This window comes from Scyliorhinus canicula, chromosome 15, assembly GCF_902713615.1.
Source record: "Scyliorhinus canicula chromosome 15, sScyCan1.1, whole genome shotgun sequence".
NCBI lineage: Eukaryota > Metazoa > Chordata > Chondrichthyes > Carcharhiniformes > Scyliorhinidae > Scyliorhinus > Scyliorhinus canicula.
The window spans coordinates 68,994,044-69,066,132 of record NC_052160.1 but is presented as its reverse complement, the minus strand read 5'-3'; the positions used below and the strand labels follow the sequence as shown (position 1 = coordinate 69,066,132).

General features: G+C 45.7%; 1 protein-coding gene across 1 annotated transcript; it reads left to right on the top strand.

The window, feature by feature from the left end:
- The first annotated feature begins 20,309 nt into the window (after positions 1-20,309).
- On the top strand, positions 20,310-67,143 carry metrn (meteorin, glial cell differentiation regulator). The gene is made up of 4 exons (XM_038819904.1): positions 20,310-20,626; positions 22,844-23,295; positions 54,664-54,723; positions 65,156-67,143. Exons 1-4 carry the CDS (start codon positions 20,526-20,528, stop codon positions 65,470-65,472), a joined length of 930 nt encoding a protein of 309 aa, XP_038675832.1. The 5' UTR covers positions 20,310-20,525; the 3' UTR covers positions 65,473-67,143.
- Positions 67,144-72,089: the final 4,946 nt, after the last annotated feature.

Genomic DNA, 72,089 nt, shown 5'->3' with positions numbered 1-72,089 from the left:
TGAACCAGTTAGTTCAATATACCTATATCTCAGCAATCATTCCTTAGCCAGCCACAACCAACCTACAACATTTACATCCTTTCACTGGTTGTTCTGCCTGTCTGGGTTTGATGTAGACGCAGCGGCACGGTGGCAAGGTGGTTACTAAAGCTGCCTCACAGCACCAGGGACCCGGCTTTGATTCTGGGTGACTGTGTGGAGTTTGGAAGTTCTCCCTGTGTTTGTGTGGGTTTCCTCCGGCTGCTCCGGTTTCCTCCCATAGTCAAAAGATGTGCAAGTTAGGTGGATTGGCCGTGATCAAGGTTATAGGTTATGGGTCTAGGTAGAGTACTCTTTAAGAGGGCCAGTTAGGCTGAATGGCCTCCACCTGCACTGTAGGGAACCTATAGAGAATTTGAGATTTGGGGACATGGACTGGTAGAGCGGTCTAGAGGAGGAATGCCTGGATATCTTAGGACCTGAACATCTGAAGTCAGGTGGATCACGGGAAATTGGGATACACAAGAAGCAAGAATTGGTGGGACATTGACTTGTTGAAGGGTTGTAGGACTGGAGGAAATTACAGATAGGGGGGGAAGAGATTACACATAGGGAGGGATGAATGCGAGGAAGGGAATTGGACACGATGATGATACTTTTCAGTCTGACGTGTTGGTGGATTGGGATCCAATATAGCTCATGGAGCACAGGCCAAAGGGTCTGTACAATGGGGCAAGTTAAGGGACAGGAGAATGCAAAGATAAAACTTACCATAATAATAAATCCATCCAGGGCAGCACGGTGCAGCAGTGGTTAGCATTGCTGCCTCACAGCGCTGAGGTCCCAGGTTCGATCCCGGCCCTGGGTCACTGTCTGTGTGGAGTTTGCACATTCTCCCCGTGTCTCCGTGGGTTTCACCCCCACAACCCAAAGATGTGCAGGGTAGATGGATTGGCCACGCTAAATTGCCCCTTCATTGGAAAGAAATGAATTGGGTACTCTAAATTTATTTTAAAACATAATAATAAATCCATCCTGGACTTTAGAGGCTGTAAATAATGGAAGGAATATCAGAGTTCTGGAAAGCGGCCAAGCGGGCTTGACTCAGGAAAAGGTGCAATGGGAATAGGGAAAAAATAGGTCAACCTGTGATGACAGACATATCTCCATTACAGTTTGGACAGGAGGGATGTACAGCTAGGTGAATGGCTTCATTCAGAGGGAAGAAGCTAACTCCATCAGCCAGAACACTGATTGACTGATTCTGAATAATGGTGTGGACAGTATCTTATTCACAAGGGAGTTAACATGCCAGAGTACAACATCGAGTAGGCTGATGATTGGAGGCATAATAGGAGCTTTAGCTCAGTGGCTACTTCGCAGCATAAACTTCATTAAACCTACCTCACCTTGGGTGCTGCATGATGCCTTTAACTTGCCATAAATAGGTTCAGGCAGCGGGCGACCGAGGGGGTCGTCTGACCTGACTGTCTGCCCTCGTGGTACACTGGGCTAAATCGCTGGCTTTTAAAGCAGACCAAGGCAGGCCAGCAGCACGGTTCATTTCCTGTACCAGCCTCCCCGAACAGGCGCCGGAATGTGGCGACTAGGGGCTTTTCACAGTAACTTCATTGAAGCCTACTTGTGACAATAAGCCATTTTAATTTCATTTCATTTCTTGTCCCTACGGATGGAGCATGTGGTGTCCACGGGCAGTGTCGAGGCCCTCCATGCCCGATGGGTGTCACAGGGTCTGGGGTGCTTTGTTTAACCCTTTCAACCACATTTTGGTTTGATGTTTTAAGTTCATTTGCTCTTTGTTTTTACTTTGTCCCTCAGTTTGTTTAATTCAGTTTAATTGTTTTCCATCAAAATAGTTGGAGGCACGATGGGGCTGTGAAGGAGGATTTGGGGCAGTTCGGAACATTGAACATATCCAGGGGCTTGAACCTGGAGAGGCAGCGGGAGTGGAGGTTTGAGAATGAGAAGAGGACTGAGAGGGGTGGGGGAAGGTATCAGCAGTAGTCTCTGAAGATGATATCAGATGCTGCCTGTCGCTCTGAACTCAGCAGGGTGGGTGCCAGTGAAAGTGAGGGAAATGACACTGGTGGGACTAGCTCCTAATTATTCTGGCACACACACAAAAAATCAAATCACACCCTGAGACACTGACCAAACAAAAAACACCCACCGTTGGGTAATAAAATATCTCTCCGAAGAAAGCAGGGACTCCCTCCCTCCATCGCCATTAGGGGCTGAAGGGTGGTAAAGTGTGAATGTATCACCCGTGGCTAAAAGCTAATAAATAAAACACCACGGGAGCTTTAAGGGCCTCGACCGACCCCTGTTTATTTGATAAACAGCTGCAGGACAATGAGGAACCACTTCAAAGCCCTGGCATTGAAGGAAAACTGTGTTGAGGTAGCAAGAGGAACTTGCCCATGTGTGATTGATATGATCAAGTCGATCTCGGCTGTTTTGGCTTTTAAAACAAAGCGGATCGACTGGGAATGTAAAGAACTCAATTCCTAGATTTAAATCTGTGCACATCTCAGTTTCTGGGTGTGACCACTAGAGCACTCCTTCAGAGAGACAATCTCGACCCTGAGTACATTTGAGAAGTTCAATTCCTGGACCCTGATCGACCTGACAGCATTTTAAACAGCGGTTTAGGAGGCACCACTGGTGTTAAAGTGAAATCTGAAAGGGTGAGATTTGGGATGATCGAGTTGTCTGGTCCTGTTCGGAGGTTAAATCCCAACATAACATTCCGTTTGACAGGACATTGTGGTGAAGCAACATTTGTAGAATAGATAAACAGGAGGGGATTGAACCGGTTTTTCCAGCTTTCTCCAGTCTGAAGTCAGTCGAGAACATTATAGAGGTCTGTGCGAAGGTGCATTTATTTTAAATAAAAAAGAACAAAACAAATATCCTGATAGGAAGTCAAGAGATTGCGTAGCAAGAAAAAGCAACAGGAGGTTTACTGGGAGGGTAGTGTGTGTCGAGTCAGTGGTCACAATGTTTAATCTGTGGAGTGCTTAGTTTGAAGAATAAGTGGGCGATTAAACCCCCATCGGCAGTCGCAATGATCACGATGTGAAACAGCTTCATACGGTTTTCACCCTGGATCTTTTTAAAAAGGGATGTTTAACTCGTGGTGGTTGGGAACTGCAAACATTTCAGATTTTTGTACTGTTTTTAGGAATCACCATTCCACCCGAGTCCAGCTCCTGCGGTCAAGCTCACGCACAAAGCGACCAGAATTTATATTCCCACTCCGACAGAGGTCTCTGAATTTTGACCTTCTCCTTACTTGCAAAACAATGGTCACAATCGCTGTCAACATATCTAGAAACTGACAAATCAAATCTCGCTTGGGGCACGAGCTGGAGGTGCGACACGACATCCCCCTATGGCTGAGTTAGTCTACCCTGTGGAGTCATTCTCTTCCCAGGTCTTCAGAACGACCTTCAAGGCAATTAAAACAATTCGGATCTCTTTAAGCAAACCATAATCTTATTGAGTGCTGTATCAAAAATGGTTGGAGAAAGTAGTTTGCCTTTCTATCTATCCTGTGATGTTCTCCAACTTTTTCCACAGATCAATTCATTCACTTCAGTGTCACCCCAGATTAGTCTCTATTCTTCAGAGTATACACTGATTCCATAGAATCCATGGAGTCCCCACAGTGCAGAAGCCACATAAAATTCTGTATGGTCATTTCATAGAATCATAGAATCATAGAATCCTTACAGTACAGAGGAAGCCATTCGGCCCATCGAGCCTGCACAGAGCCTCCAAAAGTGCAATCCCCTGCCCTATCCCTGTAACCCCATAACCCCAACTAACCTTTGGACACTAAGGGGAAATTTAGCATAGCCAATTCACCTAGCCTATTCTAACCTAACTTATTCTTCACACCCAAATAATTAATATTTATTTTAATTAAAAAGAATGAATAAACTTTCTAAATGGAGGTCAAGCATTTGTATATCAAGGAAAGGCAACATACGCTAGATTTAGTCCACTAATTTAGTCCATTTGGCAGATGGAGTCTGCATCAAGCCTCCAAAAGAGCATCCTGCCTAGGCTCACTTCCCCACCCTATCCCCGTAACCCCGAACATTGCTCACGGCCAATCCACCTAACCTGCACATCTTAGGACTGTGGGTGAAAGCCGAAGTACCCAGAAGAACCCCACGCAGACATGGGGAGAATGTGCAAACTCCACACAGACAATCACCCAAGGCTGGAATTGAACCAGGCCCCTGGTGCTGTGAGGCAGCACTGCTAACCACTGTGCCACCAATTTACTTTATTGCAATATTGGGATTTGTTTTAAATCTTCCATGGGCTGTGGGGGTGTTGGGCTAGGCCAACATTTATATTGTCAATCCCTAATTACCCTTGAGAAGATGTGCCTGAGCAAAGCCAGCTATGAACCAAGAGTGTTCTGTTGTATATCCTTGGTGGATAGATATTCAAACTGGTGGTGGTATTTAATGCCAAGTATTGGTTGGGGATATGAATCTTGATCAAGTTAGCCTCGAAATCAAGCTGCATTATTGGTTAGGTGCACAAGCAGTGACTCAGTTAGTAATAATCTCATCTCTGAATCACACAATTCTGGGTTCAAATCCCACTCCAGCACTTGCACTCAAAGATCACGGTTGCAATTCGAGTGCAGTACTGAGGGAGTGCTGGCATGTCCATCTTTCAGAAACCCCGGGCAGAATTTTCCATTTCTGCGGCTAAGTGGCGGCCCGAACGGAGAATCCTTGAGTGGATCACGATGGGAAAATCGACGCGAATCCCTCATCAATTCCGGTACCGGTGAGGACTGGCTCTGTGTGAACATCCACGGATCATGCCAAAAACGGCCTGAGATTGGCCGGGTCCCGGGCCGCGCATGTGCATGGCTAACGTCCTGCATCGGTCATGCCGTATCACATGGTGCCAGCCGTGCGCTTAACCTAACCTGCAACCGCAACCCCACAGCCCACCCCCTGGCCACCCTCCACCAGCACCCCCCCCCCTCCCCCCAGCCCTAGCAGATGCCCCCCAGGCCAGCGGCACAGATCCCAGCCGAGTGTGGCGGCGTTGGACTAAGTCCGCAGCCGGCACGCTGGCTCAGACCACACATGTCCCACGCCGTCGGGAACTCGGCCCATCGGGGACGGAGCATCGTGGGAGGACAGTCCGATGAGGCGCCAACAGCCATGCGACTGCACGCGGCGCACGTCACGATGATGCCGGTTTGGAGTGGGCGGAGCATCGCAAACCGGCGCCGGCCCCGATTCCGGTGAGAGAATCGTTTCTCTGCTCAATCGCTGATTACAATTTTGCCGTTGGCCAACGGAGAATCCGGCCCCCCATTTGTCTGCTTGAGTGGATGTCAAAAACCCCATGACATGATTTTGAAGATGAGCAGGTGAATTACACACCCCCCCCCCCACCCACCCCCCGCCCATCCTAGCCAATATTTATCCTTTCATCAACATCCCAAAAACACATGATCACAGTACTGTTTACTGAGAACACATTGCCTGACTGCACTTTAAAATGGATTTCATTGGCTGTGAAGCACCAGGTGGAAGTCTCCTTACAATTCAGAGCTTCATCCATCTCCCCACTCAGGGATTGTTGCTCACTTCAAAGGGAAATTGAAAAACCTGCTCACTTTGAAAATCACCTTTGAATTGTAAAACTATTTATTGTCACCTTTCTTAAGTTAACTCTGATCGAAACATTCTGACTGGATAATCAGGTGAGCAACATTGACGATCAAAGACAAGGGATAACACACGCTACGTTATACATAATTCCAATTAAATTCTCTTCCTGCACCGAGTGGTGCACCATGGCCGACTTTTGTCTGCTTTCATGGTTGGTTATTCCTGGAACAGGTCGCTAGTCTGCCGCCAGAGGCTTGTAGTTTAATGGCTGCTACTCCACATCAAGTGTGGCTCCTGTTCTTACTGCCAGCCATTGGTGTGTTTCGAAGGATTTTGCAAGTTGATGCACTCAGCATGTTTGACCGCGTTCTGAATGCACCTTCCTTGGCCATTAAGTCCTGGGGTGGGACTCAAACCCAGAGCTCTGGCTCAGAGGCAGTGACACTATCTACTGTGCCACAAGAACTCCTATGTTCTATGCAACAATGGCATTGAAATCTATTGTGAGCTGACACACTTCTAGTTTCTCAATCAGTGGCACAGGTCATTGAAACATAGGTTTCAGAGTGAAGAATGGAGTGAAAAAGGGCTGTGTCCTAGCCCCCACTTTGGCATCTTCCTCTCCATGCTCCTATTCCCAGCCTTCCCTGCAGGTGAGGAAGGGATTTACCGGCATATTAAGTCAGACTGCAAGGTTTACAATCTGACCAGACCAAAAGAGAAGGGAAAAATACAGCATGTCCTGATCAGAGAACTCATCTATGCTGATAATGCCCAATAGACGCTCTCACTGAAACTCAGCTACAAAGTCTCATGGATTGTCTCTCCCATTCCTGTAACCTGGCCTCCCTGATTATAAGCAGCAAGAAAACCATAGTTGTGGGACATGGTGTCACATCTCTGCCCTTGATCATACTAAACAACATCCCAGTAGAAGTGGTTAGCAAGTTTTCCCATCCTGTGTTGATGCTGACAATCAGTTTCTCGATGCAGAACTTGACAGTTTCATAGGGAAAGCAGGTACCTCCATTGGCTAATTCACAGAACAACAGCCTGACCCTTAGGACCAGGATCCAGGTTTAAGAGCACTGTATTTTCACTTCCTTGTTGTACGCTGTGAAGCACGGACAACTACAGCCGTCATTAAACAGAGTTTAACAATTTTTATCTTTGCTGTCTGTGGTGCATTCTCAGCATCTCATCGAAGAACAATAATCACAAAATTGGCAGTCCACTCACAGGTAAATCTCCCAGGTATGTTTGCTCTCATCAAGGTGACTTCACTGGCTCAGGCACATCTGTCGGATCAAGCACATTCCCTTCCCAAGGATATTCTGTATGTTGAGGCAGCTGAAACCACAAGACCAGTAGAACCATACCATAGAACCATAGAATCCCTACAGTACAGAAGGAGGCCATTTGGCCCAGTGGGTCCACATTGACCCTCCAAAAGAGTAACCTACTTCAGCCTACTCCCTCGCCTATCCTCATAACACCACCTAACCCGCACATCTTTGGACTGTGGGAGGAAACTGGAGCACTTGGAGGAAACCCACGCAGACACGGGGAGAAAGTGCAAGCTCAACACAGACAGTAACCCAAGGCCAGAATTGAACCCGGGTCCCTGGAGCTGTGAGGCAGCAGTGCTAACCACTGAGCCATCATGCCTCCCACGTCGCTGCTTCAAAGATGTTTACAAGTGACATGAAGGCTCTAAACATTGACTTTCACAAGCGGCAGACAATAGACAATAACAGGAGTAAATGCTTACATTATGTGTGGGCTGTGTGCATCACCATGATGACAGCGTGCCAAAATCAGGCCCCCACAATTGCCCCTGATAACCTCTCGCTATGCAGCACCAGCTGCAGAATCTGTCTCTCACAAACCTGTTTCTTCAGGCATCAGCTGAATTGTACCGTTTAAAGTGATCCTATTGCCAACGGATTTTCTGCATGTCCGTCATCTCACAGTCATGGAAGGATCCTGTCGACATTGGAGATTTCCACAATCAATATAACAATAGCAACATGCACCTATGCACCTATACTATAACAGAGTAATATATCCAAAAGGTCTCCACGTGAGATCTTGGGGTGGCATGGTGACACTGTTGCCTCACAGCGTCAGTGACCCGGGGTCAATTCCGACCTTGGGTATCTTGAGATGCATCTTCTGTGTGAAGTTTGCACCTTCTCCCCGTGTCTGTGAGGGTTTCCTCTGGGTGCTCCTGTTTCCTCCCACAATCCAAAAATGTGCAGGTTAGGTGGATTAGCCATACTCAATTGCCCCTAGGTGGGGGTATGGGGATAAGGTGGGGCCTAGATAGCATGCTCTTTCAGAGGGTCGGTGCAGACTTGATGGCTCCTTCTGCACTGTAGAGATGCTATGATTCTATGATATATTTCCCTGGAGGATGTTCGTGAACCAGATGAGTTTTTAACAACAATATGGTAAGTTTGATGTCTCCATTACTGATACTAGCTTTTTATTCCACATTTATTTAATTAGCTGAAATAACTCTCTGGCAGCTGTGAGACTTGAGCACATAAGTCTGGATTATTAGTTCAGACCTCTGTATTAGTAGTACAGCAATGTTACCAATATACTGCCCAACCTATCATCAATAATTTCAATAATAAAGTTTCATTTCCAGTTTCTGCAATATGACCAAATTTCTACCAGGATCATCCTGGTAAATCTCCTCTGTACCCTTTCAAGTGCTATCACAGGAGGAGAAGCAATAGTGACCTACTGTTCACAGACATGGAGTTCCATATGAGAGGGGGGATCAACAGAGAGGCGCAGCAAACAGGAGGCCACACTCAGCACAACATCCATGGGGGTGAATGTAATATGTAAATCTCACTTTGCTACCACACGGAATTCCTGCATTCCACCCAGAAGCTGACACCACAAACCTACTGTTGACTTCCTGGTCAACCTTTAACCGCATCTTTAAAAAAATTAATTTCTGGGATGTGGGCGTCGCTGGTTACACCAGCATTTGTTGTCCATCCTTAGTTGTCCTTCAGAAGGTGGCGGTGAGTTGCTTTCTTGAACTGCTGCAGTCCCTGAGGTGTAGGTATACCTACTGTGCTGTTAGGGATGCAGTCCAAGGATTTTGCAACAGCCACAGTGAAGGAACGGCAATATATTTCCAAGTCAGGATGGTGAGTGACTTGGAAGAGAACCTCCAGGTTCTGTGGTTCCCAGGTATCTGCTGCTCTTGTCCTTCTAGATGGTAGTGGTTATGGGTTTGGAAGGTGCAGTCTAAGGAACCTTGGTGAGTTACTGCAGTACATCTTGTAGATGGTACACACGGCTGCCACTGTCATTTCCTGGCACTTGTGTGGCATGAATGTTACTTGCCACTTGTCAGTCCAAGTCTGGATATTGTCCATGTCTTTCTGCATTTGGACATGGACTGCTTCATTATCTGAAGAGTCACGAATGGTGCTGAACATTGTGCAGTCATCCGCAAACATTCCCAATTCTGACCTTATGATGGAAGGAAGGTCATTGATGAAGCAGCTGAAGATGGTTGGGCCTAGAACATTACCATGGGGAACTCCTGCAATGATGTCCTGGAGCTGAGATGATTAACCTCCAACCAGCACAACCATTTTCCTTTGTGCCTGGTATAACTCCAATCAGCGGCGGGTTTGCCCCCTGATTCCTATTGACTCCAGTTTATCAAGGGCTCTTTGATGCTATACTCGGTCAAATACTGCCTTGATGTCAAGGGCAGTCTACCTCACTTCACCTCTGGCATTCAGCTCTTTTGTCCATGTTTGAACCAAGGCTGTAAAGAGGTCAGGAGCTGAGTGACCCTTGCAGAACCCAAACTGAGCGTCCGTGAGCAGTTTATTGCTGAGTACATCCAGTTTGATAGCACTGTTGATGACACCTGTCATCACTTTGCTGATGATGGCGAGTAGACTGATAGGGCGGTAAATGGCTGGGTAGCATTTGTCCTGTTATTTTGTACAGGACACACCTGGGCAATTTTCGACATTGCCGGTTAGATGCCAGTGTTGTAGCTGTACTAGAACAGCTTGGCTAGGGGTGCAGCAAGTTTTGGAGCACAAGTCTTCACTACTATTGCCGAAATATTGTCAGGGCCCATAACCTTTGCAGTATCCTGTGTCTTCAGCCGTTCTCCTGCACTCATTATTGAATCAGGTTGATCCCCTGGCTTGGTGGTAATGGTAGAGTGGAGGATATGCCAGGCCATGAGGTTGCAGATTATGGTTGAAGACAATTCTGTTCCTGCTGATGGCCCACAGCCCCTCATGGATGCCCAGTCTTGAGTTGCTAGATCTGTTTGAAGACTTCTTGGCATCATCTGCAGGCGTTTCCCTCCTATCAATTCGGAAGGGCATTTCACCCTGGGCTATTATAGCCTCCAAGATCACATCCGGGAAGGTGATGGTGAAGTGAGGCACAAACTTTGCCATGCATCGCAACAGGTCTGTGACTCTCCATCCCACCTAAAACCCTCCTTCCACTTACATACCCCTTTAAATACTGGAGTTGAAATGCAACATGTGTGTTGGCACCATGTCTGTTGATGCTAATTGGACAGAAAACTCAGAAGTAAAATGGTTGAGTCAAAAAGCCACTGATAGATGCACAATCAGTGACCCCAGCCCACCCTGATCCCAGCCAGTCTAATGTTCCTGTATGCAACCCATTGAATCAATACCTTGATTAGATCTTTCCTTAAACGTCAATACTTATAGGACTAGAAACCAAACTTATACAACTGACTTCAAAATGTAATCCTTTAGTTTTGGAACCTGTGATTAATCTATACTATATCCCCCTCCAAGGTCAATATATCTCTCCTGAGGATGTGTCCAGAACTGAATTCAATCCTATAGCTGGGTTTTGAACAAGCCTTTGGACAACTGAAACACCACTCTTGTATTCCAACTTCCTTGAGATAAAGCCAAACTTCTCATTAACAATTCTGGTTGCTGTTTGTACCCTCTGCAGCATCTTTTAGTGATCTCTGTATATGGTCATTTGAACATATATGACATATGGTCATATATATGTATATACATATACATATATGAACATTTTGTGTTCCTCTACAGCTCCTTGTCTTTATCCATTAGGAAAATAGTCCAGTGTGTCTTTCTCAGATCCAAAGAAAATGAGTACACATTTCCAGCTGCCACTCACTAAGTGTGTTTGTAACTTCCTACTTCTATCCATGCAACTTGTTCTAGGGGCTTTTCACAGTAACTTTATTGAAGCGTACTTGTGACAATAAGTGATTGTTATTATTATTATACCTCCGAACTTAGTGCCATCTGCAAACATTGATACAGATTTGTTGTGGTGGATTTCTTCCAAATAACCACAGTAGACTCAGGGGCAGGTTAAAATCATTTATTCATGATTCAAGCATGGAGGGCACTTTCCCAGAGAAACCTCTGAAGCAGCACTCTCGTCTAATACAGCTCTCACAGGGAAATAACTCCAATAAAGCTCTCTCCTCTATCTCAAGGATAAACACTGCTTATATAGTTAGTCAGTACACAGAACAGTGTTTGAAATTCTAATGTTGTCTGCGTAGGTTTATTATTAAACCTTCACCCATAGCTTGGCTTTTGTCTCCTCCTAGTTAGAGGTTATGTCCTCTGATGTAAAGAGCCAACGCTGTGCTGGAGGGTTCTTGCTGATCTCTTGTCCTTGAGGGTGCGTAAAGTTCACTCAGGGAAGAAGCATTTAACTAAAATGTATTTGTCACAAATTTGCCTGGCAACAGCAGCAAAACATATTTGACAAAATATAATAGGTCGCGACCTGCCCAGCAACAGGTAGAAATCTGCCTAGAAACAGCAGCAGCCATTATTCAAAAGGCTGGATGAGATACGTCAATCCCAGTAAAGGGATTATAAGGCAGTTTCGATAAGAATCAGACGTGAATAGATTTTGAGTAGAAGCAATTTACCGAGATGATTGGGCAAGTCAATGAGGTATGCATACGATAAGTATGGAGTCAAGGAATTTGATAGGGACAGACAGCCACATACACAGAAGGCAAAATCAAAGTGGATCAAAGGTATAATTTGCTGGACCCTTAGAAGCAAGGGAGACAAGCAAAGCAGGCAGTTAACACTTAGCAGCCTGAGGAAGCAGAAAAGCCATTTTCCAGCTACAGCCTCTCAGTCTTAGAAACAAGGCAGTGCAGAAAACCTTGGTAAAGGCAGTTCAAATATCCTCGCTGGACCAGGAAAAGTCTTGATTTTCATCCCTGTATTATGTGGTTTTAACTTATAGATTTATTTAACTTGGATGTTGTTTGGGGAAATGGGAAAGTCTTAAGGAGTTCAGGGATCACAGATATATTTTGAAACAAGGCTACGTTCTGCATAAACTCTCCCCGTATCTGCGTGTGTTCCCTCTCGGCACTCTTGTTTCCTCCCACAAGTTCCAAAATATGTGCTTGTTAGGTGAATTGGGCATTCTGAATTCTCCCTCTGTGTACCTGAATAGGCCCCATGTGGTGACTAGGGGATTTTCACAATAACTTCATTGAAGTTTTAATGTAAGCCTACTGTGACAGTAATAAAGATTATTATTATAAAACTGTGTGTGTTTAGTTATTAATATACCTTAATTGTCGTGGAGTAGTCCTGCATGTGTATTTGTATTTTCTTTATTTTAATAATTATTCTTTAATAATTTTTTTTTTTTAATGGTTAAGCTGGTTTAGTTCACTGGGGCTGGTTTAGCTCACTGGGCTTAATCGCTGGCTTTTAAAGCAGACCAAGCAGGCCAGCAGCAAGGTTTGATTCCTGTACCAGCCTCCCCGGACAGGCGCCAGAATGTGGCGACTAGGAGCTTTTCACAGTAACTTCATTGAAGCCTACTCGTGACAATAAGCCATTTTCATTTTTTCATTTTCACAGAGTACCCAATTATTTTTTCCAATTAAGGGGCAATTTAGCATGGCCAATCCACCTACCCTGCACATCTTTGGGGTGTGGGGGTGAAACCCACGCAGACACGGGGAGAATATGCAAACTCCACACGGACAGTGACCCAAGGCCGGGATTCGAACCCAGGTCCTCAGCGCCGTAGGCAGCAATGCTAACCACTGTGCCCCCATGCTGCCCTATTATTCTTTAATAATTGTGACATGGTGACTGGGCTACTTATTTTCACTGGGGTTTCACTTGTCTCCTCACACCATTCCAAAAACAAATCTAGACACCACCATGAACTGGTAATTCAAGTTGGGATACCCTTGCTAATAACATCAATGTGCTTTGCGACTGTGATTTACTCTAATGCAGGCCTGTTTGCTCTAATCCTTTTGTTTTTACTAAATCTACTCATTTACCCAAACACATTGATGTATATTCCTTCATCCACATCATCAATATATATGGTGAGAAGCTGAGTCACTTGTACAGGTCCCGGTTGGATAAACTTGGTTTGTTTTCACTGGAACAACAGAAGTTGAGGGGCGACCTGATAGAAGTCTACAAAATTATGAGGGGCATGGACAGAGTGGATAGTCAGAAGCTTTTTCCCAGGGTGGAAGAGTCAATTACTAGAATACATGGGTTTAAAATGCGAGGGACAAAGTTTTGAGGAGACGTGCAAGGGAAGTTTTTACACAGAGGATAATGGGTGGCTGGAACCCGCTGCTGGAGGAGGTGGTGGAAGCAGGGACGATAGTGATGTTTAAGGGGCATCTTGACAAACACATGAATAGGTGGGAATAGAGGGCCCCAGAGGTGCAAAAGATTTTAGGTTAGATGGGCAGCATGGTCAGTGAAGGCTTGGATGGCTGAAGGGCCTGTTCCTGTGCTGTACTTTTCATTGTTCTTTGGAGCAAAACGCTTGTGTCCCAGCCATCAAAAGATATTGCTCTTCGGTTTCCCATCCCATTCTGCCCCCCAATCCAACTACCACTCAAGTCAAAATGTTCCCTCCAATTCCAAACACTTCAGCTGTTGCTAACAACCTCTTGCGCAGAAACTTTTCAACTGCATCCTAAAAGTCCATAGAAACAATATCCTCCATCAGGGTTTCAGATGGATGATGGATCTGAACAGGACAGACTGAGAAATACTTTCCAAAGATCAGCCTAAAATGAAGGAAATGTAACTACGTGACTCTTAAAGTTAAAAAGCTGAAACATATATGTTCCTATAACTCACAATCTGCGTGCACTTCATTGAATGGCTTGGCAGCTGTCTCAGCGCAATGTCTACATTTGCAAACTCTGCAATTAAAACAAATGATTTTCTTCGGGTGAAACTGTTTATTTGAACCTTGCATGCACTGCGACAGAAACAGAAATCCAAGATGTATTATGGACAAGCTTCATGTTTGCCACATGTATGTTAATCACAGTCATTTTCTCTTGCATGCTGTGATTTCTTCAAAATAAAAATCCCAATAAATTGGACAAACAGTGGTGCAGAGTCCAAAGATGTGCAGGGTAGGTGGGTTGGCCATATCTTTTTATTAATACAGTAAAAAAATATATACAAGGTCAAATGGTACAAACACTAATTTTGTGTTGGAGAAACGGGATATCAGTACGGAGGGGGGGGGGGGGGGGAGATACTCTGATTTAAAAAGTTCACATCACGTTTCTACAAAAAACAAACGGTGCAACCACTAAACTTTGCGCTGGAGAGAGCAGATACCCTCCCTCTGTACCAACAGAAGGGAAAGGAAGGGGGGGGGGGGGGAGAGGGGAAAGGAGGATGGTGGGGATGCAAGGAGTCGGAGTGTTGGTGAAGAGGAGGGGGGGGGGGGCAATAGGGCACTGCCTGAACTATCTATAGAGGCCGAAAAACAAAAGAACCTTCAATTATGCTGTGCCAGATTCTGGGAGTTCCCGAAAGGAGGTGAGGGGCGATACAGTGTCAGGCACAAGTGAAACCCGAACCCCGCTACAGTGTCTTGTGCACCCAGCGCTCCCGACACTGGGCGGCCGACAGCCTCCGAATCCTCTACCACACTGAGTGCGGCGGGCGCCACGGGCCCACCAACCAACTCAGGGGCTGCCTTGATCCAGACGGGCACACTAAATCGACCCTTAAGTGGAAAAAAATTGGGCAAACAGGTGCTTGCATTAATGCTGACTATCCCTGATTACCTCCTGTCACTGTTTCTTTGTAAATTATGAACTGGAGGAGTTTGAGAGGAAATGTTATTTGGTGGATATGACCCAGGGTATTTTCTTAAACAAGAGCACTTCTCAGATCCAGCCCTTTGCCCCCATTTCTAATTAAAGTTAGCATTGCCTCTCTCCCTCCCTCATTAACCCTGGTAACCAATCACTGGAGGGGTAGATTTTTAATGTTAATGAAAGAGCTGGAACATCTGCTATCTGCTAACAATGCAAACATTCAAAGGCAAGTTTAATAAGCCCCTAGGAGGCCCATCAAACTGCTTGGACACTTTTAAATTGCAGCTTTACACTGCCCTGGATTTACACTGCATCCCTTGTGAAACTCGACCAACGATATGGTGGCGTCCCAGCCAGAGGGGATGACAAACCCTTTTGCCTTTTACCCTGTTTGGGAGTCGGACTCGAACAGGATTCCCCTAGTCTCAGAGGCGCTTTTGTCTTCAGCATCATTCAGAGCAGTTTCACTTCATACAGAATGATCAGTGGACATGGGTCGAGGGTGCTGAAACTGCAAAGTGTCGTTTAAGAGTCTGGCTTGCTGAGAAGCGGTTTTAATTTATGTTGTCTTTGTCTGACTGTTCAATGTATTTACTTTCACACGGCATGTGTCAAACCAAGAGAGCCTGGAATGATCACCGATTCAGTTTGTGCTCCTTGCGAGTTGTGGGGCAGGTGTTCGCAAACAGGGCAAGAGCTACATTTCGGTGCGTTTTGCCTGGGTTCATATTTGATATGATCTCAGCCTGATTCTAAAGCAATGTGTTCAGCATCGGAGCCGATGTGTAACTGTATCCAGAGCCACGCGTCAGGGACAGGGGTTAGATAAATAAACCAAATCATTGTTGTATTATTGTCATTCCAATCAGATAAATATTTCCTTTATCTGGAAATGTTTTCATAAAGATTTTAAATATACATATGTATTTAAACAATAGCTGGACCAATTGGAATGTATTGGCTATTCATCGCCATCCAGCGCTTATTTTGGCGGGATATGTTAAGCAGGGTCAGGACTCGCCTTCTGGCGTCTGACTGAAAGCACCCCCCCCCTCTCTCTCACACACATACTCACTCACCCACACACATACCCCCCCCCCCCCCCCCCCACACACACACACACCCCACGCACATACACCCCACTCTCCCTTCACACACATACACCCTCCCCCCACGCACACACCCCAAACATACCCCACAGACACCCCCCACAGATACACCCCGACACACACAAACACTCACCCCCACACACATACACTCTACTTCCCCCCCCACACACACACTCCCCATACCGCATTCCCCACCTCCCCCTCACACACACATACACCACACACACACACCCACACACATACACCCCCCACACACACACACTCGCCTCACTTCCTCCCCACACACACCCCACATATACACCTCCCACACATACACACCTCCACACACTCACCCCCCCCCCACACACACATACACCCCACTACCCCCTACACACTCCCTACATACACCCCCCCCACTTACCCCCCACACACATTCCCCACATCACACACTCACATGCACCCCATTTCCCTCCCCACACATACATCCCCCACACATACACCCCCCCCACACATACACCCCCCCACACGCACACACTTCCCACCTCCCCTCACACACACATGCACCACCCCACACACATAACCCCCCACACACATACACCCCCCCACACACCCACTCACCCCCACACACACACTCACCCTCCCACACATACACACACACAATCCCCACACCACACACTCATATACACCCCACATACATCCCCCACACACACACTCACCCCCCACGCACACATACACCCCACTCCCCCCACACACACCCCACCTCCCCCTCACACACACATACACCCCCCACATACATACACCTCCCCACACATACACTGCACACATACACCCCCCCCAAATACACCCGCCACACACACTCCCCACCTCCCCCTCACATACACCACACATACACCCCCCCACACATACACTCCCCACACATACAACCCCCCACTCCTACACCCCCCCACACACAGACACCCCCCACAGATACACCCCGACACACACAAACACTCACCCCCACACACATACACTCTACTTCCCCCCCCCACACACACACTCCCCATACCGCATTCCCCACCTCCCCCTCACACACACATACACCACACACACACACCCACACACATACACCCCCCACACACACACACTCGCCTCACTTCCTCCCCACACACACCCCACATATACACCTCCCACACATACACACCTCCACACACTCACCCCCCCCCACACACACATACACCCCACTACCCCCTACACACTCCCTACATACACCCCCCCCCACACACACACACACACTCGCCCCACTTCCCCCCCACCACACACACCCCACATATACACCCCCACACATACACACCTCCACACACACTCTCACCCCCCACACACACATTAACCCCCCCCAACACACATACACCCCAATTCCCCCCACACACACTCCCCACATACACGCCCCCCCCATAACACTCCCCACATACACCCCGCACACACACTCACCCCTCACCACATCCACCCACTTCCCCCCCCCCACACACACACTCCTCACACACACTCCCCACATACACCCCCACACAAACACTCGCCCCCCACACACATCCACCCCACTTCCCCCACACACACAGTCCTCCCGACACACACATACAGCCCCACACACACTCCCCAGATACACTCCCCCTCCACACACACACATACAACCACCCCATCTTCCACGCACACCCACACCACCCCCTTCACTCCGCACCCATCCACTCACACCCACAAAGACACCCCACTTACACCCCCACACACACCACCCCTACCCCCACTTTAACTTACACACCCCCTCAACACTTCACCCCTCCACTCAAGTCACCACCCCCTACTTACACCCCCACCCCACACACATCACCCCCACCTCCCACTTACACACCCCCTTCAACACTCAACCCCTCCACTCACGCCCCCACCCCACACACACACCACCCGCCACTCAACACTCCGCCCCTCCACTCACACCCCCCCCCCCCCCCGCCACCCACACACACGCACCCCATCAGGGTTCTCGGCTCAGCTCTCTGTGTCGAACTGATTGATATCTTTGCTACCCTGACTACCAGGATCCAACTCACCCTCGCGATGCACAATCGCCGCATTTTATTCCCTAAACACCAGCAGCATTTTGTCCTGTTTGGCGGCAGAATGTGCAGCCGGTGTTAATCTGTTAGTAAATGTAAACAAGTAGCAGGAACCACACGCTGGCCTTTTCTGCCGGTGTTGTCTTAAAATGTCCCTTCATTGGTGCAGTTTGCGATGCTGTGACCAGACTGAAGACTGTGTTGGTCAAAATACCAATCATGATTCATGTTATAACAGTCGCTTAAAAAGTGGACAAGATGTGATCAGGAATCCATTGGACATACATATATATATATGTATCTAAAGTGGAGACCTGTGATTATTGAACCGAGTGGAGCTGGGGGGGGGGGGGGGGGGGTTGCCCCCGAGTAGTGCGTTTACCTCAGGTCATTTCAGCTTTCTGCCTGCAAACAACACATCAGAAATGGCTGCAGATTCCGCCAGTCTGAATAGATTGAAGTGGAATAATCCCAGAGAAGAGGGGTTGCTGGGGTTACAAAGCACTGTCTAAAATGGCAGGCGTGCCCCGATCAGCAATTTGCATAGAATTCCGCCCGTCTGTCTCCCCCCCCCCCCCCCCCGCGCATTGTCAGCGGGTCGCTCTTTATTTGAAATTTTGGCGGGCGATACGACTATTTAGTGCATTAAAAAAATCAATAGTCCTTTCAAAAGCGTTTCCTTTCAAACCATAATGTATACATGCATTTATAATAACACTGTGGAGATTAGCTGATGGTCAGGACAGTCTCTGGATGTCGTTAAGAAAACGAATGCAACTTAAAAAGGCCAGACAGCAACAGGGAATTCTCATTCTATCCAAGGCAAAGTTACTGTTCACACTGACACACAATATGTTACTGTTGCTTTTTACATGTCGATAGAAAGAATACTTGAAGGAACATTAGGGCTTCTGAATAGAAGTTATCGTCCGAAATAGTTCCTATTGCAGAAATAGCCACAAAAATAATTAGTTTAAATCAGTATTAATTAAACCGAATCACTCCGAGGAAGGTTGAGATTGAATTGGGACAGAGTGGGAGTTGAATTATTAGGCTGAAGCCTATTTTGCATTTATATTTTGGGTTGGTTAAGAATATATGTAATGCACAATAACTATTTACAAGGCACTTTTTAAGAATGAAGCCAGAATATTGAAAAAAAATGAAACTTCATCTAAATTTCATCTCATTATAGTGAGACTTGTGCACAATTTCATCCGGACATATGAATTAGGTGGAGCAAACCACTCGGCCCCTCCAGTAACAAATTAAACGACTCGTTTTACACGATCAAAGCATCCCCCATTTATCCTGTAACTCATATTCCAAAATGGAAAATGAAATGAAATCCAATCTGAAATTGCTACACTTGGAAACAAATGTGACACAGAGGGTCGTAAAATACAGCGACGGTCTTGTTGGAATGAGATGTCTGATTTGGAGGGGTGGGGAGAGAGCGCTTAAAATCCCCCCCCCCCCCCCCCCCATGTCCTCCACCCAGTGCCGCAGAGTGGCACATTGCAAAGTCTGGAACCAAAATATATGCAAAGGCGCAATGGGGAAAGGTCCCTGAATGCTGGAAACGGTGTCGAGCCCTTCCTCAGGCTGTGTGCCTGACACGGAATGCACGTTGTCAATATTAACCGAGCTACATTATTGAGCCAGCCCCAGAGTGGGGCATGCTGTACGCAGACAAATTGAATTTTATTGCACTCTAATCTTCAAGTCGAAGTGTTTAGCAATGTACTTTTATACATTTTATGAATTGCGTATTTTTTGGGGGGTGGGGGAGATTATCCCAGTGGCTGAGATTATGTTGATAGATTGACAATCCCATAATATCCCCCCCCCCCTCCAGATTTATCAAATATTTCACTGAGTTACAAGGCTTGCTGCCTTCCTGTTCGTATTCCGAGTAAATATGCAGTTGGATGGATAATAGTCTGAGAGCTCCCTTTTTTGGCAGGTGGGGTCCAGAAAACCGCCTCGCAAACGAATATTTCAGGAATACTGTGAGTCAAGTTTCGTTCATCGTCCTATATCTCCTAGCCATCGTTCAGCACTTCCACACCCAGGATAAAATTAGCGCTACTGTTTTTTAAACGGGGGGGGGGGGGGTCGATAAAGAGAAATTGGACTGAAATGCTCTGTTGAACGCTAATCGTTGCCCTTTTAAGAGTGTGATGTGGGGGGTTGTTGCAGCTGGACGTCACGGTAAGGGGCGTGCCCTCCGGCGATATCGACATCTCTCGTTGATTGGCTCTGGGTGAAATGGAATTGCCCAACCCGGGGTCCCGGCCAGTGTAACAAATGTGAAGAGGAGGCGCCCTTTGCTCAGTCTGTCAGAGAGGTAGCTGTGTGGACATGGAAGCACAGTGAGGAAAAGGAAAAGGGCAACAAGTAGCAGATCTGCCCTCCGGAGACACCAGCATGCTCACATGTGTATCCCCTTCCTCGGTGGACATCAGTTTTCATGGGATCCCCGTTTGATTAAATCAGGATTTTACGCGCCCGGGCTTTGAAGATGCTTCTGCTGACACCTTTCACACTTTGGACTTTCCTACTCTGCCTGCTGAAAGCGGCGTATGCTGATTACTCGGTAGATCAGTGCAATTGGAAAGGAAGGTAGGAGGCTGCCCGCTTTAAAGTTACCCCAGCCACATGCGCCCGTTAAAACCCTCCACTGTATTGTGATGTTTGTGGAACAGTCAGAGACGGGACAAAGTTACCCCCCCCCCCCCCCCTCAAGTTCCCCACTGATGGCGCCCCCTGCCCACCACTGCCCGATATTTCCACCGGCTGGTGTGAAACTTTATTCTCCAGAAACTTTGTTTTGTCAGTGGAAATCATTTCTAAGTCATGGATTTGTAATTTGTTGTAAGTTTACCTGGCGAGAAACTGAAGGGTTTACATTCTAGACTCTCTTAAATCTGTTTGTTATCAAAAAGGCAACTCTACCGTTCCAACAAGAACTTTAAAATATGTTTATCTTATTGGAAGGTAGTTAAGAGCAACCGGACAAATCCTCCAGAATATTATTCTATCTGGGAAGAATACATTGAGATATGTGTTTAATGCACTGGTAATATTTATTATAAAGGATAATTTTGGCACCAATTAAACGATTCTATTTGATCTCACTGCCTCGCATTCCTACCTCACCCTGTCTTGAACTCTTGTTGTTAGTCCTCCTTAAGCTCATTTCCATTCTTATCCACAACATCGCTGGGCTAATTGGGACCCTTGAGGGCTTTTTTAAAAAGAGTTTTAGCCTTTAGGGCTGCACTTTCTGTTTGCACATTGGGGGGAGTTTTGTTGCCATAATTGTGAGTTTGCATTCAGCATTTTATTAAAATGCGAGCCCTTTGTTATTCGTTGGCGCGAACTTTTATTGTCCACTGGGTGAAGTGCAGTGATGCGCTTGACAAGCGGAATCCCATCGCAATCTGTCGCATCTCCTGAGCGTGGGACCGACTGGACATTTTATCCGCTTATTTTATGAGCAAGTAACTTTTTTTTCATGAGGGGGATGGTGATGGAGGGGATGGAGACATTTGCACATTGGGTTTGACTGGGGTGGCTGGGGGTGTGTGTCTGTGGGGGCTGGGGGAGATGGTGGAGATTAAAACCCGTGGGGGTGGGGAGACCGATTTAACCAGCGGAGTATTTGTTGCTCCTTATCCATTGAACTAGTATCATGGATGTGAGTTTGTTGGTTATAAATGCACGGAGTCCAGTCAAATGAGAAAACTGTTTCACCACCAGTGCTTGTTAGCAGGTTAATTAATTTTAATAAATTTGCTAGACGTTCACATAGTTCTGTCCCGTTTACTCTCCTCGAGAAGTACCTGCACAGCTCAAACTCTGCGTTTTATTCATTCTGAACAGGTCAGAGCAGGTGGATTTGCGGATTGTTTGCAGTTGCTTAGTGTGGGCTCATGGCGCACTTTAATATATTAGAATCCTACAATGCAGAAGGAGGTCATTCGGCCCATCGGGGCTGCACCCACCCTCTGAAAGAGCACCCTACTGAGGCCCACTCCTTCACCCAATCTCCGAAACCCTACCTAAGCTGTACATGTTTGGACACTAAGGGGCAATTTAGCATGGCCAATCCACCTAACCTGCATAATTTTGGACTGTGGGAGGAAACCCACACAGACACGGGGAGAACGTGCAAACTCCACACAGTCACCCAAGGCTGGAATTGAACCCGGGACCCTGGTGCTGTGAGGCAGCAGTGCCACCCACTGTGCCATCCTTGGGGATAGGAGGGGTCAGATGTAGCTTAATAAAAGTTTCAATAACTTGCAGGCAGCTCACCCTTAATGCAGAGAAGGCTAAGGCGAGGTTCAATAGAGGTGTTCGATTAGTTATCGGGGTTTTGACAAGAGTACAGAAGGAGAAATTTTTCCCGTTAGAAACAAGTGGCAACTGGCAACAGAGGAGGGGCGGCACTGCACAGATAGATGTGTGTTTGAGGTGGTTATGATGGAAAAGTGGTACGAGCAGATTCAACAGTAAAAGGGAATTGTATATAATACCCGCGTGGAGGGGAGGGGGGGGGGGGGGGGGGGAGAGCAACAGGGCATTGAGGCAAAGAAGGCTTTTGGAAATAATTGCATTATTCCCCCCCCCCCCCCCCCCCCCCCCACAAATAGCCGAAAGGCCTCCTTCTGCACTGTATCATTATTGGTTATACTCTAGGTGTGTCCTATCCATCCTAATAACTGTGCAGTTGTGAGTGTAACCCACACAGATCTATTGCACACAATGTTTAAAATGTGAGTGGATGGCTGGGTGTATTTGGTGTATCTAATGGTCAGTTGTGTTCCCTTGCAGTGGTCTATCCCAGGAGCCCGGCAGCGTGGAGCAGATCTTCCTGCATTGTGCCGAGGGCGATGTGGAGTGGCTGTACCCGGTGGGAGCGCTGCGCCTCAGTCTGTCTCCCCGGCTCCCACCGGGGCCCGTGGCCCCAGCCAGCCGGGGGAGCTCCGGGGGCCGCATCACCGCATGTATCAAGCCGGCTGAGAACTTCAGGGGGGCGCAGATCTACCTGGAGAGGAACGGGGAGCTGCAGCTACTGGTCCGGGATCAACACCAGCAGCTGGAGGAGGAGGATGAGGACGCGGTGGAGGCAAAAGTGCATTGTTTTAGCCGCTTGGCCGGTGAGAAGGTGGCTCTTTTCATCCAGTCAACACTTCACAGGGACATCAGCCGCCGCATTGCTGCATTTAAGTACGAACTCCGCGGGGACTGGAGCTCTGGACTGCTGCTCCCTCAACAGATTGAAAGTAAGAAGCCATACTGTGACGTAGATATATATTGGATTGGCTGTCCCTGCTTACAGTTGGTATCATAGTCTTTAACACCACACAAAAGGCCCTTCGGCCCATCGTCATTGAAGGTTGCCAAACCATTCCATCTGTTGTAATTTTAAAAAAAAATTAGACTACCCAATTCATTTTTTTTCCAACTAATGGGCAATTTAGCATGGCCAATCCACCTACCCTGCACATCTTTGGGTTGTGGGGCGAGACCCACGCAGACATGGGAAGAATATGCAAGGTCCACAAAGACAGTGGCCCGGGGCTGGGATTGAACCCGAGTCCTCAGTGCCACGAGGCAGCAGTGCTAACCACTGTGCCACATGCCACCCCTGCTTCTGTTGTGAGTTTCACTCTGGGGCAGCATCAAGACCCTTGGTCCATCTCAGTTGGAATAGAGTCAGGTATTGGAATAGAGTTTTACAGCACACAAAGAGGCTCTTCGGCCCATCTGCACCAGCCATCAAACCCCAATCTATTCTTTGAGTCATCCAGACTCGAAACGCGAGCTCGCTTCTTTCTCCACAGATGCTGTCAGGCCTCCCGAGATCGTTCAATATTCTCTTTTTTTTTTGCTTCAGATACCAGCATCCATGGTAATTCACTTTTAACAATCTACTCTTTTTAAAATTTAGGTACCCAATTACTTTTTTTTCCAATTAAGGGCCAATTCAGTGTGGCCAATCCACCTAACCTGCAGATCTTTGGTTTGTGGGGGTGAAATCCACACAGACATGGGGAGAATATGCAAATTAACAATCTACTCTAATCCCATTTTCCAGCACTTGGTCCATAGCCTTGGATGCGACGGCGTTTCGACTGCTCATCTTAATGTTTCTTAAATGTTGTGAGGGTTCCTGCCTCGAATACCCTTGCAGGCAGTGAGCTCCAGATTTCCACCACCCGCTGGGTGAAAAGGTATTTCCTCAAACCCCTCTAAATTCCCCACCCTTGCCTTTAAATCTTTGCCTCCCTGTCAAATGTCAGTGCTGAGTACATTAAAACTGAGTTGGAAGCAGTTCAGAGAAAGTTCACTTCACTTGTACTTGGGATGGGAGGTTATCTAATGAGGAAAGGTTGGACAAGTTTGGGCCTGTATTTATTGGAGTTTAGTAGATTGAGAGGTGATCTTCTTGATTCATCTAAGATCCTGAGGGGGGTTCACAGGATTGATGTTGAAAGGAGATTCCCCATGTGGAAGAAACTAGAACCAGGGGTTACAGTTTAAAAATAAGCGCTCTCTTATTAAGGACGGAGGTGAGAATTATTTTTTCTCTGAGAGGGTTGTGCATCTTTGAAACTTTCTTCTCCAGAGAGCAGTGAATGCAGGGTCACTGAATACATTTAAGGCAGAGGTCGGTAGATTCTTGGCTAACAAGGGATCAAAGTTTATCAGGGTGCTCGGCAGTAATGTGGAGTTGAGGCCACAATCAGATTAGCCATGATCTTATTAAATGGTGGAGCAGGCTCGAGGGGCCAAATGGCCCACTCCTGATCCTAGTTTCTGCATTTGCAGTCCGCCTTGGGTTGCCAACTATGATTAAATCTATTCCTGGAGGTTTCATTATGTGACTATCCCCCATGCCACAAAGAGATAACATTTTCTGAGCAGTTCGGAAAAGGAAAACTAATCTGTACTATGCCTTGAAAAGCAGGTTGTAGTTCAATTGATTTTCATTTCAGAGTACTGGTCTGACGGCAGTAAGTTTTAACACAGTGAAAGACAACGTCTTGTGTTTCATCAGCGAGAATATTCATCTTTGTGAAGCATGGCCTTCCTACCCCAATTGAATCATAGAATTTACAGTGCAGAAGGAGACCTTTCAGCCCATTGAGTCTGCACCAGCCCTAGGAAAGAGCACTCTACTTAAGCCCACACCACTATCCCAGTAACCCCACCAAAGCCTTTTTGGACACTAAGGGCAATTTAGCAAGGCCAATCCACTTAACTTGCACATCTTTGGACTGTGGGAGGAAACCGGAGCACACGGAGGAATTGCACACAGACTCAAAGAGAACGTGCAGACTCCGCACAGACAGTGACCCAAGCCGGGAATTGAACCTGGGACCCTGGAGCTGTGGAGCCACAGTGGTTGCGACTGTGCCACACACAATTGGAAAGCAAAAACATTCATGACCTAATTGACGATGGTTGACTGTCAATTCTCCCATTTTCAACATTGTGATAAATGGTAAAGAGAAATAAAAAAAACATTAATGTCCTAATGATTTTTCTCCAGGATCACACACAGCTTGTGTCCTGGAGATTGATCTTCAATTCCTGGAGATGCCAGGCCAATCCTGGAGGGTTGGCAACCCAAAGTCTGCCCTTAACTAGCAATCCTTCTACTTGTCAATCATAAAGGGCGGTAAATGAGCAAAACCAGCCAGCTTGTCTGTCTTTGGACATTCCGCCTTGAGATGATATAAAACCACCAACACAGTCCAGGGAATGTTCATTAATTCGACAATGAGGAGATTGACACTTGTGTAGAAAAGAGTGGAGGGGGGAGGGGTCACCATTTTCCCTGAAAAGAAGGTTGTAGTTCATTTCAGTCTCATTCAGGGTCCCTCTCCACCTCCAATCAGTTTTCGCGCAGTGATGGAGAGAAAGGCAGTGGGCGGGAGTCTCTGTCGGCTGACACCAGAATCGGGAAAGGCAATTGGGTGGAGAAACGTTACTGATGCCAAAATTGTGGTGGGCGCCGAGTTCACGTCAAATTGCAATTCTTCAGTGCCTCAATAGTGGCATCAATGTGTTCCACTCCACATGTACAGTAAACTCGTATCATTAGCGGGCCTGACCCGGTACTCTCCAGGGTCCCCGCGATTCCTCGCCTTGATCGGGGGGGAATACCCGGCGGCTTTCAAAAATCGTGAAACCGGCGAATTCCGCACCATTTCTCATAGGAATCAATCGTGTTCCATACGATGCCGGTGCTAGCCACCTAAAAGTCAGTCAATTAGTCCAGTTTTGTTGCCGTAGAATTCCACTAATCCTGCCCTGGTGTCAACACTTCATCTCAGGAACGGAGAATCCCACCGAGTGCCTTTCATGAGCTTGGGATATCCAAAAATGATTTACAGCTCATTAATACTTTAGAAATGTGGTGTCAGTGGTAATGGAAATGACCTGGGAGGATTAAAATGGTTGCAGGTTAGAAAGATACTATATTAAGTTATCTATGAAGAGAGGTTGAGTAGATTAGGATTATTTTCATGAGAAAGACGGAGGTTGAAGGGGGACCTCATTGAGGTCTACAAAATCATGAGAGGTATAGACAGGGTGGATTGCAAGAAGCTTTTTCCCCAGAGTGGGGGACTCAATTACCAGGGGTCACGAGTTCAAGGTGAGAGGGGAAAAGTTTAAGGGAGATATGCGTGGAAGGTTCTTTCCGCAGAGGGTGGTGGGTGCCTGGAACGCATTGCCGGCGGAGGTGGTAGAGGCGGGCACGATAACATCGTTGAAGCAGCAGGGTAGCATGGTGGTTAGCATAAATGCTTCACAGCTCCAGGGTCCCAGGTTCGATTCCCGGCTGGGTCACTGTCTGTGTGGAGTCTGCACGTCCTCCTCCTGTGTGCGTGGGTTTACTCCGGGTGCTCCGGTTTCCTCCCACAGTCCAAAGATGTGCGGGTTAGGTGGATTGGCCATGCTAAATTGCCCGTAGTGTCCTAATAAAAGTAAGGTTAAGGGGGGGGGGTTGTTGGGTTACAGGTATAGGGTTGATACGTGGGTTTGAGTAGGGTGATCATGGCTCGGCACAACATTGAGGGCCGAAGGGCCTGTTCTGTGCTGTACTGCTCTATGTTCTATGTTCTATGTATCTAGACCAGGGGTGGGCAAACTTTTCCGTGCAAGGGCCACATTCAGAAATTCACAATTTTAAAGGGCCGCATAGTATATTAAGTAAAATAATTAATATTTAAAATAGCCAAAATAAAAGGTTTTTTAAAGAAAAAAAAGCAATTAATTTTTATTAATTAATATTTTAAAGTAGAAACTTCACATGAAACACATGTTGTGCCGAGCAATGATCACCCTACTCAAGTCAACGTATCCACCCAATACTAGTAACCCAACAGTCCCCCCATTAACCTTAAAATTAAAAAAATAAATAAAAAATAAAACATTATTTTTAATTTTTTTTATTTTTCTGACTTGATCTTGGTGGGCCACATAAAGACCTTTGGCGGGCCGTAGTTTGCCCACCCCTGATCTAGACAGATACATGAATGGGCAGGGAGCAGAGGGATACAGATCCTTAGAAAATAGGCGACAGTTTTAGATAGAGGATCTGGATCGGCGCAGGCTTGGAGGGCCGAAGGGCCTGTTCCTGTGCTGTAATTTTTCTTTCTTATTAATGACCCTTCTGTTCACTTTATGGAGATGGTGGTATTGTGATAATGTCACGGGACTAATAATCTAGAGGTCTAGACTAATGATCTGAGGACACGGGTTCAAATCTCACTACCGCAGCTGGTGGAATTTAAATTCAGTGGAATTGAAAACTGGGCCTTGATTTGCATCCTTGAGATGGGTAGGAGGAATTGAGAAAATTCTCTCGTTACCCACTCTCTATGTTCCTTCATGTTCCCTATGCTAAGCTCTGCCCTTCCACCAACTCTTTATGGCCCTTCATGTCCCCATGCTAATCTAACGCACTATCATGCCCGTTGACCCACTGTAATTACATATGCTTGACTGAGAGCCCAGACAGCTAGTAGGATACTAGAATGCCTGCTCCCCAGAGGAAACATTGCTTGGTTGCTGGCTCAGGCTCTCTGCTATCAATTGTATAATGTTTGTGTACACCCAAGTTAAGTGGTTTCAAGTGTTTTGTGTTTTTGGCTTTTGATTCCTTAAAGGGCCTGGATGATACTTTTATTAGCTTTCCGTACAGATTATGTTTAAACACAGGAGGAAGTTATCGCGGAATTACCTTTTATTAAAACATACTACTGTACACAAGAGGGGTCACTGATATACACTTTCTGGAATCAATGCAGATGTAAGTGCCATAGCTTGGCATTGAGTGCATGGGGGCCATGGTGGTGGGGGGGACTTTTTTAACCAACCTTTCAAAAGCTTCCCTCATGCAGACTTGGCTTCATGACTCCTTTGAGGGGTCGTGAACCACAACTCTCTAAAATCCCAGCCTGAATCAGTGGAAATTGTGGAAGAATCGGTGATGCCTATTCCCACAATTGAGCTGGCCAGGTTGAGAACGTTGGGTACATGATTTTGACAGGAACCAGACTGCACACTTTAAAGGCACTCCCGAAAATCAGAAAAGAGGTTGGGAATTTCAGAATGGGGACCTGCCCACCATTTGTTTTTTTTTATAAAAGGACTCCCGAGTCGACCTGTCTCAGTGAAGTCCAGGCCCTAGTCTTTCTAATGGTGATCATCATCAAATGTGACGTAAACCTAAATGATTCATTAATATCCTTCAGAGAAGGAAGCCGACCATCCTTGCCCTGCCTGACCCACATATGACTCCAGACCCACAGAAACATGGATGACTGTTAACTGCTCTCCAAGGCAATCAGTGATGGACAACAAGCACTGGCCTTGCCAAAGATGCCCACATACCAGGAAAGAATATAAATAAATGTTGTGAAGCAGACTATCATGGACAAAAACAATGTCAGTGATGTTCAATATGCCTGTCAACGTCCAGTATGGAGTAGAAGCTGCCAGCTTTCCCCGTGGGCTTGAGAGATCAATGACATTACTTTAATTTGATACAGTTTCACCTAGACTTAATTAAAATAAAAAGTTTGGAGAAATGTTCCTTAAAGTTTTTATAAACTTGATGATGACCCATTGGGAGAAATTTCCTAACTGCAGCTATTATAACGGATACGGGCAGAGCGTTACAAAGGCAAGAGAACAAAAAAAAACAATTATTTCACCATGGGAAAGTGAAATACAATTGGTCAAGGCTGAGACAGACAGGTTTTTAATAAGTAAGGGAATCAAGGGTTATGGGGATAAGATGGGAAAGTGGAGTTGAAGTTTATAATTTCAGATCAGTCATGATCTCATTGAATGGCGGAACAGACCCAGTGGGCTGAATGGCCTACTTCTGCTCCTATGTTTTATCTGCCTCTTTTCCTGTAAGAGAAGCTTGAAAAGTAAAATCCAAAAGGACAATATTTCTAATTGGCTCAATCTGTTTTTCTGAAACTATTTATACATAGAATTAAAATTGATTAGGTTCCAGCACATCTTATGATCTTGTTCTCAGAAACTATCAGCAGTTTAGATTCTGACTATTTGTTCCTTGTAGGAGCAAACTACAAATAACCGCAGCAGAGCATTTTAAAGTTGGGATTTCAATAGGGCCTTCCATCCGATAAAGTTTTTTTGTTGAATTATTCCTTCCAAGCCTTAGTCTAATTCAGGAGCATCCTGTTTGCAACTTTTAATTTTTTTCACAACCTGCTTGACAATTTTATAAATTCCTTAAGTATGCACATAAGAGAATACGCGTAAATCCTTTATTTTTCTGATTAGATTATGAGGCTTTGGTACTGGGAGAATAAACCTCAATCTCCACTTGGTCAGTGATTTCTGGAACTGGTCGCTAAGCAGTCATTATGGGGAACACTTCAGAAAGTAATCTACTGTTTGTTCGTATGTACTTCCCGCTATTATTAGCGAAGGTAAAAGGAGAATGTTTGCAATGGAGGCTTTACAGTTTTGCTGTACAGGGGTTAATCTGATAGTTATACATGACAGCACTGAAAGATGTTTCTATTTCCAAGTGGAGTACTTGATCCAATTTTGGATGTAAAACTTATTTCCTGGACTGAACGAAGCTTGAAACAGTAGCGGTTGTGTGGTCTGAGATTCTTTGCACTGTCAGTAATTCTTCCAGGTTCCACTTTGCACTCCTGAAAGCTCAGCGAAAGCCATTTACGTCGCTTGTCCACAGGGACAGCCAGGTGTGTCTGAACATCAACTTGAAAATGGATAGTTCCAAGGCTTTAATCCCACCCCACTTTTGTTTCCCATGACGCAGGGACAGAACTTTCCTCCCTTTTCGTTGAACAAGTGCATTATTAGGGTCAAGAATGCTCTTGTCTTTGTAACCCCAATAGCACCCTTGTGTTGGCACAGACAATAGCCCAGTGTGTTGGGTCCAAGACAGAACTTTGCCTTTTTATTGAGATGCATGAAAGATTAAGGATTAGTACAGTTGCCATGGCGATTGTCAAGTATTTCATCATGTCGTTTTGTTTAGCTTTTTAAAAAACCTGGTGCCCATACGTTTTGAGATTTTTAGTTTGTTTTGGAGGAAGTAGGTAGAAATAAGATTTGTGAATCTTGCCACTGCAAAGATTTCCTCAACATAGTTTAAAGTGCAAAACAGCCCATCAGTGTTTTCCTTCAATGTAACCACAATTCCAAATTATCTTGCAAACTCGAAGCAGCGTTGATAATATGAGGTCAGTGTTACTTCTGTGTGACACTATAATTGCAATTTAAAGCCACAATAAAATTAGTTAGAAATTTTAAAAAAACATGTGAAACGATTTATTTGCGGTGTCAGCAGAATATATAGAAAGGGTTTGTTCTCTTACCTTCCATTTAATAATAGGTAAAGATTTATTTCAAAATTGTAAACTTTCATTTTACCAATGTATTTATGAATTTATTATACATAATGCACTCATTCCCCACTGTTACTAATTTGATGGACGGTGCGATGCTGAATCTTATCAGACAATTTTACAAAAAAAAAATCATTTATATAGCAACATCAGCATCCTTTCCCAGCACTTGGAAAATTATAAAAAAACATTCATAGTCAAATATCTGGAAAAATCAAGACGCACATCTAATTCCTTGAACTACTAAAATTAGTTGCACAATTAAAATTCTGAAAATGTGAAAGCATTATTCTCTTGTTATCCAGCCAGGATACTCTCCTCCTGCTATGTATCGACGATATATTTTAAGCTTTATTTTTGCTGCTTGATAGCTAAATAGCAACATCGTTTGAACTGGAAAATTCTAACTCTGGCACATTGTGTCTATCTTTGACCTTCCCACTGTTCCGTTCCACCTTGAGCAGCCAAGACTTAAAATACTTGCAGAAGATGGTTGAGAGAGCTTTCCGAACTAGAACTAATTTCAGTGGAATTAAAGCCGAATGTGAGCACATCGTCCTTTATGCATTCAGCTGCACCTTCTGCTCCTGTTTCGCCGCCTTTCTTTGATCCTGTGATTGCACCATGGCTGCATATTCAGAACCAACTGCATGTGAGTGGGGTACGTGGAACAGGAGGCGATCATTTCAGTCTTTGTGTGAGATGAACGCTATTCAGCAGCCTAACTTAGTATACCCATCTTTTCCACATATTCCGTAACACTTTTGGCCAACAAAAACCTGACACTCTCCGTTTTAAAATTAACAATTAGGTTTAGGGCAGCACGGTGGCGCAGTGGTTAACATTGCTGCCTCACAGCGCCGAGGTCCCAGGTTTGATCCCGGCTCTGGGTCACTGTCCGTGTGGGTTTTGCACATTCTCCCTGTGTTTGTGTGGGTTTCGCCCCCACAACCCAAAGATGTGCAGAGTAGGTGGACTGGCCACGCTAAATTGCCCCTTAATTGGAAAAAATGAATTGGGTGCACTAAATTTAAAAAAAGAATTAACAATTTATCGAGCGTTGAAAAGGGTTCCAAATTTCTATCACCTTTTTTTGTTGAGAAGTGTCTCCAAATTTCATTCCTGAAAGGTCTGGCTCCAATTCTAAGTCTGTTCCCTCCAGTCCAATCAGCAGAAATAATTATCTATCCTATCAGTTTCCCTTAATACCTTGAATGCTTCAATTAAATCACCCCTTGACTATCTAAATTCCAGGGAATTTAACCCTTGTTTAGTGTAACTGCTTCTCGTAGTTTAACCTTTGGAGTGCAGGTATCATTCTAGTAAATCTACACTGCACTCTATTCTTCCAGGTCAATATATCCCTCTTAAGGTGTATGCTCAAAACTGCTCTCAGTCCTCTATCTACAGTTCAGTTGTTAAATCAAATGCAGTGTGGGAGGCTCTCTGACTGTGTTAGATTAAGATTTTACTGACTTGTTCTAACAGCCCTGTTCCGAGTAAGTAGTCAACTGCGGTGAGACAAGCTATCCAAATACATTTTTTGTATAAATTAAACTTACTAAGCTTTGGTCTATGGGCAGTTTCATAAAATGAAAACCATATGAGGCCACCTCTCTTTTGCCATATATTAACTCACACTACCAGCTTTCTGCTGCACCTTGACATGAACAGGCCTTTCCACTGGTGCCAAAGTCTAGTAAAGCAAGATGCTTAGGAAATAATAATAATCTTTATTAATGTTACAAGTAGGCTTACATTAACACTGCAATGAAGTTACTGTGGAAATCCCCTAGTCGCCACACTCCAGTGCCTGTTCAGGTACACCGAGGGAGAATTCAGAATGTGCAATTTACCTAACAAGCACGTCTTTCGGCACTTGTGGGAGGAAACCGGAGCACCCAGAGGAAACCCATGGCAACACGGGAGACCGTGCAGACTCCGCACAGACAGTGACCCAAGCGAGGAATCGAACCTGGGTCCCTGGCACTGTGAAGCAACAGTGCTACCCACTGTGCTACTGTGTTCCCCAGGACTGATGGGAAAACACTAGGCAAGGCCTTTTTTTTTGTGGTCAAAAATGCCAAGCTATTAAGCGGCACGGTGGCGCAGTGGTTCGCACTGCTACATCACGGCGCCGAGGACCCGGGTTCGATCCCAGCCCTGGGTCACTGCCCAATTGGAGTTTGTACATTCTCTCCGTGTCTGCTTGGGTCTCACCCCCCACAACCCAAGAAGATGTGCAGGGTAGGTAAATTGGCCAGGCTAATTTGTCCGTTATGAAATGAAAATCGCTTATTGTCACAAGTAGGCTTCAAATGAAGTCACTGTGAAAAGCCCCTAGTCGCCATATTCTGGCGCCTGTTCGGGGAGGCTGGCACGGGAATTGAACCATGCTGCTGGCCTGCCTTGGTCTGCTTTAAAAAATTGGGAAAAAAAGAATTGGATACTCTAAATTTATATTGAAAAAAAATGTCAAGGTATTTCTATCGCAGAAGAAGCTCAGTTGAATGTAATATCATCCTTATGCTTTCTGGTATCTAGGAACCAAAGCAAGAGATTTTGGAAGCCTGGGGCACTTCTATCTAGAATATACTCAATTAAACAAATGATCGGTTTTCCTGGAATTCTTCATATCATTGACATTACATTTCAAACTGGGATGCGCAATAGGGAAAAGGAACTAACCAAGATGATTGTTGCCTGCCTGTTCTTCAGGCTTAATTTAATCTTCTCACCAAAGCCCTGGGGTTAACTTGGTTCGTTACACTGCAGAATGCTGACCAGTTCTGGATTTTGTTTTCTCTATGGCACAATGAAAAGCTACCAGCATAGAGCCAAAGGTCAGAAGGACAGTGAGTCTTCTAACTCCCAAAAATAAAATCCTTAATTTCTGAAAGCATGTTTAGGAAGTGGATGGAATTAAGTCAGATCGTCAAAATGAGTGAATTGATTATGGAACATATTGTATTGATTCTTTCAACAGACATCATCACTTGAATAATATCTTTCTATTTGCAACAGCCAATAGGGGCTGGTTTAGCACACGGCTAAATGGCTTTGAAAGCAGACCAAGGCAGGCCAGCAGCAGGGTTCAATTCCTGTACCAGCCTCTCCAAGCAGGCGCTGGAATGTGGTGACTAGGGGCTTTTCACAGTAGCTTCCTTTGAAGCCTACTTGTGACAATAAACGATTTTCATTTCATTTCATTTCAACTGTCCTGTGTTGAAAATTATATATTGCTTAGATCTGCATATCAAGTTCTATTTGTTAAGGGACAGATTTTTGCTCTGATTCAGTAACTACCATTGAGGAAGCCAAGGTTAGAGATGCACTACCAAAAGAACATTGACCTTACTTTGAGAACTAGAATTGTGGTTTGACATGTGCGCCTGCAATCATTTTGAAGTTTAGCTGCTGCCAAGCACTGCTAGTAGACATTCAAAGCTGTAAATCATTCACTGTAATCCAAATTTAACCCTTGTTACTTTCACCCTTAAACCGAACCCACCTAATACTTTACTATTGGCTACTCTAGTAGCATCCATCTTCCCAATATTCTTTGCACATTTGATATCCCTCTCTTGTATTACCTGCTGCCAAGTTAGCTTAAACCCTCCCCAGTAGCAGTAGCAAATTGCTCTGTAAGGATATTATATCCCAACTCTGTTTAGGCAAAGCCCACTGGGAATGTACAAGTCCCATCTCCCCTTAGAACTGACCCCTAGAACTGACCCCAATGGCCCAAGAATATAACGCTCTCCCACCTGTACTATCTCACTAGCTACGCATTCACTGCTTTATCTTATTTCTATCGTCACCTGCATGTGGTACTGGGAGTAACCGGAAATTAGTACTTTTTGAGGTCCTGCTTGCTAATTTCCAATCTTTGGAGCAGAGGAGGATGAGAGGCGACTTAATAGAGGTTTATAAGATGATGAGGGGGATAGATAGAGTGGACGTTCAGAGACATTTTCCTTGGGTGGATGTAGCTGTTACAAGGGGGCATAAGGTTCAGGGTGGGTGATATAGGAGGGATGGCCAAGGTAGGTTCTTTACTCAGAGAGTGGTTAGGGTGTGGAATGGACTCCCTGCTGTGATAGTGGAGTCGGACACTTTAGGAACTTTCAAGCGGTTATTGGATAGGCACATGGAGCACACCAGAATGACAGAGAGTGGGATAGATTGATCTTGGTTTCGGACAATGCTCGGCACAACATTGAGGGCCGAAGGGCCTGTTCTGTGCTGTACTGTTCTATGTTTTATGTTCTAGCTCCCTGAATTCTGACTGCAGAGCCACACCCCTCTTTCTGCCTACATTGTTGATATGGACCATTGACTGCTGGCTGTTAACAACCTCGCCCCCTCCCCCACCCCGCCTCTGCAGCCATTCAGTGACATCCTTGACTCTGGTACCAAGGAAGCAATTCACCAGTTTGGATTCACATCTGCGGGCGCAGAAATATCTGTCTCTTCTAAATTAGAGTTATGGTGCATGTATGTGTGGTGAGTTACAGGTGCACATTGCAATGTGGAAATATATAATGTCGTAAAAGCAGAAATCTGGCTTGAAGGCCACGACTGGGTATTAAATATTTATGTACACGAGATGTTCAGGAAAAGAGGAAGACTGGCAGAATTGATTAAGGAGAGCACTGCATTGTTGGATAGAGAGGATGTCCGAGAGGGGTCAGGAAAGGAATCGATTTGGTTAGAGCTAAGGAGCAAAAAGGGTGCAATTACATTGCTTAGTGTAGTTTATAGGCGACTAACTAGTGGGAAAGATGTAGAGGAACATTTTCAAGGAAATTATAAAGAAACGCAAGAATTTTCGAGTTGGTGTAATGAGGGACTTCAATTATTCAAATATAGACTGGGATAGTAGAGGTGTAAGAGGGCAGAGATGGACAAGAGTTCCTAGAGTGTTCAGGAGAATTTTCTACAGCAGTATGTATCCAGTCCAATGAGGAAGAAGGCACTGCTAGACCTGGCTCTTAGTAATCAGATGAGCCAAGTGAGACTTGTGTCAGTAGGGGAACACTTAAGGAACAGTGATCATTGCATTACATTGTTTAGGTTAGGTCTGGAAACGTATTGGGAGAAATCCAGAGCAAGAATAATTCACTGGGGGAGAACCAATTTCAGTAGGATGAGAATGGATCTGACCCAGACGGACTGGAATCAAATACTGACCGGCAGAAAAAGAGAGGGGGTAGGCACAGTCCAAGTATATTTCTGTGAAAGGGACAGGTAGGGCAAACAAGTCCAAAGCTTCCAGGATGCTGAAAGAGGTAGATTTATGGTGAAGCCGAAAAGATGTGTTCATGGCAGATGTCCGGTGGATAAACAATTGAATTGAATATAGAAGGTTCAGAGAGGAATCGAAAAAGGCAACAGGTCCTCGGTGCCGTGAGGCAGCAGTGCTAACCACTGCACCACCGTGCTGCCCCAGGTAATTGAAGAGTTTTAAGAAAGCATTGATGAACAATGCTTTTGAACAATTGTTTTTGTCGGTATTTAACTGTGAATGGAAGATGTTAAGTAAATTGAAGAAAGGTTGTAACATTGTTCATGATCAGAAAGAACAATCTCTGGACTGGGTGGCACAATGGGCTAGAAAAGCATTGCACATCACCTGAGATCAGGGTTCAAATTATATTCTAGATGCCAACCTTAATGCTTGAGGAACATAATTCAAAGTTTGTAAGTCCATTTCTGAATGGGCATGGGACCAAAACATAAAATTACCGAGATTTGTACTTCCACACAGAAGACAATCTCAATCCTTTAACCCGACCATAATCGTCTTCTCCAACGTCATAAATCCTTGCCCCCCCCCCGCCTTCTGCCCTTTCAAACCAGTACCCCCATCTCTAAACTGTCTCTCCTGCCAAGCCAGTGAATGTATTGTTGCCTTCCAAATCCATGCCCTCCCTACTTGGAATATTTGGCGTGAATCCTTCTCATCAGGTTTCCACTCTGTGCAAAGTCACAAATGGCACCTTCGTTACCTTCGGGTAAACTTTTCATGGTTGAGCACAAAATTTGGCTCCAATGCCTCCCCACCATTAATCCCCTGGGTAGGATTACACTGGCTGGGTTTCATTCTTTTTATCCTGTCAAAATTGAGAATCATCTGCAATGACTTCTCATGCCTGCACCATTAGCTCTGGTGTTCCCTATAAGAACTTGTGCTTGGCTCCTTTCCTTCCTTATTCTCAACCATGCTGCCCCATTGGCAACGTCATCCTAAAACACAACACAATGTTAGTTTTCACATATACGCTGACTATATGCACCTCCATCTTTCTTGATCCCTCCACTGTATCCAGATTGACTGCATGTCCGGCATCGGTATTGCTTGAGAAGAAATTACCATCATTTAAAATTTAAAAAAAAATAAATTTAGAGTACCCAATTATTTTTTTCCAATTAAGGGGCAATTTAGCATAGCCAATCCACCTAGCCTGCACATCTTTGGGCTGTGGGGGCGAAACTCATGCAAACACGGGAAGAATGTGCAAACTCCACACGGACAGTGTGGAGCCAGGATCGAACCTGGGACCTCGGCGCCGTGAGGAAGCAGAGCTAACCCACTGCGCCAACCGTGCTGCCCAAATTACCATCATTTAATTATGGGAAAGACAGAAGTTCTTGGGCGAGATTTACAGGCTGTTCACACCAGCAGAAAATTCTGGTCCCATGCCGGAGCAAGGGTTTCCTGGTGATGAGGGGTGCTGTCACCGGAAATCTCATTGCCAATGGCAGGGTCAGTAGATCCCACTGACGGGCTGCGTCCGCCTCCAAAAAACATGCGGCGGGGTGGTTGGTAAGTCCCGCCCCTTGTTTTTGACTCCCATCGCAATCACCTTTTCCTTGTCCGACTAAATGGATGATTGGATCACTTTCCATGGAAACTATTTGAGGCTGAACCAGACTTCAATCTTGGTGTCAAATCTTGTTCTGTAACTCTCCTGTGAAGCACGATGGGATAATGTATTATAGAAATACATAGATGATGGTTTTGCTGGTATTTGGAAACAGGTCACATTGGGGCTGTAGCTGTTCTTTTCTGACACGTTTGGATACCTTCTTGAGAAAGAATAGGGAGAGATCTATTGTAGCGGTAGTCGTGTAATTTAATGTTACGGCTGAGTGATAAATGTTTAAAAATTGCTCCTTACCAGTACAGGTGGTTTAGCTAAACTGACGCAGAAACTTTAAAGAATCACGATGTGGGGAAGGGGGAAGAGGATAAAGTGCAGCCTGTAGACTTGATGGGTGGAATGGCTTCCTTCTGTGTTGGAATAGCTCCATGAGTGGAATTTTCCAACCCTGTTGGGAGGTGGGGGCAGGGGGCAGGAGGAGGAAGTGTGAAGCCGGTAAATGCAACGAGCCGCTCAGATGTGGATCGTCGTTGGTGGGACCAGAAAATCCTACTGGGAGGAGGGCCGGGAAAATGGCTATGATCACAATTATACATGTTTATGAATACAACAGAATATATACCGATCTATCAATGTTACTTCCTGAACACTCTTTTGCTGTTGTAATATTTAATCCCACTACCCAGGCAACAAAGAAAGAAGTATTTTTAATTTTATTTATTTGAACTGAAGTTGAACCATGATCCAGAAGTACAAGGACAGTGTGATAACCCTCTGCATCTGCAGAACATTTCAATAGAGATCCATCTGTAGGTAGCTTGTCGAGGGGGAAAAAAATTGTGATTTGATTTTGGTCTTCCGCATAATGAGAGGAACAGTGCTATAAACGCTATGCTCTGATATTTGTTTGGATTAAGTATGAATTCATTTGACTTCACTGTAAGTGCTGTACATCAGTGTGCATTTTCAGGTCAAATCCGGTCAATTAACTCAACAAAGGAGACCTGTCATCAGAGGCAGTATAAGTCCCTTCATTATCATGCTTCAGCTCTTTTTTTTTTAAACCCCAAGTCATTTTGTGGTAAAACTAGAAGATTGACTTCATGCATCATGAAGCATAATATCATCTGACTGTTTTATTACAGTGGAAGAGAACATGTTCTGTGAGTTATTATCCTTCATGAAAAAACATGGGAAAGCAAGGAGAAAGCATGATTGAACCGTCCTAAAACTACAGTAGTTGCTATTTTGCTGGATAAATTCAATTATTTTAACTCATTTCACCAGTCAAAATTAATAAAAGACAACACAGGGTACAGTCATTGTTACCAGACAGAACTGCAGTCTTTACTAATGAGGGTTTGCAATGATATGCTGTCCTTTGGTCAGGCAGTACCTGAGAGCTCTTTGCAATAACATGGGTGTTTTTTAATCTTTGGCGTGTTGAGGAATCCCATACAGATATCAACGCACAGAGAATCCCTGTGTTAATGACCAAAAGACATAGAACATAGAACATAGAACAGTACAGCACAGAACAGGCCCTTCAGCCCTCAATGTTGTGCCGAGCCATGATCACCCTACCCAAATCCACGTATCCACCCTATACCCGTAACCCAACAACCCCCCCCCCCCCTTAACCTTACACTACGGGCAATTTAGCATGGCCAATCCACCTAACCCGCACATCTTTGAACTGTGGGAGGAAACCGGAGCACCCGGAGGAAACCCACGCACACAGGGGGAGGACGTGCAGACTCCACACAGACAGTGACCCAGCCGGGAATCGAACCTGGGACCCTGGAGCTGTGAAGCATTTATGCTAACCACCATGCTACCCTGCTGCCCAATCGATTCGCCAAAGAAAAATAATGTTAATGTTAATATATTTTTGTCAATTTGCAACCATCAATATAAATGTGCTAGTTAGTGGACAACTTGGAACAAATGTAAACATCTGGTGATTGATGGGCAGGAATCAGATGGATCCCCAGGATCTCCTCATAAATCAAGAATCCCAATTGGAATATATGTAACACTGTATCTTGTTCAAAGTCTAAAGGATCTGTGTAAGGCGGAAAGAAAATGTTTGACAAATCTTTAGGTTTTTTTTCTGCCTGCACATTTAAAAAAACACCTGACGTTTAAGTCACCCGTCACATGAGGCATTGCATCAAGTTACTGACTGGGTTATATTTATGGATAAACAAAGTTAATGAAGCATTTAGTTTGTTTTCATAATTCCCTAATATTTGTGTCTCTCGCCAATAAAAATGAGCATTACACTTGTGAAAGGAACACGTCCATACAAACCAATTAGGAGCAGGAGTAGGCTATTCAGCCCCTCAAGCCTGAGTAGATCATGACTGATCTGATTATGGCCTCAACTCCACTATCCGCCTGTAGTTATTAACTATTCCCAATTGGCTGTAACCATCGGAAGCATGGATTTCAGTCCATGATATCCATGGGAATCTCCTCTAATGATGTAATTGAGATCATAAACTTTACACTGCTGAAGGAGGCCATTCGGCCCATCGAGTCTGCACGGGCCCTTGGAAAGAACACCCTACCCAAAGAACACTCCACCCTATCCCCGTAACCCAGCAACCCCACTTAACATTTTTGGATACCAAGGGCAATTTAGCATGGCCATTCCACCCAACCCGCACATCTTTGGACAGTGGAGGGAAACTGGAGCACCCGGAGGAAATCCACGCAGACACGGGGAGAACATGCAGACTCGGACAAACAGTGACCCAAGCCGGGAATTAGACCTGGGACCCCCAACCTGTGAAGCAACTGTGCTAACCATTATGCTACCGTGCTGCCCTAAAGGTATCAAAATTATTTTCAGAAATGTTAGTTCTTGCTGCTTTGGAGCACTGATGCCTATGGAATGGATTAATTCCAGGAAGAAGAATTTCATAATTCATAAAGTCCTTTTCAAAAAGAATTTTAAGTAGACTTTTTTTCCCCCCAATCAAGGAACAATTTAGCGTGGCCAATACACCTAGCCTGCATAAAGTCCTATTCTAATTGTGAATAAATTCAAGTGATGCCCCTCTACCACTGCTATATTTAAGCTGTATAACCAATCTCCACCTTTACCCAATAGTGAAAGGATCTTTTAGTATTTTCAAATGCAAAATCGCTGCATCCTTCAGCCCAGCTCTTCAATAGGCCCTGGAGCAGTCAAATTTCTCTTCTTCAAAAAAAGTACCCAACAGCTGAACTGCGTTTTTGATGCCATTCTTGTTAAAAGTGAAAAGGAGAAATAACAATAATAATTTCGAAGGACATTAGTGTCACTTACCGCTTGGCAAAATAACTGTAGCCTGTGTTCAAAATCAATAGGGCTGCAAAAAAGCAGATTTGTTATTTGTTTTTGGATGATCCTTTTGCAGATTTATGGATGTCACCTTTAGAGTCATAGATGTTTACAGCGTGGAAACAGGCCCTTCGGGCCAGCTTGCCCATTTTCTATCTGAGGGCGGGCAAACCCCTTTTTTGGAAATGAAGTTTTAAATTGTCGCCACTGTTATCCCAAGAATAGACCTTTGGCAGTCCATGTAGTGCTGTCTGCATTTAAAAGACGTGCAGAAGAAAAAAAAATCAAACACAGCCAACACTTGCTTTTACTTAAGTCGTCATAAAGCCCCATATGTAATAATCTTTATCAGTGTCACAAGTAGGCTTACATTAACACTGCAATGAAGTTACTGTGAAAATTCCCTAGTCCCACACTCGGCGCCCATTCGGGTACACTGAGGGAGAATTCAGAATGTCCAATTCACCGAACAAGCACGTCTTTCGGGACTTGTGGGAGGAAACCGGAGCACCCGGAGGAAACCCACGCAGACACGGGGAGAACATGCAGACTCCGCACAGACAATGACCCAAGCTATCGAGCCCAGGACCTTGGATCTGTGAAGCAACAGTGCTAACCATTGTGCCACCCTTGAGGAATTTAGAAGATGAGTGAAACCAGATAATTTTTGGACAGTTGATTCGTAACTTTTGATTCAGACATTTTGTAAGAACAAAGATCTCTAACTTTTTTTTTAAAAAGCAAAGTTGATTTGATTAACTCTCTCGAAACCCTTCAGATTAACAAACTGTTCATTGTATCTTTGGTGCTGGTTAAGTGTGCTGTATTCAGTGAGAAAACAGCACTCACTGTAGGTCTTTGTTTTGAAAAATAAATCCTACTGGATTTGTGCGGCTGAGGCGCACACTTTGAAAGAAGTGGTATGGAAACACAGGACAAAAGAGTTAAATTTAAACCACCTGTGTATTGTGTTACTTGGCAGAGTTGAGTTTCAGTACAGCTGGAAACCATCCTCAACATGTGACCCATGTCACATGCAGAGTATGTGGGACACTGCAACGATTAACCACACATGGGAGTGTGTAGATTGGTCGGGAGATAAGTGATTTTGGAATTGCTGAAATTCTGCACAAATGTTTCTTTTACCTAACTTGACTGGCTCAAAGTAGCAGATAGTCCCCAGAGGTGATAGTAATCCAAGTAGTGGGCGAGGTTTGCAGACTTGAGTGCACTCGAAGTCAGTGGGATGGAAAACAACATTTAAACATTGACTTCTTCGTCCTTGTCACAATTTTTACCAATTTGATTTCAGCAGAAATACTGCCCTAAATATTGGAATCTTTTGAGAGAGCAGCCGACGTCTATCATTCTTGAATTGTAGCAATTGTGTTTAAATGTGGGTAGAGTTTTGCAATGATGAGTAAAATGGGTCGGATTTTACGGTCCATCAGCCATCATTTCTTGTCATTCGCTGCTGGCGGATTTCTGTCACCCCGCCGCTTGTCAGTGGGATTTCCCATCGAAGCCACCCCACGTCGTGGGAAACCTGCAGCGGGTGATGCGCTGCCAGTGGAAAAAGAGAATCCCGATTACTGGAGAATTCCGGCCGATATTTATAATGTTAGGAAAAAGGCAATATAGGTACTAGGAACGATAAAGTTGGCTGCAAATAAATAACAATTGAAACTGTAGCCAACTAGTGGAGTGAGACTAGCTCTTCTGAAAAATTAACAGTTTAAAAACTGCAATAGTTGGCTTTGGTGTAATGCAAAAATCACCAGCACAAAATATTAATGTGTGGAACTTCTTCGTTATGTTTGGTGCACGTTTCCCTCTCCCCGAAACCAAAAAGACTTTCACATAAGTGTTAAATGTGGGCCCTGCTCTCCTGTAAAATTTCTTTATGTAAATTTACACCTCAAGATTTAAGAACAGCACAGTCCAAATTTGCAGAACAGAGACTTTTGGGGTTGGATAGAAACCTTGACTGTGGCTTTTAAATATATTTTGTGATGCAGACCTGCAATATACTCTATCAAAGTACTATCCATCTCAGTGCACCCAAAGATTTTCAGCCCGCCGCTGCTTTTTACATATCGGGATGTATATACTACTGAAGAGACCTTCCCCATAATAATAATCACTTATTGTCACAAGTGGGATTCAATGAAGTTACTGTGGAAAAACCCATCCGGCGCCTGTTTGGGGAGGCTGGTACGGGAATTGAACCTGCGCTGCTGGCCTTGTTCTGTACGTGTATTACAAGCCAGCTGTTTAGCCCAATGTGCTAAACCAGCCCCTTAAAAGCATCGCCCGAACAGGGACTTGAACCCTGGACCCTGAGATTAAAAGTCTGATCCTCTACCGACTTGAGTTATCCGGGCTCTCATGGGCATACCCCTGTTCTGTATCGTAATCCTGGAGGAGTAGCAGAGGCAAAGATCTCTGAGGCACCTGCCAAAGACACCTTGTAACACTTGGGAGTGCAGCTTTTTTTTGCATTTGTTTTACACTGGTTTTTATATCCTTGTGTGGGAAAATGAGCTTGCATTTGATTTCCCATCCGCATAATTGGCATAGAAACCAGTACAAATATCGGTGTAAACGGGATTAGGGTCATTCCAGGCCAAATCATTACTGGAACATTAAGCAAACGTCACCAAAGCGCTGAATTAACACTTTGGTTTGTTGAAACCCTTCTCTAACTGAAGATTGTAAAGTTTCCATCAATAAATTATTCCACATTACAGAAGCTGCTTTGGACTCTTGTGTGTTCTCCTCTTGTGTGTTCTCCTCTTGCTAATACTGCTCCCCTTCTGTTAAACGAATCGGCGTTTATTTCTTTAGAATGCCGAATTATTATTTTTCCAATTTAGGGGGAAATTTAGCATGTCCAATCCACCTACCCTGCACATCTTTGGGTTGTGGGAGTGAAACCCACACAGACACGGGGAGAATGTGCAAACTCCACACGGACAGTGACCCAGGGCCAGGATTCGCACCCGGGTCCTCAGCGCGTCAGTCCCAGTGCTAACTACTATGCCACCATTCTGCCCACAAATAGGCATTTATTGACCCAGATCGTCCAATCACTGGATTGACTGAGTTTGACCCAAGATGCCCCAACACAAAAATGCTCGTGAAGTTGAGGTTCTAGTGGGAAGTTTTGCGACTCTCCGTCAGAGTACAGACAAAGACTTCAGAAAGTTCCCACTTTCTTACCTTGATAGTTATCCAGGAAGGACAGAAAATTGCTAGTCCAGCTCCTGGCTAACTACACAACTGATACCCCTGACCCAACCTGAGTAGCCGCCAACACCTCACTCAACCCCACAGACTCCCACCAGACAAAGCTCCTACCTATCTGCGCCCCACCTGCCCAATTACCTCAGCTCCTCATCATGCAACACCCCCCCCCCGGATTGGCCAGCTCCCAATTCTCCCCATTATACTAATCTGTTAATTGCTCGCTAACCTGCTGCTTTTGCCAATGCAGGTGTTCTACTCAAACCGATTTAAGCAGCCTAAATCTAGCCTCTGGTAAATGCCTTGCAGGCAGCAGCAATGCTTTTAATCCAAACAGTGCAGGTGAGATTTTAACTCTCTCTGAACCAATTCACTTACACAATTATCCGACATTGACTAATATGGACCTCGCTGGATAGTCAGGTATTTAATAAACTATACAGTAATCAGATGAAATCTATTCATCACTATATTTAATTGGATAGCTTTTACAATTGGGACATAATAATAATCTTTATTAGTGTCACAAGTGGGCTTATATTTACACTGCAATGAAATTACTGTGAAAATCCCCTGGTTGCCACACTCCGGGGCCTGTTCGGGTACACAGAGGGAGAATTCAGAATATCCAATTCACCTAACAAACACGTCTTTCAGGACTTGTGGGAGGAAACCGGAGCACCCAGAGGAAATCCACGCAGACACAGGGAATTGAGCCCAGGTTCCTGGCGCTGTGAAACTACAGTGCTAACCACTGTGTTACCGAGCCACCCACATGACACATACTTTCGTATAAATGTGAGGGCTTACAATTTGTTACAAAGTGATTGGCAATTGTTAAGACGGCAAATAGCTCTGATCCTACACGCAAAGCTCAGAAGAAGCTCCAACTGTGGGTTCTTACTTAAGCATAGAGTTTCAGAATGCCATAGTTGTACATTTCGATTTTCAATTTGTAATTTTGAAAATTCACCAAGTACATTCCCCTCTTGCTTCTGCCCACCTCACACCCCATTCTCTCGAGTCACAAGCTTATAAACTGTGCCCAGATATTGCATAGGTAATAAGTGCTTCTGATGTAATTGGAACTAATGGAAGAGATATGGGGGACTTGTAAAATGCCCACCCCTCACTTTGCTTGACCTTTCCCCTGGTGACATGACCAAAATTGGAAATTCAGCTGTGCGGGGAATTGAAGGCACTGTTCTGTGGCACTATTCATTGCACCTCAATGTAATGATACCGTACTATACTTTTATGTTAAAAACACCTCCGGTAATATTTCTTTAAATGTGCATAATATACATTTTGACACACCCACAACAATAACTTGTTGAAAGTAAAATGGTCAAGCTAACTTTTGATGAGATCATTAAAAAGCTAAGTAAGAATTTTAGCCAAATTAAATCAGGACGAAAACATTCTGAAAACACAGACATTGAAACCTTTATTACATTCAATTTAAAATTTGAACCCATTCAGCAAATGATCGCATTTAGAATTTTTTTAATGGACAGTCCTGCCAATTAAGTTGTCTTCTTGACTGCTGCATTTAAAGGCTAGAAATTTAATTTAACTTTGCTCACTTTAGTTTTGTGGTTGGACTTATCTGAGCAATTTCAAACTGATGGACGAGGAGTTCCAGTCTGACGAGGTGTCTATTTTTTTTTGTTGTTGAAAGTTTACCTGATGCCATACAACAGTTTTTTTGTAAGGTGAATATGTTCATGTGATGGAATTTCTGAAGGAACAATAGTGAAAACACACACCCAGACTGAAGATCAAGTGACCCCTGAAGAGTTCAGTCGAATTCAATAGGCTTGACGCAACCATCCATCAAACAGCAAGCCTGAAGGAGTTAAGGTGGGGTCATAAAATACAGCTGGAGGTGTCTGATGGGCAATAGTCTGAAATTGTTTACACTTCACTCACCCCACCAAACTGTTTGAGGCTATTAAATTGCGAGGGCCAAAGTCTTTGTTTAATTCCAAAAGCCTTTAGCCATTAAACAGCAAATTATTTTGCAGCTGGGATTTCATCTCCTGCCCCGCATTTCTAAACATTAACAACAACATCAAAGTTTGTTTGTTTGTTTGTTTGAAGAAGGCCCTTGAACTGCTTGCACTAATTTAATAAGCATCTGAAGTCACATTTTATGTTTAGTAGGGTTTAGGCAGAACAATGTCCTCTGCTTTTATACTCTTACAACAACTATCCATTTCCCGGCAGCAGAATCATTGCCTCAGATTTTTAAAAATATGCATTTAGAGTACCCAATTCATTTTTTTTTCCAATTAAGGGGCAATTTAGCTTGACCAACCCACCTCCCCTGCACATCTTTGGGTTGTGGGGGTGAGACCCACGCAGACAGGGGGAAATGTGCAACTCTACACGGACAGTAACCCGGGGCCGAGATTGAGCCCAGGTCCAAAGACTTGTTTTATTTTCCCCTTCACAGACCCCAAATTTTCCTCTGCATCTCTTGAAACCGAGGGGGCTGGATTCTCCGATTTCCCAAGCCGCGTGGTTCTCGGCGGCGCAACGTTCGCTGGCAGTGGAATTCTCTACTCCCTCCGCTTGTCAATGGAATTTACCATTGAAGCCTCCCTACGCCGCTGGGAAGCAGCGTTGCACTGCCAGTGGGAAAAAGAACCCCAACGGCCAGAGAATTACAGTCAAGGCATTAACATCATTACACCTTCGATACATTTTCATCAGGAGTGAAGTAAATTCGACCCCTGCCCATATCTGTTTGTTGACCTGGCGCCTCTGACTGTGCAGTACTCCCTCACCACTGCATTGAAGCATTAGTATGGTTTTGTGCTATCAGTTTGGTCTTTGAGTCAGAAGGTTGAGGCACCATACCCAATTTTACCGTTATCTAATCTGTGTGCCATTTCAGGTCAGTATTGTTAATTAGAAAATATTCTCCCTGGCTGTAAAAGGCTGCTGTGGTCATGATGTGGGGAAAAAGAAAATTGGGCGTGATTCTACGGTCCCCTAGCTGCGTGTTTCTCGATGGCGCGCTGTTCTTTGACAGCGGGATTCTCTACTCTCCTGCTTGTCAATGGGATTTCCCGTTGAAGCCACCCCACAATGTCGGGAAACCCACGGGTGGGGTGCACTGCGAGCGGGAACATAGAATCCCAATGGCTGGAGAATTCTGGTCATTGTTGGGCATGGATGAGTTCTGAGTCTAAAAGTCTGAAGGGGTGCTGTGCCCTCTGGAGATATTTTTAAATAACAAGACAAGTCCTGCTATCCACAGAGACAATAACTGCACTTTGATTTTACTTATAGCAATGTCACCAAAATCAGGCTGCCAGGGTAGGACTACGACTGGTGCATTAGAGATTAAATGTGGGCCCATTTGTTTCACGTCAGTGCATGTAGATTTATTCAGTACATGGAGGTGAGGTACAATATGTGACAAGTGCACAGTTAGCCTAGCACCTTATAATGAACTGCAGCAAGTTCTTTCCGGGGCTTGATTGTATTTGGCACTGACAGTAACCAGTGGATGCAGAAATCTGCAGACAGGGAACCAGAGCATAATGGGATCATTTGAATTTAGTACTGCACTTACAACCTGGCGAGGAAGGGTGAAAGCAGCTCCCCTTGCCCCCACTTAGCATTTCCTTTGTGCATAATAATTTTCACGTTCCTTAGTGGGCCTGGAGGCAGAGAACCTGAGGTCTTATTATCCTTGCTGTTTTGGAGTAAGTCCTGACAAGGATATGGTCTAGCATGTTATTGTAATCCATTTCCAGAAGCTTCGAGAGGTTTGGCCAATTTGCAGTTTCAAACGCCAGGTGATTTGTGGCAGCCATCTTACGTCAGTGCCATTTTTTTAACAGTAGAAATTGCCTTTTCTTTTAAGTTCTATACATGAGGCCAACAGATGAAATTGAGATTTAGTCAACGTACCTCTGTAACATAACAGACCTCATTTTCACTGTAGCAAGGACCTGAATCAACAGTGTGGGAGTTCTAGGGTTTTGGAGGCGATATGCTAATGAAGGGTGGATATGTTATGCAAGGGACAAAGAACAAAGAAAAGTACAGCACAGGAACAGGCCCTTCGGCCCTCCAAGCCTGCGCCGACCATGCTGCCCGTCTAAACTAAAATTTTCAACACTTCCGGGGTCCATATCCCTCTATTCCCATCCTATTCATGTATTTGTCAAGATGCCCCTTAAACGTCACTATCATCCCTGCTTCCACCATCTCCTCCGGCAGTCTCCAAACAATCTAATCCTGCTGTATCCTCTGACAATCGCTATCCGCAATGCCACCAAACTTTGTGTTGTCCGCAAACTTACTAATCAGACCAGTTACATTTTCCTCCAGAATTGTTGAGCTTAAATTCCAGCCCTTTAAAAAAATTAAATAAAACCAGTCTGCCTGTGACAGAGTTGAAAACAACCTGTTACAATAGCTGTTTGTTCACATGACCCTATTAATGTTTGGTTGCTTTCCACCAGCTACAATTATCCCAGCAGGGGGAATGCGAGTTCACAGTTTGATTGACAACTCAGAGGTTAACAAAGGATTAGTTGTGAAGTTATTAATACCAATTTTGATAAGCTAATAATTACTTGAGAGGCTTTTCACACTTTGAATACGAGAGTTTAAAAAAATATTTATATTGAAAGCTGTAATAGATATTGAAATCTTTGTTTTATTTCATCTGACCATGGCTTCTGAGATCTGCCCACGAAGAGTGCTGGGTGTATTGGCATGGAGGGTGTAAGGGCAAAGGATGCTGATGTGGGGTGTGGGTCAGCATGAGTTGGCATTTAGTTGGCATGGAGGCTATAATGGGCTGCAGGGGTGGCATGGGTTGAAATGGGTGGAACATGGAGAGTGGGTGAGAGTGATGGAGTGTGAAAGGGAGGGCTCGAGTGCCTAATATTTAGCAAAAGAGCTGGGATAACATTCCAGACTATTGAGACACAACCTTTATACTATCTGCCTTGGCGCCCAACAGCCCCTGTGGCTGCCTCTGATCTACTTCTGGGGATGATACACCCATCGCATAACCACCCTCCTCACCCCATAAATTCAGGGCACTTCCTCGATGATGAGTGCACCAAACCGGGGGCAAACTAGAATTTCATACATTCTAAGATTTCCATCTTAACCAAAATGACAACACATCTATGTCTACTTAAACTGACAGTAATTTAAAGTGTTGTTCAGTGTGACTGGGCCTGTTTTGTAATTGTTTAAGAGCGCATGAGGAAATTTCAGTAAAACGACGAAAATCTATCACTCCGTTCTGTCGGGTGACAGTGGAGAACATCGCTCTACAATGATTATTGCTCTCAGTCAAAGGTCACTTGCAAGCTCAAAGACTTTTTGTGGCATTCGATGCCAAAGAATGGAAACATTAAGGACAATAGTTTTCTTCTGTGGTTGTGATCAGCCGGGTGGACAAGGGAGAACCCAGTAGATTCAGCATATTTTGACATTCAGAGGACATCTGTGATGCTGCCACACAAGATGTTGATCCACAAGATATGGACCGTGGGACGGGTAGTTATCAATTAAAGTAAAGGATTGAGGATCTGTTAACTGCGAGAAAACGGAGTGGGAATGAGGTGGCAAGGTGTAACTGGTAGGACAACATAGAGATTGTACTTGGGCCTCAGCCAGTTACGATCTACACTCATGACTTAGTTGAAGGATTAGAGTGCAACATATTCAAAATTTGTTGGGGAAATGAGCTGTGAGGAGAATAGAAAGAGACTGGAAAGGGATAAGAACAGGTTGATTAATAGGGCCAGAACTTGGGGCAGCATGGTGGCGCAGCGGTTAGCTCTGCTGGGCGGCCTGCCGTTTGTGACCGTTTCACGACAGCGGCAACCACACCTGGTCGCTGCCGTCGTGACCACGGCGTGAGATGCCCGTTTGGGGCTTGTGGGGGGCCTAGAGAGGACTGAGCACCACGACCGCGCTGAGGAGGGGGACAGGCCCACGATCGGTGCCCACCGATCATCGGGCCGGCGTCTCAATGGGACGCACTCTTTCCCCTCCGCCACCCCGCACGATCAAGCCGCCACGTCGTGCGGGGCGGCGGAGGGGAAGACGGCAACCGCGCATCCGTGGGTTGGAGCCGGCCAACCTGCGCATGCGCAGCTGACGTCATTAGGCTCGTCAAGGACCCGCGACAAGGCCCCGCGGCCCTGCGACCGAATTTCCCGGCACGGCGCTCCTAGCCCCCCGGCGGGGGGAGAATAGGGGGCCAGGAGAGGCCTCCAACGCCGTCGTGAACCTCTCCGGGTCTCACGACGGCGTTGGGCCTTTGGGAGAATTCCGCCCAGTGTTTTTGAGCTGTGTTCCACCTTGATGGAAACGTGTACCATTGTTCTAAAAAGGGCTGAATGTGCTCCCGGTTTCCCAGGGATGTAATACTATCGACAGAGAATATATGCAGCGCACTTGTAAAAAGTATTCCAGTATGACCTAGATTTGACATTACTCAAGGGCTATTGTGGTTTGCTCGTTATAGTGCACTCCCAACAGTCTGGGTTCACACAGCAAGTATTCCCTAGTTAGGCAATTGCAATTGTGCCAATGGGGTTGCCTCCACCGGCAGATATAAAACAATGTAGCTCAGTGTAATCGAAGAGGATTTGGACTATGTTTTCGCATCGAGCATCATACAAAAACTCCTGCTACTGAACCGCTTCTGGCTGTGGTTTACTGATTTGAGAATAAGAGAGGCTTTATTGAACAGAAATACCATTTAGGCCGAGCATGAATGTTGAAATTACGGTGGCTGTGAATCGGCCTTTGTGGACCCTGACGTTTTGTTCCCAAAAGATGATTAAACAAAACCCACCAGTTGACAAGTAGATTACACGTTTTCAGTGAAACATTTGCCCGAAACCAAAAACGTGACAAATTAAAGCTTTGCTTACTTCAGCTTCGCAAAAACTGAATAGAAATCTTTGCAGATAATTCTAACTTTGTGGTTGGATGGAAAGTAGGTGTTGTGGAATTGGCGCCTGATCTTTTTTTCTCTATCGTCAAGTAAACGTTGGTACAAAACTGATTAATGGTCTAACCGTTCCTGTTTTATAGTCAGCAATGTTTTTTTTTTTGTTGCTACGATTGTAATTAGCTGCCAGCTGGCGCGTTAAGAATGCCTCAAAATGTTTGGAAATCTTCATTCTAGTGACGCTGCTTCTGAGCAACCACTGATTTATTTGGAGAAACTGGAACAATTAATTCCTTTAACTGTGGTTGCAAGGAACTTGTACCGATATGTCACTTCTGTATTAATGGAGATTTATTTTATATTTGAGTTTATTACAGAATAACATCTCTAAGCTTCAAGAAAGATAAATTTGATAGGCAGAGGATTATTTGTTTTTGAGATCCGAGATACAGGACAGATGTGGAATACATATGTTGCCTTGGGGAGAAAATTGCATTATCAGCTGTTTCAATGTCTTCAAATTTCTAAATTGACCTGGCAAGTGTGTAATTATATCATTAGTTCCATAATTATAATTATTGCATCACATCACTTGCTAGCTCAGGGAATAATGTTGACACGGCTTGAAAGCATTAAGATCCCACAGTGATCAGGAGCATAAAGTCAGATAGCAGCATTCCTAAATATCTCACATTTTCCACTGTGTGCTCGCACATTGAGAAATTCCAACCTAAAGCAATGTTGTAAGAAGGTGAATTACGTTCTTCGTGCAGCCAGGGTAAGTCTGGCTTCCCATATCTCCCTCTGCACCTCTTAACACAGTCCTCACACCTCCACGATGACCTCACTCCTACCCACCTCACAGGGCCCCAGCCCTTATCAGCTACAAGGGAAGGGAGACATCTTGGAGACCAGCATTGAAGAGGAGTCGCACCTGTCACCCGCATCCTCCACCAACACAGACACTCACACCTCGGTAGGATTATGTAGTAGGCAGGCTTCTGCGTCACTCACTAGTGAGCACCTCATACCTGATGATCCATAGGTTCAGCTTATGACATCCATGGTTGGGGGCATGAGCTCCATGGTGCAGGACTTCAACTGCACGGTGCAGGCACTAGTGGCATTCCACAAGTGTCAGTGCCAGAGGGCTCCTGGATCTCACTCCAACTGTCCCTCTATCCTTTTTTAAAATAAATTTAGAGTATCCAATTATTTTTTTCCAATTAAGGGGAAATTTAGCATGGTCAATTCACCTAGCCTGCACATTTTTTGGTTGTGGGGGGAGACCCACGCAAACACAGGGAGAATGTGCAAACTCCACACGGACAGTGACCCAGGGTCGGGATCGAACCTGGGACCTTGGCGCCATGAGGCAGCAGTCTTAACCACTGCACCACTGTACTGCCCTGCCCCTCTATCCTGTGGAAGAGCCCAGGGTCCCAGGCACCGGAAGGAAAGAGGATCAACAGGAGCGCAGCCTGGGGCCTTCAACGCAGTGGACCCCAGGGTATCCAGCACATCTGACACCCTCCTCTCTGAGTGATACACCTTCAACCTAGCTATATACCAAGGATGGCAGCACCGCAGCACATGTGCTGCCAGAAGCCGGCCAGGACCCTCGAGGTCCAGACCCCCGAAGGGACGCCGGCCAAGGTCACTTCAGGCCACAGGGTGTGGAAGTCAGCCAGCTGTGGATCCTGTCTATATATAGTGGGAGGATGAGGGAGACAAAGAAAATGTGGACACGAGTGAACCTAGGCACTATTAGAGAAAAGGCACAATAGTAATAATTAGCTCAGATTAAAAATCACTTTGATCACCTTTAAAGACCTTCCACGCTGTCATATCATGGCACCATGCTCCACAAACACCCATGCAAAATCGTAACTTCCTCGCTGTGCAGTTTGAAAATGGCAGCGAAATGTCTCTCCAACCTCCCACACTGATGGCGCAGGCCCCCAACATCCATGCTAACCTCCCAGTCCACGTGGTGCCAACTCTTGCATCACCTGACACAGGTGGTCCATCATTCCTGGAGACATGAGAAGTCTTCTGTTCTGCACCTCTGACATCTGGGGATAGGAAGGTCTATGCCGGAGCACCCATGGCCGGTAGTGTCTCCACCGAGGGTCTGCCATCTGGTGTCCTGCTCCCGGATGATCATTAGGCTCTGCCGCACACCCCCTCCTCTGCAGGGTGCTGTTCCAGGCCGTGTGCAGAGGCATGTTGATGTCGCTGCTGCAGGTCAATCAAGACAACTGTCAGCTCGATTGGCTCCATGATTTTCCAGAATCAAAAACTGAAAGGAAGAGAACATCAAAGTGAGCGATGAGGATTCCTGACAATGTCCTGACCCTCAGCCCTCTCAGGATCTGGGACATCCACCCATGCGCATCCCACTTTGTGAACGCCTTTCCACTAAGCTTCACTCCCTCCCCTGTCACACAATAGCTTCTCCCCCCCCCCCCCCCCAGTTGCCCCTCTCAACTCCACCTGAATGAAGTGCTTCGACCCGAGCCTCCTTGGGCCGCATTCTCCCCCCCCCCGCACATGTGTGCACATGCGTGCAGGGTTAAAAGTGAAGACACGCAAAATCGGACGAGGTACCGATGCAATTATACCCCAGCAAAAATCACCACCGCAGCCATTGAATTCTGTTAAGTTTAGAAAGACAGGGCATGATTCGACGGCCTCATTGGGGCCGACTTGTCGGGCCGAGGCTATTGAATCATGCAAGCAGCCTCTCATGAGATTTGCGACGCTCAAAAACAACGCCAGATTTAATGATGTCTCGCCCTTACTGGACGTGATCCAGATCAGCATATTTAAATGAGCCATTAGTCTCATTTAAATGTGTATTCACGAGATTCTCCTGATGCCTGGGACCTAACAGCCGCACCTAGGAGACCTCGCAACACACTGGCACTGCCAGGGTGCCCGGGTAGCACTGCAAGGCTGGGAAGGGGTGGGTTCACAAAGGACGGGGAGGGGACAGCCAGACAAAATGGCTCCCTGAGCTGCTAGAGCCATCATGCTGGGATCGCCAGCAGGAAATTACTCAATGACTCTCAAGTGTGGCCTTTCTGGAAACAAACTGCCTGAAGCAAAATAAATGGCAAAATGCCCTTGAATAGCTGGGTGTCGCGCCGAGAAACATCCTGCTAAACACACCCAAAACCGGGCCTAGATTTTTTGCGGTTAAACCACAGCCATAATGTGAATTTGTCTTCTCGATGGGTTTGTTTGTGTGGTAGCCAAAATCCTACAGAAAGACTAAACATGTGTGTTTGTGTTGGTTGTAGGAGCGTGTAGACCATGCAACGACACAGAGGTCCTTATGGCTGTGTGCACAAGTGATTTTGGTAAGTGTTTTGAATTATTTTCTACCACAGCTCTGCATTGTTCCACTTTCCCTTCAATGTTTTCTACTTTTCTTCTCATGTTACTGATAATAATTTAATACATTGGGTACATGTTAAAAAGGTAGAGTGTGCCTGACTGCGGAGTTGGGGGTTCGAGATAGATGTAGTGAGGAGGACTGAAATGAATTGAGCACACTGTCCATGAATAATCATTGATGCTCCATTTGGAATGGGAATGGGAAAGAATTTGACTTTTGATACGATGGTAAATATATTTATTGTTTTACTGTTAAAGCAAGTGTTGATGTATGGGGCTGTTTAGGACAGGGCTCAATCGCTGGCTTTGAAAGCAGACCAAGGCAGGCCAGCAGCATGGTTCGATTCCCGTATCAGCCTCCCCGAACAGGCGCCGGAATGTGGCGACTAGGGGCTTTTCACAGTAACTTCGTTTGAAGCGTACTTGTGACCATAAGCGATTTTCATTTCATTTCATTTCAAAGATACCTAAGACAGTTGTGAATTAGTTATTAATGTTTCATCATAGTTTATTTGACATTTTTCATGACTGCTATAACAAACAAGATATATTGATTTCTGAAAATCTTTCTGTATTTAACAATCAGAGGGAAAGAGATAGCTACTATTAAATATTTAAAATATTCAACTCCCAGTGGCAGAGACTTACCCAGGCTGACATTTTGGGGCAGTACCGAGAGAATGCTGAAATCTCTGAGGCGTAGTCCGTAGAACCATAGAGTTCTTACAGTGCAGACAGAGGCCATTTGGCCCATCAAATCCGCACTGACCCTCTGAAAGAGGACTCTACCTGGGCCCACTCCCCAACCCTATCCCCATTACCCACCTAAGCTGCACATCTTTGGATTGTTGGAGGAAACCGGAGCACCCGGCGGAAACCCACGCAGACACGGGAAGAATGTGCAGACTCAGGGCAGCACGGCGGCGCAGTGGTTAGCATTGCTGCCTCACGGTGCTGAGGTCCCAGGTTTGATCCTGGCTCTGGGTCACTGTCCATGTGGAGTTTGCACATTCTCCCCGTGTTTGTGTGGGTTTCGCCCCCACAACCCAAAGATGTGCAGGCTAGGTAGATTGGTCACACTAAATTGCCCCTTAATTGGAAAAAATGAATTAGGTATTCTAAATTTAAAAAAAGAATGTGCAGACTCCACACAGGCAGTCACCCAAGGTCGGAATTGAACCCGCGTCCCTGGAGCTGTGAGGCAGTGGTGCTAACCACTGTGCCACCGTGCCGCCCACTCGGGTGGTATAAATCTAAACTCCATCTGCTCTCTCTTGGATGGATGTGAAAGATGTTATTGATGCTCAAAGTCTGTTGATTGATTTTGAATTGCCATACTCTGCCAATGGCTTCAGTTCTCACTTCACTGGCCACTCACCCCAAGCCTTGCCTCAAATTCAAAGATTCTGCAGCCAGCCTCATGGTCGCATCTCACAGCTGGCATAGGCTGCCAGCTATTTCGACCATGGCGGCCTCCTCACAAAATATATAGTACCACACTCATTGACACAACACCCTCTCTCTTGTCCAACAACTTATTACATAACCCAGGCCCCAGGGGATAACTGATCCTTGCAGTCATTTAGCAGCCGTGACTGAAACTGGCCAGCAACGGAACTGAAACATTGGTGATGATATAATTATACTTAATCCTCCTTCTCAATCCAACTTCCCCCTTCACAATCCCATAACATCGACTGATTTAAAAGCTGCAGACGCAGTAAACTTAATTCCACCCCTGCTTCTCCCAATACCAACATTGCACCTGCATCTTTCTCCTTTCAGAGGCACGGGAGCTGTCATCTGGCCAGGCAGTGGTCGAGGGACAAGAGGTAGAAGATCAGAAAGGCACTAGAAACACTGCCGCTTTCTTCCACACTTGAAGCCAGCAGCTCAGATACTGATGCAATGGGTGGAATTTAATGCCCTTTTGGGGTGGTGGGTGGGTCCCGCCAGCTTCCCGCCTCCAGCCCGATGTAAATCTGTGGCTGGAAGGCACATGGACTTCTTTCATGTCCTGCTGCTAATGGAGGCCTTTGGATGGGCAATTAATGTCCACTTACAGACCTCATTCCCGCCCCACCACTATTTGTATTAACCTAGTGGCGGGGGGGGGGGGGGTTTCACTATGCAGAGAGGACGACAACTAAATCAATGTGAGGTTACTTGGGGTGTTTCTGGAGGTTGGGGTGGAGTGTGGGGGATGGGTGGAGTTCTCTCGGTTCCAAGGCACTCCATGCTTGATCCCAGCAATTGGGAAATAGGGTGGTGGGTGAGGGCGGGTCCTGCTGACAGCCATCACTCATCCGTGACCTAGGTTCTAGGCCTTAGGTGGGTCCTGTGCCTTCAGCAGTCAACCTGATGGCACTGCTGTTCAATAGAGTTGCCGGCTTCTGATTGGTCAACAGCTTTTGGTGGGCATGAGATCTGCCCCTGGGACCCTTGATTGCCGAAGAAAGCCTGCAGCTGGCCTGTCGAGTGCCTGATTGGCACAATGTAGACAGGTCATCCCAAAAAAAGGCAGCGTGGGGTTCTAACCAAACCAGCTCTCCAATTGATGGGTGTGAGCCTTGTGGACTCCATTAAATACCATGCTGTGTATAACCTAGAGGATTTTGGATTTGCATGTGGTGAGACACAGGTCATGATGGATCTGCAGCCAGGGCAGGAAACAGTGATTGCACAAGTGAGAGACTGTCAAAGGTTGAGTTCTGCTGCTGAGAACTCTGATGGGCTACTGTTACTGTGACTGGATGGGAAGATCCCAGAAGGGACCCTGGCTCAAAATACTATAAAAAAGAAATAAAACATGGAGGAACAGTGTAACAGGACCACTAATTAGTTTCAACAACAAGAATTTATTTTATACCAAACATGAAAAAATTGGAGTATGATCCAATACTCCTTCACTTTCCCCTTAGTTTAACAAATACACACAGATTTTAAGGTTAACATGGATTACAAAGAACATTGTAAACTACAACAGTCACACAAAGTCCCTTTCAAGCACACAAGATGACTGTGGTAATATGCAGAGGAGTAAATCGGTCCAAACTTTCCAATTTTGCTTGTGCTCGGGTGATCCTGATGTGGGAGTCGGGTGAGGACAGCACTTGACTTTGCTGCAAAGCTGCTTTGGTGGAATAGACTTTTAGCATTCATACAGGAAGATTTGGATGAGGCCCATAGGCCTTCCCAACAAGCAATCAATGCCTGAGAGGGAAGAAAGTTAGACATTTTTTTAATACGAATTGTTCTCCAGGTGACATTTTTTTGGAACTAAAGTTTCAACTTGACATGGTTTTGCAGAAGATTTTACAATGCTGTTGTATCAATAATTGCTTCAGATTTGCTCTCTGAATGAATTTCCCATAATTAATATTTTGAAAGAAAAGTCCTATGGCTGGAAGTTATTCCATGAAATAAATAAATTGGCACCCCCTGTAAATTTGTGTGGATTTTTGGAAGGCAATACACCTCTGCTATTATCCCACAGTATATTTTCAGGGCCTTCAGAGTTGATCCAGCTGGATCTCAACAAAGCCATTTGATCCACGACAGTACGTTCCCTTAACAACACTGGGCCACTTCGGAGTCTGTGTCTCTTCCATTTGAGATTCTCTTTCATACCGCATTCTTGTGCTGACAACTAAATTTATTAACGAAACAATGTTTGCCTCTGAGCAGGCCATTGTTTTCATTGGCACAGCTTCACCGCTTATCTTTTATCTGGAAATATACCTCCAGAAGGAGCTGGCAGGAAGAGCACCTGGTGGATATTTGCCAGCCAGCTAATGTCGTTCTGCACTGTGTGACAGCCATGGTTCATTTGGTTGAGTTTAGCAACCAGTTCACATTGCAACAGGTACAGTCAGACTCTTATATATTAGTTTAACTTTCAGGTAGATTAGTTTTTATAAAGAGTACAATTGTTTTATGAGCAAATCACTGGAGCTGTACAATGCCAATCTTTAAAAGGGGGCATTGACACCTGGGTTTACGAAGCGGAATGTAAAATAGCATGCTCATGTGGCACAATGACATAATCGCGTTGCTAATCTTGTTTACTGTTACAATCCTTAGAAGTTCAATTCTAAACTAACGTTACAGTGAAATTAATTGTTAAAATTCTCCCAATCTCCCCCCCCCCCCCCCCCCCGCCGATCTCTCCCCCCCCCAAATCTCTCCTCCCCTGCCCCAGCTCCCGGCCTCTCTTTCCTCTGCCTCCCCCTCCCCCCCCCCCCCCCCCCCCGGCCTCTCTTTCTCCCCCAACCCCCCACATCCCTCTTTCTTTCCCCACCCCCTGGCCTCTCATTTTCTCCCCCCCCGGCCTCTCTTTTTCTCTCCCCCAGCCTCTCTTTTCCCTTTTTCCTCCCCCCCCCCCCCCCCCCCCCCCCCCCGCCAAGCCTCTTTTTCTTTACCACCCCCCAGCCTCTCGTTTTCTTTCCCAACCCTCCGGCCTCTCTTTTTCTGCCCCCCCCCCCCCCCCCCGGCCCCTCTTTTTCTTCCCCCCCGGCCTCTCTTTCCAGCCCCCCCCCCGGCCTATCTCCCTTCCCCCCACCCCAGACTCTCTTCCCCCCCCCCCCCCCCCCCCGGACTCTCTTCTCCCCCTCCCCCAGTCTCTCTTTCTTCTTATTCTCTATTTTTCTTCCCCTGCCCCCCTCTCGCTCTCTCCTGAGTCAGACAGTCGTTGGTTAAAATCTCACTCCAGAGGCAAGCATAAAGCTAGGCTGACAGCTCCCATGCAGTGCTGACTGAGCGCTGCAGTGCCGGTGGTGCTGCACAGGTGGCGTCAATTGGATGGGAAGATAAGTCAAGGCCTCCAACTGCCCCCTTGGGTGGAAGTCAAAGGTCCTATGGTACTATTTTGAGAACAAGCAGGTGGTGACGCTGGGACAAGTAAAGGAACAAACCAGAACTCAGCGGAGCTGTAAATGGCTGGAGCAGAGGGCCAGCAAAGCATGGAACATCTGACAAAGAGAATAAGGCTCCCATAACCCCAGGAGTATAGTGGATAGACTCCAAGGGTGAGGGAATGCTCTGTAATCTGTCTATGAATAGGGGATCCCATCGCATGCCAACTCCAATGCCAGTGGCCCTGGTGCATCCAGCCTCCATTAACAGTATCGGCTGTCTAAGAAAGCGGGAGCTCGCATTGAGATCTAAAGTTGTTAAATGCAACAGAATTACTTGTGTTAGTCACAAAGTCTTAAAACCGGCAATAACCAACTTGCACAGCGTTGGCGTATTTGTGAAAATCAGCTGCTGGCTGTGAATGGGTTAACGATAGCTTGCCCTGTGAACTATACTGTAGTAAAGCTTAGTGGCCTAAACATTCAGCTAAGTATAATTAGTAAGCTTAAACTTCTGCTGCTCTGCTTTGAGCGCTCATGGTCTACTGAAAGTAAATGGCCAGTGAGCAATTTATCCTTGCATGGTTGGATAATACCATGATTTGCAGGTCTTAGATGTATGTAAGGTTAAAGGGTATTTGTCTGCACACCCCCATCCCCACTCTACAGTAACAATGCATGCAGTAGTTTGCTTGTGTTTTGTGCCCATAAGAGAAGAAACAAAAGCATATTACATCATTTTGACAGGAATTTAATTGTAATTTTGAAAAGCATGTTCGAGAATCGAAGCCAACTCTTTTGCAGAGCTCTGTCTCCTCCTCCTCAATTGAACCATGCCTTAAGCAATTTTGTAAATGAAAATGAAGGGGCCTTGTTACCATGGCTTCTCCACACTCGCTTCAGACATGACAGTCTGTTGTGGAGTTTGTGATTTTGAAACATAATTAATCCTTTCTCTGACCTACGAGGAGAAATAGAGGTCGGGTCCAATAACACTGAGTCATAATACGGATTTCATAGAAAAATGCTACTGTGAAGTTGAGTGGGATAATATTTGGATTGGTTAACCAGGTTTCCTGACCTTTTGCAAGTTTGGACTTTGATAGGATTCAGATCGATTACCATGACAACTCAGTGGTGTACAAAGTTCAAATCTGAAAATCCTCCATATTATGAATCTTAAAGGCATCAAAAATCAAGATTATATTGGCATCTTTAGTGTGCCAGATTCTAAAATAAATTGATGAAAGGAATGGAGGACTGGCTGTTACCTTGTGCGAACTGGCAGTCATTGTATTTGACCAGACTCTGAAATTGAGCTATTTCATTATCATAATTATATAATTCTCCACAGGAACATGAGGAGTAAGAGCAGAAGTAGGCAATTCAGCCCTTCAAACCTGCTCCGCCATTCAATCAGATCATTGGTGATATCTTTCTGGCCTCAATTCACCTCTCTACCGGTTCCCCATATCCCTTTAACCCACTTTTTCCTATCAGAAATATATCTAGCTCCTTCTTGAAACCATTTAATGACTCTGATTCCGCTGCATTATAGAGCAGCGAGTTCCACAAACTCACCTCCCTCTGCGAGAAGTCGTTCCACCTCAATGCAGTTCTAAATCTACTGCCTCCCAACCTATATCTGTGACCTTGCATTCTGGATTGCCCTACAAGGGGGAACATTTGGTCTATGTTTACTTTATCATCCAAAGATTAGAATGCATTTTACAAATTTGCTGAAAGATACACAGATCAATATTCAATCGGTTGACAATATAACATTGGCATCCTGATGGAAACCCTGGCCTTTATTTTCCAATTCTTCATGTTCGTAGAGTTTTACAGCAGAAAAAGAGGCAATTCAGCCCATTGTGACTGCGCTGACTATCAGGCACCTCACTATTCTAATCCCATTTTTCAGCACTTGGTGCATAGCCTGCTCCATTTGTTGATTGTAACATTGTGATGTTCATCAGTAAGCTACTGTTCCATATTATGGGGCCGATTCTCCAATATGGAGTGGTTCACGCTGCTCCAGCCCTCTTCCCGGCACCAAATGGGCGCCGCGCCAACTCGCGTATGCGTAGTTGGGCCCGCCAACCCGCACATGCACAGTTGTGTCGCGCCAACCTGCGCATGCGTGGGGGACTTCTTTAGCGCGCCGGCCCCGACTCAACTTGGAGGTAGTGTTCTGGGGCCGGCCGCGCCAGAAGGTAGGCCCAGCGGGGAGAGGCTGGCCCGCCGATCGGTGGGCCCCGATCGTGGGCCAGACCCCATCGGAGGCCCCCCCCCCCCCGGTGAAGGAGCTCCCCCACCCCCCACCCCCCCCAACAGGCTGTGCCCCCACTGTTCGCGCAGAGTTCCCGCCGGCAGTGACCAGGGGTGAACGGCGCCGGCGGGACTCTGTCATATCGGCGCGGCCGCTCAGCCCATCCGGGCCGGAGATTCGGCGACCCCGCCCAGCGCCGCGCCAAACACGTCGGCGCAAATGAGGCCGATTCTCCGCACCTCAGAAAATCACGCACCAGCATCGTGGCGTGGTTGCAGCAATTCTCCGGCCCGGCGCGGGGCTCGGAGAATCGCCCCCTATAAATCTGATTGTGGACAGCCTTGCAAAGTACTTTGGTAAATTCTACGAGTGTTCCATTTTAAATTATTAAAACAATATGGGTTCTACCGATCATTCAGTGACTCATGGGACAGACAGAGCCACATGGATCAGGAAGGCCCCATGTTTCATTCCTGGTCTCTACCAGATTGCTTGGATGGTGACAGTGCGGGGCATCCTACTGTTGGCCTCCGTATCCTGGGCCAGACAGAAAGGGAAGCAATGAATCCATTTTCCTGCAAATGATAATGTACGTATGTGTCCGGGCATACTGCGATATCCTATTAAATTGGCAACTGTTGTTCACTGGCCAGCTTCACACTTTAAAGAGATATACAGAAGGGGCATTGGTGCAAAGGATGGTGTCCATGATGTCAGCTCGTTCATTGAAAAAGTGATGAACAAAGAGGGAAGGAGAATTGGGTGAAGGCTGCCCTGTAGAAATGCTAGGAATCATTGCTGTACTATTTTAAATCCCCACAGAACGAAGGGTGTTCCAGTCATTTTAAGATTAGCTTATAATATAGGCTAACCTAACTTGTGTAATGAATAACGATTTCTTTAGTTTTCATTGCTTTTCATGCACACAGCCCAAATCCATTTTTATCTAGAATAAATATCCTATTTTAAATACATTAGCAGTGCAGAGGATTATCAGTAATCAGAGACTGTGTGATCCGGCGTTAACCTGACTGATAAAAGTGTTGAGTTTGGGTGGAGCACTTGGCACAAACCAGAATAACTATCCTGCCGCCATACTCACAGAATAAACTCCACAAGACAGCCTTTATCAGAGTTCAATGGCATTTCCTACCATTTTTTTTCTTATTTAATGGTGCGTTCTCCAGAAGCAGCTTTCAAAAAAAAAGTTGATGGCTAGTTGCCTGAACCAGTCATGCACTTATTAAATGCCTGGAATTTCTGTTTTTCCAATGTTCGCAAGGGCCTGGTCGCCAAGCTATTTGAACAAGTTGAATTCAGTTTCCAAATGTCTTAGCTCACAAGACTGCGTGCTAAAACAGTTGCCAGTCCATGGATTAAATGTAAAGGTGACAAGATGTATGATTCTTTATGCTAATGCTCTGAGCTGTTGCATAATTTCACAATCCGGTGACAATCTCTCAGGTAGAGATTTACCGATCAAATCACAGAGGAGACTTAACCTAACCCTTTCATATGTTTGGAGGGCAGTAAGAAATTGCTGAGAAGCCTGATTTTTCTTTTGACTTTTTAATTGTGTAAATCTGATAATCTATGATTGTCCAGTATTGTGTTCGCTGATAACACTGTTTAAAATGTCAGTGGTCTCACGGGGTGGAATAAATCTGTGGAAACTTTGGGACATGGCTAGCTATACTGCTACGCTGACAAGAGACCCAGTAAGGGGATCAGAGGTTATGGGGAGAAGGCAGGAGAATGGGAATGAGAAAATATCAGCCATGATTGAATGGTGGAACAGACTCGGTGGGCTGAGTGGCCAAATTCTGCTCCTATGTCTTATGGTCTAAATGTGGATACAGGGGGCGGGATACTCCCAAAACCCTGGGCCGGGCCGGAGAATCCCCGTGACTGGGCCATGCCACCCCGATGCCGGCACGTGATTCTTCGCAGTGCCAGTCGTGTGCCACTCTACGTGGCCGGCGCCGTCCACACCTTCTCCCAGCCGGCGGGAACTCAGCGTGGAAGGGTCGGGTGGCCTATGGGGGGTGGGGGGAGAGGGGGCTCTGACCCCGGTGGGGGGCCTCCGATGTGGCCTGGCCCACGATCGGGGCCCACTGATCGGCAGGCCAGCCTCTCTGGCTGGGAGACTCATTTCCTACGCGCCGGCCCCTGTAGTCATGCGCCATGTTGCGTTGGAGGCGGCGCGTTGAAGGAAGCCAATGCGCATGTGCCCATTGGCGCTGGCGCCACTGCGCATGTGTACGTTGCCACCGGCGCCACAACGCATGCGTTGATCCCACGGCGCCCAGTTCACACATGGGATCGGTATTTTGTAATGACATGGTATAAAATTGATGAGCGATCAGAAACACATGGAAAAAAAACTGCTTCTCTTCATTTTGAAGAGGAAGATGTTTTTAAAAATGTTTTTATTCTCCATTTTCACATTTTCTTCAGAATTTACACTCCACCAACAAGCAGTAAACGATAACAAATACAATGTCAATCCCCTTATTAGCAACAACGATCCCATCCTCCCACCATCCCCCAAACAACGGCCCACCTGACAATATAAGCATCAAATAAAACAAACCCTCCCAAGGTGGAAAAAAAAAGGAAAAAAGAAAAAGGAATCCGGAATCGCCTATGGTCACCACTGACATATATGGTCCCCCCCCCTCCCGAATATTCAACGCCACCCAATCCCCAAAAGAGTACGTGAATGGCACCCATGAATTGTAGACAGCCCCCACCCCCTCTCCCAGACTCCTCCTCCCCTCCACTTTGTCTTGTAAACTCCTCCCCCCAACCTTGGTTCCTTCCCCCAACTTTTCACCTCGGCTAGACTCACTGAAGCCTGTTCTACCAGGCTCCAATGGCCGCAGCCCCATCCCCCACCTCACTCCCATTCACTGGCCGGCTTAAACCGGCCAGCATGGAGGCCCCCGCCTGGGTCTCCATCCCCTTTGCCCGGTCCCAGGAAAATCAAGAAGAGGAAGATTTTTTTTATTGGTGTCCTTTTATAATCTAAAATGATCGGGGTAAATTTTGACTTTGTGCAATAGGTTAAAGCAATTTTTATTTCCACATTAGTTGGTCAGAAATGATGTTAAACAGGCTGCTGACTTGCTTGACTATTTTACACTCCCACAAAGTCAGGCCACCCGATTGAGTCTCGGTCCAACAGAACAGTTTGGAGGTCTGTTGAAAACATTAACATGTAATGTTGTTCACAAGATGCTAAGATGATTTTCTCTTTTGTTTTTCCAGTGGTGCGAGGTCATATCCGAAATGTGGTCCATGATGCAGAGCGGCAGGAGTCTGTTGTTAGCGTCAGCACCACCAAAATCTATAGACAGAAGTTCACGCTCTTTCACCCAATAGGAAAATACGGAAAGTCTTTTGGGGAAGTGAGGACATTCTTAAAGTGTGGTGTGAAGCAAGGAGTCGGAAGTTTCATTTTCACCGGCCATGTCCACTTTGGAGAGGCATGGCTTGGGTGCGCGCCTCGCAACAAGGACTTTAAGAGGATCTACGAAGTGGCCAAAGAAGCCCATGAGAATCCGTGCGAGATTGAGTCAGACTGATGCTGCTTAACAACTTGGCTGCTTTTTTTAATTGGCAGAAAAGGACTGTAAAACATATGCCGCTATGCCGCCACGGTACATTCGGAGTTGCATTGTGAAGGAATCCCTGAAGAAAAGGTTCTGGGCAGGGTTGATTCATTGTCCGAAACAACTGTGGCTGTGCTGGTAACCTCACTGTGCAAAGGACATTGAGAAAGGAACTGTGGGATTGATTTATTGTCCAATGAGAACAATTGTTATTGCACAGGCAACCTCATGTGTGCGTGAAGGCCCCTTAGAGAGGATGGGGAATGATTTATTGTCCAATGTGAACAATTGAGAACGTGCACTCAGTTACACTTTGTGAAGGACCATTTTGGTTAAAGAATAAATTTGTAAAAATGCCATATCCGAACAATTCCCGTTGTCTCCTCGTTAAAAGGAGTACTCCAGAGTAAAATTAATTTTAAAAACAAATTCAGCATCCTGGTAGAACATTCCACGTATAATGTAAAGTGTACGGACTACACAATTTTGGTTAAAGATCTTCATAAGCACCTAACAGCCAGTAACAGAAAGGTTATTGACCTACAGGATTAATGACTGAAGCTTTAGCATATGTCCAGTGCAAACAGATATTTCAGGCCATCCAGCTGAGGTGAAACTCAAAACCAGATAAATGTTCCCTGTTTTAAGAAGAGAGTTTTTACTTTGTATATTTTTGTTATATTTATAATTTTATTTGGTGCAACTTTGAGGGGACCACAGTCCATAAAATTGGGGTAGCAGTCAGATAAATGGCAATTCAAATACTGAAAGCAACAGTTCTGGTAACAAAAATCATGTTTTGTAGCATTGTCAGTTTTGCCTCTTTCCATTTCACGTTCTCGTTGACCCTACAAATCCATTCACAATTCCCTTAGCACTGTGGTAACCTTGACTCTGGAACCATGGGTTTCCCCATTCATCCTATTCAAGACTCCCTTCTTTATGATCAGAAAGCTGTATTCTTGTCCGCACATTCTCTTCGTGAGCAGAATGGTAATTGTAGCGCAGCCACTTTCAACATTGATGAAAAAATGTGTTCTTAGGAAACCTGGAGTATGTCTTGTGGAAGAAACTGGGAGTGTTTGGCAATGGAGAGGGAGCTTTGGGGTAGGCACTTCCTTATTGTGGAAGCAGGGCAAGACTGGGCTCTGTATTCTGTTCTTGAAGTGAAAAATATCAACCAGGCTAGGGTATTATGTAAATGTCAGGAGTATACGAGATGGCTACCACTACCAACCTGTAATATTAGAAACAAATACCACAACACCTCAAATTGGATTACTTAATTTGAAAGGGATCTAAGCTGGCATCTTTGTCAATTTAAACATGGAAAGAGTGATGAAAATGGACCAATATCTTTACTGTGCTTTTGTTATTTCTTAGTACTTGTCATGGCTTTCCGTATCACTGTATTGCAGAAACACGGTGCTGCCAAGTCTACTGCTGTAAAATATTTACTATATTACCATTCTCAGTGGTCTCAGTTTGTGTGTCTGCAGCTAGCTTAAGTGTACATAGTGTAAATATTTATGCTGAAAAAAAAATCCTAAATTCAATGGATGGAAAAATTGAGACTTTCTGAGTCTCTTTATAAATATGGGCTGTAGTTTTGTTTTTAAGAACGTATCTGTTTTTTTAAAAAAAGGTTTTTTGATTTGACATTTGAAAAGTTTATTAAAATCTGAAACAAATTGTCATTTGCAATTGTGTCCATTTGAATGATTTGCATCGCACAACGACAGACTTTCTGTGCTGTGATCATATAGCCAGGAATAAAGAAAATGATAGTGACTCAAATTGGTATAAAACAAAAATGTAATTCTCACAAAGTAGTTTGTGTAAACACCAATATTTCTAATCACATTGTGTAGAGAATACAAATGGGTTCAGGGTTACTGTGTTATCCATCATTTAAAAAAACTATGCTATTTTCTAATGTAGAACATGAAAGGGATATTGTGGGACCACGTGTTAAATATTTAATCAGACTACAGAGATAGTTGATTGCTTGAGGGGTTCGTGGGAAAATATATCTCTTGTAACTATCTGCTTGCTTGTTTGACATAATCATAATAATCTTTATTGTTGTCACAAGTAGGCTTACATCAACACAGCAATGAAGTTACTGTGAAAATCCCATAGTCGCCACACTCTGGCGCCTATTCGGGTACACTGAGGGAGAATTCAGAATGTCCAATTCACCTAGCAAGCTCGTCTTTTTGGACTTGTGGGAGGACACCGGAGCGCCTGGAGGAAACCCACGCAGGCACGGGGAGAATGTGCAGACTTCGCACAGACAGTGACAGAAGCGGGAATCGAACCTGGATCCCTGGTGCTGTGAAACAACAGTGCTAACCACTGGGCTACCGTGCCACCCATTCTGGTTCTAGCAATTTCTCACCATCTAGGGCAGCACGGTGGTGCAGTGGTTAGCATGGCTGCCTCATGGCACTGAGGACCCAGGTTCGATCCTGGCTCCGGTTAACTGTCCATATGGAATTTGCACATTCTCTCCGTGTCTGCGTGGGTCTCACTCCCACAACCCAAAGATGTGCAGGGTAGGTGGGTTGGCCACACTTAATTGCCCCTTTAAATTTTTTTGTTTTTCAAAGTTCTCTCCACCTGCTTTGGTCTCTATCGTGCTCATGCTCAAGGCCTCTCAATACTCTCTCTTGTCTGACCCGAGCGTTTCATGTCCGTGACTCTTGCAGTTATTCTTCTGGAGGGGTAGTGGGGGAGGCACGAGGTGGAAAATTTGGATTCAGCCCTGTAGGGAAGCAAAAGGGGAACCATCATCCTGCTCGCCTCGATCAATCCCAGTGGAGGAAAGCCAGCTGATTAATGAGCATGTCGAACAGAGAATGACATTGGTATAAAAGGCAAACAGTAAAGGACCATGTTCTATCTGGATGGGTAGCACAGTCTATTCTGACTTGCATTGTGTCAGTCAACATTCTCAAAAATGTGTCTAATAAATTCATGCTAGAATTCTAGACCGAGGTGAAAGAGAGAGGTTGCACCGCTTTGAACTGAAGTGCCGAGGTTAATTGAGTAAATATGTACATGAAGTACATTTGCCTTTATTGTGTCAAATATTTTCAACGAAATTAGTGCATGTGGCCAACAGTGTGGCTAGTCAATCGTTTCTATTCCCCCGTGATAGGAGAACTGTGGTTACTATGGTGACCCACCTCAATTGGTTGGATGTCAGGGGATTCACCGATAAATTCCCTTGCGACGCAAAACTGGTAATAATACCATCACAAATCTTACAGAAATGTCTTCTAGCTTTCACGTCAGGGGCGGGATTCTCCAGCCGCAGCTGCCCGATAACCGGAGAATCACTGCCTGAGGACAATGGACTTCTCCATTCTCTGCGTCTCGCCTGTGGCGTTTTTTGCAGTGGATGGGACAAAGAATCCAGTTATTAGTACAGCTAGAGTGAAAACGAGTGAGCGCGATTCTCCGTCATCTGATCCTGGAATTGGGAAACATAATTGGGCGGAGAATGGCGCGTGAGGGGAAAATCATGGCTGGCGCCGGATGCCTGACAGAATGCCATGCTCTGGTGCCTTGGCAATGGCATTAATGCATTCTACTCTGCACATACGGTAAATGCCATTGGCATATCCTTGACAAGCATGTCCCAGTATTCTCCGAGGCTCTTGCAATGCTCCGCCTCCGCCAGGAAGAATTATCAATGGCGCGGTTCACTTGTGGTTTTAAAAATCAGGAAACGGGCGCCGTGGTTGCTGAGGGAGAGAGAGGGGAGATGAAAAGTGTCCAACATTGTTATAGTGTGCTGACAGTCGTACCGCTGGCCGGGGGTTCTTCTGCTAGGGCTGAGAGGGGGGGGGGCTGTGGAGTCGGGATGGATGGTCACGGAATACCATTGCCACAGCCGGCAAGGTAGCCATGGGGCTGCACACACCGCTGACTGCTGACTGTGAACTTAGTGCCACAGGTCATCGAGGTGTCTCCACAGGGCACTTTCCCCCTTCCCAGGTATCCTCTGGCCCCAGCCGACCCATCAATGGGATGGGCGTGTTCCAATGCAACCAGTGCCACCTTGTTGGCTGGAATGTGTGGGTGTGGGGAATGGAGTGCTAATAGGTGGCTGCAGCTTGTCAGCCTCTCGAGTGCCAATCCTGAGCCCGGTGAATCGGACAGAATTTTTCATTAGAATTGTGTTCCATGTGGTGCCGATGCGAGTCCATTAATGGTTCCAGAATTGCTCCAGAACCGGCGCCAATTTTGCTGTCATAGAAGTCCACTCATTCTGTCCCAGCATCAAGAATTAGTCTCTGAAACGTTGAATCCAGCCCTTAGAATTATTATTTTAAAAAAATGTTTACTCCTTATGGATTCCAGTCTGCTCACAAGGGGGGGGGGGCGGGGGGCGGGGGGGCGGGGGGGGGGGGGGGGGGGGGGGGGTGGAGATGCTGGTGCCCTGTCACTTCTCAAAAAAACAATACCACCGATGGTGGATCAATTAAAATCGAAGACGCACATGAGACCAGAATTAGAGGAGCACAGATGTCTGAGGGTTGTGGGCTTGGAGCCACGTGTTTCTCTGTGGTGTGCCATTCGCTGGTGGCGGGATTCACTACTCCTGCTGCTCGTCAATTGGATTTCCCTTTGAAAACACCTGATGACACCGGGAAACCTGAGGGTGGGCATGCGCTGCCAGTGGGTAAAGAGAATCCCACCAGCTGGAGAATTCCAACCTTAGTCCCCTTGGGTGGGATTCTCTGTCCAGCGACACGAATTGTGAATTGCCAGGCGGAAGTGATGCCAGCACGGTTCACTTCTGGTACTTAAAAACGTGGACTGACGTGCCTGAGGGAGAGAGGAGGTAAGAAAAGTGTCCAAAGGCACAACACCGGGCTAAATCGCTGGCTTTGAAAGCAGACCAAGGCAGGCCAGCAGCATGGTTCAATTTCCGTACCAGCCTCACCCAACAGGTGCTGGAATGTGGCCACTAGGGGATTTTCACAGTAACTTCATTTGAAGCCTACTCGTGACAATAAGCGATTTTCATTTTCATTTTCGATCGTGGGTTGACAGTTGTTTCGCTGACTGGGGGGGCCTCTGCCAGGGCTGGGGAGTAGCGGGCGGAAACGAGGAGATAGCCAGTAGGTTTGGAGCATCTCCGCCGGGACCAGCGCGTCGGGCACAGACCACCGTCATTACCGCAGTCCGCTAGACCACCAACTGGCAGCACACTCCACTGACTGACCACCGTATCCCGTAAATGTGCTGAGCACCACTGGCCACAGGTGTGCCCCCACCCCCAGGCTACCCTCTGAGGAACCCTCAGACCCCAGTCATCCCACCAGTGGGTTGGGTATGGTTTCAGTTCAGCCAGTGATCAGGTGTTGACACTCCTCCGTGCACCCATCTGAGGTGCTGCCCCACTGCAGGTGTAACGGGGGAGATCAGAGCACACCACGGACAGCGGACGCATGGACTGCAGTCTTTGCACCCACCCTGGCACACTGCCCCTCTCAGGGCAGATGGTTCACCAGCGCTACTATGAGCTAGCCGTCACCAAACCCGCCTGCCCATTGCGCCCCTGCAGCCATCCATTCTGCCACCAAATTGTCATAATATCCACTCATGTATATCATGAGATGCAGACAGGCAGTGATTGACACACAGGATAACCAATAAACACAGACGACACAGAACAACCAATCACCAGACAGGACATCACCACTATAAAGCCCACAGAACATTAAGGCTCTCCCTCTCTCACAGGACATGGCTAAGGAGATAGTCGCAGTGCACAGGCCAATGAACATCATCACCATGTGATAGAGAGCTAGTCTGGTCAAGCCAGTAGGAGGTTATCAGTTAGGTTAATACAGTGTCAACCTACAGCTGATTATGTACAGCAATCAGCAGGTTCAATAAAACAGTGTTGGACCATCTCCTGTGTGTCGGAAGCCTGTTTCTCGTTTTACTGCATCCAGTTGCAGTCGATGACAGACCAACACAGATAACACATCATGGTACCAGAGAGCTGTTAACTCTAACGAACCTACCTCGAGTGAACATGGAACGACCAGCACACAGCGGCATGGAAAAGATCCAACCTCCTCTGCAACTCCGGATCTCCAGCAACCTCGGCGCCAACTGGAAAGTTCCTCCTATATATTGATTCATGATCTCATAGTTAGGGATCCTCTCAGAAGGAGCGATCACAATATGGTGGAATTTAAAATACAGATGGAGGGTGAGAAAGTAAAATCAAATACTAGTGTTTTGTGTTTAAACAAAGGAGATTACAATGAGATGAGAGAAGAACTACCTAAGGTAGACTGGGAGCAAAGACTTTATGGTAGAACAGTTGAGGAACAGTGGAGAACCTTCCAAGCGATTTTTCACAGTGCTCAGCAAAGGTTTATACCAACAAAAAGGAAAGACGGTAGAAAGAGGGAAAATCGACCGTGGATATCTAAGGAAATAAGGGAGAGTATCAAATTGAAGGAAAAAGCATATAAAGTGGCAAAGATTGGTGGGAGACTAGAGGACTGGGAAATCTTTAGGGGGCAACAGAAAGCTACTAAAAAAGCTATAAAGAAGAG

Excerpts from the sequence above, each read along its gene's own strand:
- metrn (XM_038819904.1), top strand. The coding sequence starts at position 20,526 with ATGCTTCTGCTGACACCTTTCACACTTTGGACTTTCCTACTCTGCCTG. Across the intron at positions 20,627-22,843 it reads CAGTGCAATTGGAAAGGAAG|TGGTCTATCCCAGGAGCCCG; the intron begins GTAGGAGGCTGC and ends GTTCCCTTGCAG. Across the intron at positions 54,724-65,155 it reads TGTGTGCACAAGTGATTTTG|TGGTGCGAGGTCATATCCGA; the intron begins GTAAGTGTTTTG and ends TTGTTTTTCCAG.